This window comes from Micromys minutus, assembly GCF_963924665.1.
Source record: "Micromys minutus genome assembly, chromosome: 2".
In the NCBI taxonomy this organism is placed as follows: Eukaryota; Metazoa; Chordata; class Mammalia; order Rodentia; family Muridae; genus Micromys; species Micromys minutus.
In genome coordinates, this window is record NC_137971.1 from 45860610 (window position 1) to 45932698 (window position 72089).

Genomic DNA, 72089 nt, shown 5'->3' on the forward strand with positions numbered 1-72089 from the left:
AGAAAACATAGACAAAATGGAGAAGATGCAAACACCAAAAACTCCTAATCAAAAATGTCCAGGAGATCCAGGACACAATGAAAAGACCACACAAAAGGATAAGTGTAGAAGAGGGCAGAGAATATCAACTAAAAGGCACAGTAAATATCTTCAACAAAATTGTAGAAGAAAACTTTTCTGGCCTTAAGAACAAGATGACCATGAACATGCAGGAAGCTTACAGAACTCCAAATAATTTGGACCAGAAAAGAAACTCCTCCCTAAACATAATAGTCAAAACACAGAATATTTGAAGCAAAGAAAGCATCCTTAAAGCTATAAGGGACAAAGGACAAGTAACATATCAAGGAATACTAGCCAGAATTACACCAGACTTCTCAACAGAGAATGTGAAAGCTAGAAGATCCTGGAGTCATGTCATACAGACCCTAAGAGAACACAAATGTCAGCCCAGGATACCATATCCAGCAAAACTCTCATACACCATAGATGGAGAAATCAAGATATTTCGGGACAAAAACAAATTTATACAATATCTGTGTACATATCCAGCCCTACAACAGATGATAAATGGAAAAATCCAACACAAGGAAGGAAAAGCAAAATAAATAAATAAACAAGCATGCCAAAAAAGAAACCTAAAGAAGAAAAGCATGCAAATATATGTCTACCTCTAACAGAAAAAATAACAGGAAATAAAAAATCACTATTCCATAATTTCTCTTACCCTCAATGCACTCAGTTCCTCCAATAAAATGACATAGACTGTCTGGCTGGATATGTAAACAGGATCCAGCATTATGCTGCCTACAGGTAATTCATCTCAGATATAAAGACAAACACTACCTCAGAGTAAACTGGTGGGAAAGAAACTTCCAAGCAAATAGGCCCAGGAAAAAAGCTGGAGTAGCTACTCTAATATCAAATAAAATAGATTTTCAACCAAAAGTTATCAAAAAAGATAAGGAAAGACACTTTTTTACTCATCACAGGAAAAATCTACTGAAATGAACTCACAGTCTTGGAAATCTATGCTCTAAATACAAAAGCACCCACATCTATAAAAGAAATTCTACTAAAGTTTAAAGCACATATTACACCACACATTTCGATCAAAAACAAGTGAATACACTTTCTTCCTACCTCACGGTACCTGCTTTAAAATTGACCATACAGTCTGTCACAAAACAGGTCTCAACAAATACAAGAAGATAGAAATACTCCCATCCATCCTATCAGATCACCATGGGCTAAGGCTGGGCATTAATAACAACAGAAACAACAAAAAGCCCACATACACATAGAATCTGAACAATGTTCTGCTCAATGATAGCTTGGTCAAGGAAGAAATTAAAAAGGAGATCAAGAATCCTTTTTAGAATTCAACAAAAATGGCCCCACTACACACCCAAACTTATGGGATGTAATGAAAGCAGTACTAAGAGGAAAAGTCATAGTTCTGAGTGCCTCGAAAAAGAAACTGGAGAGAGCATACACGAGCAGCTTGACAGCACAGCTGAAAGCTCAAAAATAAGGAGAACCAGATACACCCAAGAGGAGTAGACAGCAGAAAATAATCAAACTCAGAGCAGAAATCAACCAAATAGAGACAAAAAGAACTATAAAAATAATCAACAAAATAAAGAGCTGTTTTGTGAGAAAATCAAGATCGATAAGCACATTTTCTCCACATTTTCCAGTTTTCTTGAGTATAGGCTTTTGTAATAGAACCTGATGATTTTTTGAATTTCCTCAATTTTTTGTTCTTATGTCTTCCCTTTCATTTCTGATTTTGTTAATTTGGATTCTCTCTCTGTGCCCTCTAGTTAGACTGTTTAAGGGTTTGTTGATCTTGTTGTTTTTCTCAAAGAAACAGCTCCTGGTTTTATTGATTCATTATATATTACTTTGTCTATCTACTTGGTTAATTTCTGCTCCGAATTTGATTATATACTACCATCTACTCCTGTTGTGTGTATCTGCTTACTTTTTTTCTAGAACTTTAAACTGTGCTGTCAAGCTTCCAGTGTATGCTCTCTCCAGTTCCTTTTTGGAGACACTCAGAGCTATGAGTTTCCCTCTTAGCATTGCTTTCATTGCATACCATAGGTTTGGGTATGTTGTGCTTTTATTACCATTAAATTATAAAATATCCTTAATTTCTTTCTTTATGTTTTCCTTGACCATATTATCATTGAGTAGTGCATTGTTCAGCTTCCATGTCTATGCAGGATTTTGTTGTCTATGTTGTTTTTGAAGACCAGACTTAATCCATGGTGATCTGATAGGATTCAGGGGAGTATTTCCATCTTCTTATATCTGTTGAGGCTCTTTTTGTGACCAACTTGTTTGGAGAAGATACCATAAGGTGCTGAGAAGAAAGTTTTGTTTGTTTGTTTGTTTGTTTTAGGATGAAATGTTCTGTAGATGTCTCTTAATTCCAACTGGTTCATAACCTCTGATAGTTTTGCTGTGTCTCTGCTCAGTTTCTGCTTCCACGATCTGTCAATTAATGAGAATGGGGTTTTAAAGTTTCCCACTATTATTGTGTGTGGTACAATATAAACTGTGAGCTTTAATCTGGTTTCTTCTAAGAATGAGGGTGTCCTTGTATTTGGAGCATAGATGTTCAGGATTGAGAGTTCATCTTGATAAAATTTCCTGTGATTAATATAAAGTGTCCTTCCTTACCGTTTTTGATAACTTTTAGTTGAAAATTTATTTTATTCAATATTAGAATGTCTACTCTGGTGTTTTTCTAGGACCATTTGCTTGGAAGTATTGCTCTCAGCCTTTTACTCTAAGGTAGTGTCTGTCTTTGTATCTGAGATGAGTTTCCTATATGCATCAAAATGTTGGATTTGTTTATACATCCAGTCTGATAGTCTATTCTTTTTTGGGAGAAATGAGTCCATTGATCTTAAGAGATATTAAGAAATAATTATTTTTGTTTTTTTTATTTTTGTTGTTAGAGGTAGAATTATGTTAGTGTGCTTTTCTTCTTTTGGTTTTCTGCATGATTATTTTCTTGCTTTTCCTAGTAAAGGATATGAGTGCACCATGCTCTCTGTGCTCTGAGAGATCTTGGGGATCCCTCCCTGGATAGCTGGCCAACTAACCAGTTTTGGTTCCAGGAGCCAAACTAGAGTTCTTACACTTTTTTTAAACTGATGCCTACCATTATCTTAATATTAACATATTAGATTGTTCTTTTTCCTTTGATGAATAAGGTAGCATACATATTCTGTATGGAAACATGTAAGAAGCCTATTTAATTGTATTGTTTATAAACAAAGAATATTTGGCAAAGTATAAACACATAATTTTATATCTTTAAAAAGTTTATATATAATGCATTCTTATGCATTATAAAGTTGGTATTTGTATACTTTTATGCAAAAATTCTTAAAATCTGTACATTTATCTGTTTTTTTTAAATAAAGTTGTTCAATTAAAAAATAAAGTGGTTCTGGTTACAGGTGAGTCTTTCCAATTAATGTGACATTACTAGTAAAAATTATGGGGTTTTAAATGATCTAATCTACTAGTTGTAATGCTTTGATTCAGTTGGTAATCTACATGCTTAACTGCTATATGTCTTTGACCCCAATTGATATTTGATTTGTCAATGAATATGCCCATAGCTAATGGCTGGGCATGGAATGGGACTCTTAGACTTGCATAGGCTAGGTCAAAAAGAACAAGGACAGAATCATCATGACTTGGGGAAGAAGGATGTGACACAGTAGCATCAGGAGATAAACCCAATCAGCCATGTGAGATTTCTAGTAAATTGCCACTGGTCACTTACCCATTGGGCCTGGAGTAGCAGGGGAATGTTTAGGAGTGCTCTGCCTTTGAGGTAGCAAAAGCATTTTAAAAATAAGCTTGTGGGGGTGTTATTAAGGGGGTAGGTGTATGCATGATAACTGACAGGAGCAAAAAGCAGTGTAGCCAACACTAGCTTCTACGTAAAGGATGGGAACTAAGTAAGAATAATGAATAAAAGTGCTCAAAGGAATAGACCACAAATACAGAGATACACAAGTACACGTACACACACACACACACACACACATACACACACACATACAAATACATAACATGTTGATATAGAAGGTCATATTATGCACAATTAATTCTCATAGTTTGTGATTCAAAGGTTTAGCATACCTATACAATTTATTATAATTTTACTTGTTTGATTTACCAATTTAACTATATTTACTGAAAGGCAATTAAGGAACACTCAGGATTGAACATATAATCATGGTTGAACTAAGCAAATGCTTATAGTTATATTCTGATATAATTAAAATGTGTTTTATTATTCAGCATATTCTTATAAATTATCCTTCCAAAAATAACATATGAATATACTTTTTCTGATTTTGCAATTTATATGATATAGTAGATTCCTGTATCTCATCAAAAATACCTCCAGAAGGCACTTTTTGTTTAATAACATATCACATTTGCTTAAATAAAAATATTCAAGTAACAATAAATTTTTGAGTATACATTTTTTTAAAAAATTAGTTCAAATATTATTATAATTACCAACTGTGACTTTATTTATAAGGGTTCTTTACATAAAAATGAGGGATGGCTTTGGTTATTTAGTTTATCAATATTCGACTGTTTAAGGAAACCCTCACAGCAAAGTATCATGCTGTCTATCTGGGCATCTATGTTCGCAGTCAAATCAACACATGAAATAACCACATTAGCCTTATTATGTTCAACCCCAACAAATGTAGCATACCTTGTAAATCTCTCATAGGAGGAGACATGTGGACATTTATTTATGCCATGAATATCAACTACTCTTTTACTTACATTTTCATTGGCCTGAATACATCAGTGTCATGAATAAGGATTTTAGGGTATTGACCTCCAGAAATGATGGCTATTCTAATTCTAATTAGCTATTTTTTTTAAGTTTGCCATTTCTTGTATTAGGAGACATCAAACATAAAATATATAAGGAATTAAGCTCAAGAACTTCAGAGTGGACATCAAACGTAAAGATCTTAGAAAAATGAATGGGTTATTGAACATCACAAATAGTGTAGAAATGAAAATTTCCTACATATTATTTTTTCTCCAAAATGTGAATGTATTCTTTAACTTTAATAATGCATTCTTGACCTCCCTGTTCCTCAGACTGTAGACAATAGGGTTCAGCATGGGGATTACCATAGTGTAGAACACAGATGCAATTTTATCTCTGTCCATGGAATGACTGGAGCTGGGCTGCAAATACATAAAAATGACAGTCCCATAGAAAATGAAAACTGCAGTAAAGTGGGAGGCACAGGTGGAAACAGCCTTCCGATGTCCAGCAGTTGTGCGCATTCTTAGGATAGTACTAAAAATGAATATGTAAGAAAACCATATAACAATGAGAGCAAGGAATATATTGAAACTCACTACATAAACAAGAATCATCTCATTAATATGCCTATCAGAACAAGAGAGAACCATGACTGCAGGAATATCACAAAAGAAATGATGAACCACATTGGACTCACAGAAAGATAGACTGAATGCATCGCCTGTGTAAATGGAGGCATTTAGAAAACCTAGGACATAGCAGCCTATGACCAGCCGTATACATACACCCATAGTCATTGTGGTGGTGTAGCATAGTGGATTACACACTGCTGCATAGCGATCATATGCCATTGAGGCTAACAGGTAATTTTCAACACTGGCAAAGGTAGTGAAGCAGAACATTTGAGCAGCACAGTCATTATAGGACATAACATTGTTACCAACAAGAAGCCCCACCATAACTGGTGGAGTAACAGCTGAAGAATAACAAAAGTCCACCAGTGATAGATGACCAAGGAAAATATACATAGGACTACGGAGCCTAGAATCCAGGACAATCAACAGGATTATACCAAGGTTCCCCACCAGGGTAATGGTGTAGATGAGGAGGAAGGAGATGAAGAGGGGAAGCTGAAGGCCTGGGTCATCAGTGAGTCCTTTAAGGAGGAAATGTGTCACTTCTGTTCTGTTCTTCATCTTGGTTATTGGAGATCACTGGATGCTCTGGGGTCATAAGAAGATGAGAAAAACAGAAAAAATAAGTCAATGAAATATCCATAATATAAATTGTAGCATTCATAAACCACTCTCACCTTTCTGTTTTTTAAATATGTTTGAGCATCTCATTTGGTTTTTATGTAATTAATATCAGATACAGGCAGGAATTTCTCTTTTAAATTAAGTGCACACATAATGTGAAAGCAAAACATTTTGAGAGAATCCAAAGAACATGCAATATTAAAAATACTATCATAAAATACACTATAGAGTGCCGCCAAAATTTTATCATAGTAGCTCTGTCTCCTCTAATGCAAAGAAAACTGACAGAAAAAAAATTAGCATGGAACAAGTTTTAAATCAACATTAAGTCTGTAGAATTCTTTGTCCACAGAAAAATCACTTACCTCCTCTTGGATAAAATAAATGTGTTGCAGTCCCTTCTTATACATTTCATATGTCATTTCTGTAAATAACAAAGTAAAGAGAACTGCTTTATAAAGTCGAGCAAGTAGCAACGACTGTGAGTAAGATACTATACAGACACTGTCTTAATGAAACTCATTATTCTGCATAATTAATGTACTATAAAAGTGCATCATGTGAGTCTTTGTAAATCTGTACTTGATGCTGGCTAAACTTTCACAACAAATCTTTAGGTACATAGAGGGCATAAGATTATAGAAAGCACAGATTATCACTCACATAGCTAATGACATCCACCAACTCATGACCTGCAGGAGGTCCTTCTCAAAAAGCACTGTGATCATAGTCTGATTGGGATTTAGAGGCCACACAAGGAGATCTTGAGAGAATTATACAGGCTGAGCAAGCTCTGGATATTTCCCCAATGAGAATATTTGAAGAGTTTTCATCCAGTTTTCCAAGAGATGAGGCAATTAGCCTACCTCAGGGACCAAAAGTGTTGTTACATTTTTAAAAATTAGTGTTTTACTGATAAGTGAGATTATATAAATTAGTGAGGAATCATGACATTTTTCTCATTTTTATAACTTTTATTAAATTTGATTTTTAACATTCTCACTGTGGTATATATTTTTTTTATTATTCTTACTTTATCCTACCTTGTCTTCCCCACTCCCCATAATCTTTCCCAACCGCCCAAAATTTCTTTCTCACACTCATGACTTTGGAACTTATTGGGTTTAACCAGGACTATGTTTGTGCCCAGAGGTTTTCTGTGGCAAGGACCTTCCCCTAATAAATAAAAATGTCAGGGGACCAATCACTGGGTAAGGAGTAGGCTAGACTTCCAGTATGGAACAGGAACAGGAGACTTGCTTTTTGGGGACAGATAGAGAGCTTGGGGTATAAGTTGTTCCAAACTACTACATAGGGCATAGATGAGAGGAGTGGTTCGTGGCCTGGTGGGGCCTCACTACTTTAGTGTGGAGGAATGCCAGGGTGGGGCGATGGGGGAGAATAGGTTGGTGGGGCAGCACTCATGTGAAGGCAGGGAAAGGGGGATGGGATGGGGGATTCCGTAAGGGTAAGGTGGAAAGGGATAATGTTTGAAAGGTAAAAAAAATAAAAACATAAAAAATGTAATGAACTAGAGGCCCCCAGTTAGATGGTTGTCTTCAGGAGAAGAAAGGAAGATGGAGGAAGAGAAGAATGTCCCAGATTCATATGGCTTTAAATAGCCACAGGTAGCCATGAATATTGTATAAGGTATAGATTATTACAGGACAATTTGTATTATCTAGGTGAGCAGTTTATATCAATATGAATTGGCTCTGATTTTATTGTGTGGACATTTTGTGGGGTGAGAATTTACTAATATAAATCTGATTAATAAATTGCAAGCCTCTAGAGTTTTAATTTTACCGGGTTACAGGGAATTGTGACAGCTGAACGTGAGATGGGTGTCGCTGCATGGGGCTATCTACAGAGGAAGTAAGACCCGAGGGACCAGAGTAGCCAGTGAAAGTGTACTTTTCAAATTTTTGTAACAACAAAGGAAATATATGTCAATGAAAATTCTGATTCTGTATCAAAAAAATTATGTATCAGTGTGAGAAATTATAACTTAAATTTAGTAACAATTAAAAGGATTTCTACCAAATGAGATTATGTCAGTACAGTCAATCTTAGCTAATTGTTCACTGTTAAATTATGATAATTTCTAAATTCTTCCGAAAAGACAACCTTAGAATAACCACCTCCAGTCCCCTCTCCCCAAATTCCAATGAACTGGGTCGACGACTCTTCATAATTTCTTCAAGTTGTACATGGGTGTTGAGATATCTTTGAGGAGTGGAAGGGTCAGGAAAATGGGGGTAGTTGTTTGGTCTTAAGGAGGCTACACCAATAATTGTTGTAGTATCTGATGCCTGTTCTGGTCTGGCTAAAAGTCCCTAAGATCAGGAGTTCAAGCGGATCACTTCAGCATGGTTGGCGATGAGACTCACCAAAGCTGTACGTTTTGTAATACAAGAATCTCAAAAATTTTACTATCATCGAGATATCTGTTTTATTTGAATCTCTTGAATCAAGTCTTCAGGGGAACCCCTCTGTCAAACCTGATCCATATGACTCTGGCAGGTGCCCAGAGTCTAATTGCCTTTTCTAAAACTACAAAGGAAAAAAGTCATATTTTTTTACAAATCAGAACCCCCTTCAGTTGGCAACCAGAAAAGCTAGAATCTTGCATTCTCTCCCAGAGAAACAAAATAACCACAAAACTTAAAATCACATCCATTCTGAAAATTAAAACAATCCAAAACAAATATAATAAACTAAGATACTGTTTTGAGCCTATTCTTAGGCTTTCTAATATATCATGTCAGGAATAAACCCAGAATTCCCATGGAACCCACATCAGAGAATATGAGTTACCTGGAGTATTGAACTTCTACTGATTAATAACTCTTATAATATCTATCTGTTATGCTCTCTCAACCTAGAGGTACAGACTTCTATTTTTCCTATCTTAGTTCCAAACCATGGGTAAAATGTCCCATGTTTCCTTTGTTACTTGGTAGACTCACCAGCATGAAGAAAACTGAAGAATATGATAGTGTTTTCCCCATAATCCTGCAATGGCCAAAAGTTCAATATTGTACAGACTCCTGTAAGTCCCTCTCTTAGCTGTAACTGACTTTGACTGGCCCATTTCAATAAAAGCAAGTCCAAGAAGTAGAAGTAGCAGCTTCATCATTGAGAGGACTGTGGCATACTTTGCAGTTTTTTTTTTTTTTTTTTTTTTTTCATTATTTTCTGCCACACAAGTACTTTCTGCCACCTCTTCTATAATGTTCTCTCAGCTACTGACTGGATAACATTAATATCTATTTTGGAGCTGAAATATCAAAGTCACTTCATCTTAGTATTTTGAACAGTCACAAGATGGGTGTCAGTACTCAAAACCATTCAGAGCAAAGAAATAAAATTCCCTGGGGCTGAGAGTAGCATTTTATTTTCTTTTAAAATAAATTTTATTTATTTATTTATTTATTTATTTATTTATTTATTTATTTATTTATTTAATATATAAATTCTTTTCTACATCTTTGGGTCTCCACCTCACAGAGTTCCTTACTCCATCCTTTTTCCCTTTCTTCTCAAAAGTGATTGGAGCATTGCCCCTCCCTGGCACATTACATCTCTGCAGTTTCTGGATGCTCCCCAAAGGTCCAGTTTAGTTGACTCTGTGAATCTTCTTATGCAGCTCTTATTCCCTTCATGGCTTTCAACGTTTCTCCCTACTCTTCCATAAGAATCCCTTAGTTCTGTCCAATGATTTTATGTGGGTATATGCATGTGTTTCAGTTAGCTGCTATATAGAACCTCTCAGAGGACAGTTAAGCTAAGCTGTTACCTGCAAGCTTAACACTTATATAAAGCACCACTTGTAGTGCCAGGGATTGGTGTTTGTCCATAGGAAATGTCTCAAGTTGGGCCAGTTACTGATTGGCCATTCTCATAATCTCTTCTCCCTTTTTGCCCATGCATTTATTACAGACAGGACAAATTTTGGGCCAAAAACATGTGGGTTGATTGTTGTCCTTATCCCTCCACTGAAAGGTCATGCCTAGCTACAGAAGATGGCCACTTGGTGTTCCATATTCCTACTGTTAGGCATTTCAGCTAAAGTCACTGGCATTGACTTCTAGGAGCCTTCCCCATTCCAGGTCTCTGACACAGCTTCTGGATTTTGCCTATCCCCGTGTCACCCCTGGAAGCCCTCCTGTTCTTCTGGCACTCTCTTCTGATGTTCATCAAACCTCATCCTGATGCATCTACTCCTATCAAAGTACCCTCTCCCATCCAGTTCTCTCATTTGGTCCTATGACTCTTTGTTATCCCTTCTAAGTGAGAAATAGGCATCTTCCACTTTTTGGCTAATACCCACTTGTCATTGAGTATCATCCATGATACTTTTGAGTCAGTTTTACCTCACTCAGGATATTTTATAGTGCCATCCATTTGCTTTCAAAATGTATAATGTTCAGGATTTTAATAACTGACAAAAGTTTCACTGTGTAAATGAACTACGTTTCATTTATCCACTCTTGGGTTGAGAGACATCTCGGTTGTTTTCAGTTTCTAGTTGTTACAATATATAGTTGTTATGAACATAATGGGGCACATGTCACTGTGGTATAGTGTAGCAGTTTTTCGGTATGTGGCCTGAAGCCATTTAGGTGGATCTTCAGAATTATTTCAAATTTTCTGAGAAATCAGCAGATTAATTCCCAGAGTGATTGTACAAGATTGCAATCCCACCAGCACTGGAAATGAATTCCCTTTTCTCAACATCCTTGCCAGCATGTGCTATAATTTGAGTTTTTGATCTATTCCATTCTGATTCCTGCAACACAGAATCTCAGGGTCCATTTGATTTGTATTTTCTTGATATAAAAGGACACTAGGCATTTTCTTATTCTCATCAATACTTGATTTTTTTAAGGTTTGATAGTATGCATTGAAATCTTACTAATTACAATAAGCTGAAAGTAGATGTAAAACAAAACATAACATGGATATAGTCAAACACTGAGCATTCTTAAGTTCTTATAATTCATTACCTATTCCTCTGTTAAGGCCCCTGACAGAATTATACAGATACAGCTGAGGATGCTATAGCTAACTATTGTACTGAATGCAGGGACCCTAATGAAGGTGCTAAAGAAGGGAATAAAGGAGCTAAAGGATTGAAACCTCATGGGAAGAACATTGTTTTCAACCAACCAAACCCTCCACAACTCACATGGACTAAAACACCAAACACTGACCACTATTGAGAGACCTATGTTACCAGTTGCATATGTAACTGAAGATAGCAGTGTATGGCATCAATGTAAGAAGAGGGCTTTGGTCCATAAGGGCATGTATTTCAATGTAGGGAAATACCAATGCACTGAAGTGAAAAGGGTAATTAAGAGCTAGTGTGCTTACTTGAAGACAAGTGGAGGGGGAGGAGGAACGAGAGCAGGGTGGAGGAAGGGGATAATATTTCAAATGTAAATAGAGTATTAAATTTTAAAAAAGATGCTTCTGTTTAGCTCTGCACCCCATTTTGGTGCATATAGAAGAATGCAAATAGACCCATATTTATCACCCTGCACAAATATCAAGTCCAAGTGGATCAATGACCTCAATATAAAAGCAAATAGACTAAATCTAATAAAAGAGAAAATGAAAAATAGCCTTGAACACATTAGTACAGAAGACAATTACCTGAACAAAATATCAGTGGCTCAGAATCTAAGATCAAAAATTGATAAATAGAATCTCATAAAACTGAAAAGTTTAACAAGGCAAAGGACACTGTCAATAGAATAAAACAGCAGCCTGCAGACTTGGAAAAGTTCTTCAATAATCCTACATCTGAAAAAGGGCACCATCCAAAATGTACAGAGAGTAGTATTTTTTCCTATGGTTAGCGCTAAGTTTAGTATTGTTCTACTGATATAAGCATTTAGAAAGTGGTTTGGCACTGTTTCAATGTGCCTAAACAACAGCAGTTGGTGGGCCTCCCCACAGTCACCACTGGCACAAATGCATAAAACTTCCTTAGTCATTTATTTTACTGATACTTCTACCATATATTCCCTCTCAGAGAGTAGATCTCAAATCAAGAATATTGTTAGTTGTCCCCATAACAGCCAATGTACTATTATTCTAATGAGTCCATACGGGCTACAAGGTTGGTATTGTGGTTCATAAATTGCACAACTGAGAAACACCATTAATATATTTTCTAACAGTGGACTCTTTATTCCTAGAACTGTGAAAGCTCAGTTCTAGAATATTTTCCTTAAATCTTGCAACCAATTTTAATGCTGGGCTACATAGAGAAATGAAAACAAGCTGTAGTGATTTAAGGTCCTCCTTTGACTCCCTGACCAACAGTTCATAAATCAGTATCCCAGAGTCAGTACTGGGGTTTTTGTAACTCAAGAGCTTTTCAGAACCACACCATTTATCAACACAGAATACCTACCCTCTTAATTATTATACTTTTGACTTATCTGTTTTCATTGGGTTATAAACAAATTGGTTTCTGCATTTACCTGGGGGTATAAAAACAAGTGTCTCTAAAATTATTCTTATAAATTATATTGACTTGGTAACTTAGGGGATATTTGTGCTCTTCCAGTGACCATAACTTAACTAGCACTACATAGACACCTTGGATTCCAGTGTGATACCCCTCTTGTTCAATGGGACTTAAGTTAAATGAGATAGTTGTTGGTTACTGAAAAAGTATTCTTGCCATTAATGCACCCTTTACAATTATTGTGCAATGTTAGTGGTTGATAAGGTTTACAAGAGTACCTAGGTAGGACTCTTGATTTGCTCAGTCTTTTGGAAGTTTGGATGGTATCTTCTCGAATTATGAAAAACAGTCATAATGCAGAAGAGAGGGAATGTCCTTCAAGTCAGTTTCAATTCAGAGGATTATGGCTTCTGGTTCTGAAATGTATTTTGTCTTCAGCAATGATAACTTCTACTCTATCTCTGGGTAGCATTGAGGGGGAATAGTAATAAGCTACATATTTCAGGAGTCTCTTGAACATTCTTGTCCGACAATTCAAAAGAAGGTTCTTTATATTTTGTATTAATGATTTAGTTTTGTGGTCTGTTAGTCTTACAGAATCTATTTTCAGACCATATGAGAAATGTTTTAACATATATATGTATATTTATAGAATGAACTAAGTATTTTGTAAAGTTTGTTTATGTAAATAGTTAATAGTATATGTCTTTGTGACATTCTGAGACATAACTTATATTCACCAACTTCTCCTTTCTTCTGGATATTACTCTCTCTCCCTATCCCTCTCCTGTTTCTATGTCCCCTCCCTCTCCTGTTTTCCCTCCTTTCACCCTCCCTTTCCACCTTCCAATTCTCTCTCTCTCTCTCTCTCTCTCTCTCTCTCTCTCTCTCTCTCTCTCTCTTTCCCTAAGAAGCCTAAATTATACTATTGTTCATATGGGTTCACTAGTATCCAGTTATTCTGGACTCTTCTCATGGATATAAAATCATCTAGCTAACCAAAATTTAGATATATGAATACCAATTCTAATTGATAAATCTACAAAACATCTTTGTACTTATGTCTCAGGAAACATTGATGTGGAATAATTGTAAGAGTAAGAGAATCAGAGTGTATTATTAAAACTACACCTAGTAACATCAAAAACTGTACCCATATAATCTCAACCAACATGGTTGACCAAAGATAAGCAATGATGCTAAAGAACATGCAGAAGTGTACAAGAATATTCCCATCAGGCATCAAGCCTACATATAAAGATTTATGGGCAAGTGAAAAGTTGGACCAGACATAGTTTTCCCCAGGGCCAAGGTGAATCAATTTTATGTCCAGTACCAAGTTATTAGAGACATACATACAAGTGAGTAGCATAATCTTGAATGAACAGGTGATATTTAGGTATATATACATAACAATGAAATAGGAAATTGAAATATGACTTTGAAATAGAGTAGACAGGGTTATATTGGAGAGTTTGTAGGGAGGAAAGGTGTGGAAAAATGATCTAATTATAATTTCAGTAAGCAAAAACAAGAAGAATTCCAAAACAGTAGAATTTAATGTTTCTGTTTTTTACAGCCTTCATTTACTAACCCCCACTTTGTTTTATCACTCTCCAATTTTGATCAAAACTTGAATATCTCTAGTACATTCAAGTTGTTATAAATAATAAATATTTATATGGATCATTAGTATAGATTATATACAAGTTATTTGATCATTATACTCGCTTTTTTCTGCAATCAGATGAGAACATTTAGGATTTCATTTTCTGTATGCCAAAGAGAAGACTGTTTATTGCCATGGTTTGTTGTTCTTCTTTCCAAACTGACTTCATTTCTTCTTAAGTTTTACTCAGTAGCAAAGTATTAATTGCTCCCTTAGATTATATATTGGTTATATTAATCTAAATTCCTATAAGAATTACACAGCAGTTAAATTTCTCCATGTTTTTTATATATTAGTTTCTTTGATGAAATGAAAATTACTTTTTTTCTTACAACCTTATTTTAAAAACAAAGATACATGTACAGTTTATTAAAAGCATTTTAGCAGAAAAAATATATGAATATATTTTTGTCAGTACTTGATATTTTTAAAAATTTGATACTTTGCATTGAAATCTTACTATTAACAATGATCATACATTAAATGTAAAACAAAACATAACATGAAAATAGTCAAAGTTTTCTTGGTGTGTAAATATTAAGCACAATGATTTTTAACTACCAAAAATTGTCACAAGGCTATATTCTTAGCTCTTGAGTTATTAATGATTATGTTTCAGGTGTACCCACTCTGAGAGGGTGCTATACACTTGTTGCTGTTTTTTGTAAGAAGAACTGAAGCTTTCACTTTTTGGCTTTTCTTTTTTTTGGAAGCTTCATATGGTCTGTGAGTTTTTTCTTATGTATTCAGAGACTTCTGGTGCTAGTATCCAATTGCCAGTGACTGCATATCATGTCTGTTCTTTTGTGACTGGGTTACCTCACTCAGGACAATATGAAAAGACAATTACTTGGGGTGAAATGCCAGGATTAAAGATGTATAGTATCCTGTCCATATTTCACATAGGCCCTGGGGATTATCACTTTTGATCTTAGGTTTGTACATCAAAGACTTTACCCACTGATTTATCTCCCAAGGTTCAAGATTTAGTCTTTTCTATAAGTAATGAGATTAAGAAAGCAAGCAAGACATGTACTGAGTCATCTCTAAGATAAAGAGCCACGGAAAGTAGCTGAAAAATTCAATTTGAGCTGAAATATATGATAATGAAGAAAGAAAAGTATTATTGCTGTATGTCTTGGAGACTGAGGAAATGAGAGGTTAAAGAAGTTTGTAGGGGGGGGCGAGTAAATCTCACACTAATAGGCATAGGGAGACAGGGACAAGAAAAGGCAGGTTTAAAAATAGAAATGGGCTGAGGTGGGAATCTATGGTAATTAGCTGAAAGCATGGGATGGGAGAGGATAAAAGGAAGGAAAATAAATGTCCCTAGTTGAGATTCCTAACTAAAGTTACCACTTCCTATATCTAGGCAGGATTTCTAAAGGAGGGAGGATCACCAGTTGAGTCACAACACTTTCAAGTGGAAATTTGTCTTCCTTATAAGATGTGCAGAGATGGAGAAGAGGCTGAATGAACAGACAACCAATGACTACTCCACCTTGAGACTACCCCATCCTATGTGAACAATCCAACCCTAGACACTATTAATGACACTCTGGTATGCTTGCAGATAGAAACCTAGCATCACTGTCATCTTAGATGCTTTACCCAACAGCAGATGGAGGCAGATGATGAGAACCACAAACAAACATCAATCAGAGCTCAGAGAATCTTGTAGAAGAGTTGAAGATAGAAGTACAAATCAGAGAGGTCAAACATGCTACCAGAAGACAGGAAGAGTCAATTGGCCGGGTACCAGTAGGAATCACAGAGACAGAGTCACTAAACAGGGAGCACACAAGATCTGGACCTAGACCTTCTACATGTTTGTAGCAAATGAGCAGCTTGGTCTTTATAAGGGTTTCCTAATAAGTAGAGTAAGGGTTGTCTCAGACTCTCTCTGTCCATTGGATTTTCTTCTCTACTATGTGGACTTCTTTTTCTGGCCTCAGAGAGAGAGGATGTGCCTAGTCCTGCTGAGACTAGATATCACAGGTTTAGCTGGTACACAATGGGACTTCCCTTGTATTAGGGGAAGGGAAGAGTCATGTAGAAGAGATTAGTAAGGGTAGGACTTGGAAGAACAGATGAATTAGGGGTGTTATCAGGATATAAAGTGAATAACAATATATAAAACATTAAAAAAATAAAATTTAAAAAAGTAGGAAGTAGACTCTTTTTCAATGACTTTTAGCTATACAAAGGAGGCCAAGTGGGTTTGAGGATGATAAGTTTAACATTTTTTTAAAAATAAGTATACTTGTTTCCAGAATTACTTTTAAATAAAAATTCATGTTCTAGGCATTAAATAAAAAGAAGAATGGTATGTTTATCTGGATGTCCCTATAAAATGAGCAAAATTAACTTAACACAAATAGTGTAAACACATCAAAAATTCAGGCCCGGAAAGGCGGCTCGTACAGGCTGAGAAACTGCAACCTGGAACAGATCTTAGGAACTTCTGTTCCCACCCGGAGACGACTTCAGGACGCAGAGCGGAGCCTGACCCAACTGCCAGCCGGAAAGGCGGCTGGAACAGACTGAGCAACTGGTGAGTGGGAGACCTAGGCTGCGGGGGAGCAGAGGGATCTCTGCGGAGTGCACACGGAAAGGGCACCCCCTGCCCTGACCTGCCCTGTCTTCCCCGATACAGTGACTGGGAACAGATCTTAGGAACTTCTGTTCCCACCCAAAGACGACTTCAGGACACAGAGCAGAGCTTGGCCCAACAGGCAGCGGGAAAGGCGGCTCGAACAGGCTGAGCAACTGGTGAGTGGGAGACCTAGGCTGCGGGGGAGCAGAGGGTTCTCTGCGGAGTGCACAAGGTAAGGGCACCCCCTGCCCTGACCTGCCCTGTCCTCCCCGATCCAGTGACCAGGAACAGATCTTAGGAACTTCTGTTCCCACCCAGAGACAACTTCAGGACACAGAGCAGAGCCTGGCCCACCTGCCAGCCGGAAAGGTGTCTCGGAGAGGCTGAGCATCTGTGACCAGGAACAGATCTTAGGAACATCTGTTCCCACCCGGAGGTGACTTCAGGACGCAGAGCAGAGCCTGGCCCAGCTGCCACCCGGAACCTGGGCTGCCGGGGAGTAGAGAGATCTCTGTGGTGTGCACACGGAAAGTATACCAGGGACACAGACCAGATACAAGGGAAAGGCAAGAACATATCACTGACAACAAAATGGCAAGAGGAAAGAGAGTATATCCCAAGGAAACCAAGACAATCTAGCAACACCAGAACCCAGCTCTCCGATAGTAGCAAACATCAGAATTCCAAACACTCCAGAGAAAGAAAACACAGACCTGAAATCATGACTCAAGACGCTGATAGAGTTACTTAAACAAGAAAGGGAGAAAAAGCAAAAAGATTCAGAAGCTTTTAAAGAAGAAAATAGAAAAACACTCAAAGAACTCAAAGAACGAAATGAAAACAGAACCAAAGAAATAAAGGAATGGAAGAGGGAAATTAAAACAGAAATTGACACAATAAAGAAAGCGCTAAAGGAGATAACCCTAGAGTCAGAACACCAAAAAAAGAAATCAGGAGTCACAGAAGCAAGCATTTCAAACAGATTACAAGAGATCGAGGAGAGAATCTCGGGGGCAGAAGACAACATTGCAAACATAGACAAAACAGCCAGAGAAGATGTAAAAAACAAAAAGCTCCTAACTCAAAATGTCCAGGAAATTCAAGACACAATGAGAAGACCGAACCTAAGGATAATAGGAATAGAATAGGGAGAAGAGTATCAACTAAGAGGCACAGGAAATATCTTCAACAAAATCATAGAAGAAAACTTCCCTACCCTCAAGAATGAGATGACCACGAGCATAAAAGAAGCCTTCAGAACTCCAAATAGGTTGGACCAGAAAAGAAATACCTCCCGACACATAATAGTAAAAATATCAAGTGCCCAAAGTAAAGAAAGAATACTAAAAGCAGTAAGGGAAAAAGGTCAGGTAACATATAAAGGCAGACCAATCAGACTCACACCCGATTTCTCAACAGAGACTATGAAAGATAGTAGAGCCTGGACAGACATCATGCACACACTAAAAGAGCACAAGTGCCAGCCCAAGCTGCTATACACAGCAAAACTATCAATCACCATAGATGGAGAGATGAAGATATTTCAAGACAAATCAAAATTCACACAATATCTGACCACAAACCCAGCACTACAACGAATTATAGGTGGAAAACCCAATACAAGGAGGGAAAATACAGCCTAGTAAAAACAAGTAAACTCCTAAACAAGAAAACTAAAAGAAGAAAAAAACACAGACACAATTCAACCCAAAAAAGCAAAAATGGCAGGAAACAGAAACAATTATTTCTTAATATCTATTAACATAAATGGTTTCAACTCCCCAATAAAGAGACAGACTATCAGACTGGATACATGAACAAAATCCAGCCTTTTGCTGCATACAGGAAACTCATCTCAGAGACAGAGACATACACTATCTCAGAGTAAAAGGGTGGGAAAAAAACTTCCAAGTAAACAGCTCCAAGAAGCAAGCTGGAGTGGCTATTCTAATATCGAATAAAGTAAACTTCCAACCAAAAGTTATCAAAAAAGATAAAGAAGGACACTTTTTACTCATTACCGGGGAAATTTGTCAGGAGGAACTCTCAATCCTTAACATATATGCTGCAAATAAAAAAGCACCCACATTCATAAAAGAAACCCTACTAAAGCTCAAAAAACAAATTTCACCCCACACAATAATAGTGGGAGACTTTAACACCCCACTCTCAGCAATGGACAGATCAGGGAAACAGAAACTGAACAAGGACACTGCAAAACTAGCAGAGACTTTGAACCAACTAGAATTAATAGATATATACAGAACATACTATCCTAAAGTAAAAGAATACACCTTCTTCTCACCACCCCATGGCACCTTCTCGAAAATTGACCACATAATTGGACACAGAAGGAGCCTTCATCGATATAAGAAGATTGAAATACTCCCATGCATCCTCTCAGATCACCATGGTCTACGGATGGTCTTTAACAACAACAAAGACAACAAAATGCCCACATACACATGGAAACTAAACAACGCTCTGTTAAAGAATAGCAGGGTCAAAGAAGAAATAAAGAAAAAAATTAAAGACTTTCTAGAATTCAACGAAAATGATAACACAACATACCCAAACCTATGGGATGCAATGAAAGCAGAATTGAGAGGAAACTCATTGCCCTAAGTGCTTCCAAGAAGAAACTGGAGAGAGCTCTCATCAGCAACCTGACAGCACAGCTAAAAGCCCAAGAACAAAAGGAAGCAGATATACCCAAAAAGAGTAGATGGCAAGAAATAATCAAAATTAGGGCAGAAATAGACCAAATAGAAACAAAAGAACCATTGAAAAAATCAACAAAACAAAGAGTTGGTTCTTTGAGAAAATCAAAAAGATTGATAAACCCCTATCCAGACTAACTAAAGGGCAACGAGAGAGTATCCAAATTAACAAAACCAGAAAGGAAAGTGGTGACATAACAACTGAAACTAAGGAAATTCAAGAAATCATCAGATCCTACTACAAAAACTTATACTCCACAAAATTGGAAAATCTGGAGGAAATGGACGAATTCCTAGACAGATAAAAGTTACCAAAATTTAACCAGGACCAAGTAAACCATCTAAATAACCTTATAACACCTAAAGAAATAGATGAAGTCATCAAAAGCCTCCCAACCAAAAAAAGCCCAGGTCCAGACGGGTCCAGTGCAGAATTTTATCAGACATTTATTGGGGATATAACACCAATATTTGCCAAACTATTCCAAAAGATAGAATCAGATGGAATATTACCCAACTCATTTTTTGAGGCTACAATAACCCTCGTACCTAAGCCACACAAAGACCCTACAAGGAAAGAGAATTTCAGACCAATCTCACTTATGAACATTGATGCAAAAATACTCAACAAAATCCTTGCAAACCGAATCCAAGAACACATCAAAACCATCATTCATCATGACCAAGTAGGCTTCATCCCTGGGATGCAGGGATGGTTTAACATAAGGAAATCCATCAATGTAATCCACCATATAAACAAACTTAAAGACCAAAATCACATGGTCATCTCACTAGACGCTGAGAAAGCATTCAACAAAATCCAACACCCCTTCATGTTAAACGTCCTGGAAAGAACAGGAATCCAATGCCCATATTTAAACATAATAAAAGCAATATACAGCAAACCAACAGCCAACATCAAACTTAATGGCGAGAAACTTGAAGCAATCCCACTAAAATCAGGGATTCGACAAGGCTGCCCACTCTCTCCATAACTATTCAACATAGTACTGGAAGTCCTGGCTGGAGCAATTAGAGAGCAAAAGGAGATCAAGAGGATACAAATCGGAAAGGAAGAGATAAAAACATCACTCTTTGCCGATGACATGATAGTGTACTTGAGTGACCCCAAAAATTCCACCAGAGAACTCCTACAGCTGATAAACAAGTTCAGCAAATTGGCCGGATACAAAATTAACTCAAACAAATCAGTAGCCTTTCTATACTCAAAGGACAAACATGTTGAGAAAGAAATTAGGGAAAAGGTACCCTTCACAATAGTTACAAAAACTATGAAATACCTTGGTGGGACTCTAACTAAGGAAGTGAAGGACCTGTATGACAAGAACTTCAAACCTCTAAAGAAAGAAATTGAGGAGGATCTCAGAAAATGGAAAGATCTCCCATGCTCATGGATTGGAAAGATCAACATCTTAAAAATGGCCATCATACCAAAAGCAATCTACAGATTCAATGCAATTTCCATCAAAATTCCAACCCAGTTCTTCATGGAATTGGAAAGATCAATGTGCAATTTCATATGGAATAACAAAAGACCTAGAATAGCGAAATCCATCCTCAACAACAAAAAAACATCTGCGGGAATCACTATCCCTGACCTCAAGCTATATTACAAGGCAATTGTGCTGAAAACTGCATGGTACTGGTACAGAAATAGGCATGTGGATCAATGGAATAGAATAGAAGTTCCAGAAATGAGCCCTCATGTATATGGTCACCTGATTTTTGACAAAGGAGCAGTAAACATTCAATGGAAATAGGACAGCCTATTCAACAAATGGTGCTGGTCCAATTGGCACTCAACATGCAAAAGAATGAAAATAGACCCGTTCTTATCTCCTTCTACAAAGCTCAAGTGTAAGTGGATTAAAGATCTCCACATGAAACCAGATACACTGGAACTATTAGATGAGAAAGTAGGGAAAACCTTAGAACACATAGGCACAGGAGAAAATTTCCTGAACAAAACGCCAATGGCTCAAGCTCTAAGGTCAAAGATTAACAAATGAGACTTAATGAGATTGCAAAGTTCCTGTAAGGCTAAGGACATCGTCAAGAAAACAAAACGGCAACCAACAGAATGGGAAAAGATCTTTACCAACACCACATCAGATAGAGGCCTAATATCCAAGGTGTACAAGGAACTCAAAAAGCTAGACACCAGAGAATCAAATAACCCTATTAAAAAATGGGGTACAGAGCTAGACAAATCATTTTCAGTTGAGGAACACCGAATGGCCGAAAAACATCTGAGGAAGTGCTCGATATCCTTAGCCATCAGGGAAATGCAAATCAAAACAACCCTAAGATTCAACCTCACACCAGTCAGATTGGCCAAGATCCAAAACTCAGATGACAGCAGATGCTGGCGAGGCTGCGGAGAAATAGGAACACTTCTCCACTGTTGGTGGGGTTGCAAGCTAATACAACCACTCTGGAAATCTATCTGGCGATACCTCAGAAAATTGGATATAGTACTACCTGAAGACCCAGCCATTCCACTTCTGGGCATATACCCCAGAGACACTTTAATACACAACAAAGATATATGCACCACAATGTTCATAGCGGCTCTATTTATAATAGCCAGAAGCTGGAAGGAACCCAGATGTCCTTCAGAAGACGAATGGATACAAAAATTGTGGTACATATACACAATGGAATACTACTCAGCCACCAGAAACAATGACTTAACCAAATTCTTAAGAAAATGGCTGCATCTAGAGAATATCATCCTGAGTGAGATAACCCAGTCACAAAAGAACAGACATAATATGCAGTCACTGATAGTGGGATGCTAACCCCAGAGGCTTGCACTCCCCCAGAAACAAATCACAGACTGTATGAAGTCCAAGAAATAAAGAAAACAAAAAATATACATATATTCACAAAACAAGAAGACTTTAACTATTTCCATGTTGCATTTTGTTTTTCATGTACTTTAAGCTTATTGCAACTAGTAGGTTTTCAATGCATACTGTCAAGCCCTTGAAAAAAATCAAGTACTGACTAAAAAACATATTCACATGGTTTTATGTAAAATTTATTTTAATGTCTGAAAAAACAGTACTGACAAAAATGTATAATTTTAAGCAAAAAATGTTTAAAATCTTTACATTTATCTTTGTTTTGCAAAATAAAGTCGTTAAAAAAAATTCAGGCCATATTGCGGTAATTTCTGACATTCATTTAAATTATACCTCTCACAAAACTTTTGAGTGTGTCTTAACTTTAAAGGGCATTGTATGTACTTGCTGACATATATTTATATTGATAGGACAGAAGAAATATTGTATGGAAGGGGACTGCATATTGTAATTAATGTTTTAATGGTATTACAAAATGTTATGATAGTCATATAATTCATTAGTTATTCTTCTGAATAAGATAATTTCATTCTGGAGGAAATCCCTATTGCAGAGGTGAAGCTGTCAATTCATATTTTGGAATTTGGTACAGGATTGAAAAATGTGATTCATATTAGAGTTAAGATCATGTGAATGCATCCAAGTGTTTTGTATTCTAAAAACCAAAAATCAAAGGTACAAACATCATCTTGCCCTCAGTACAATCTTTGTGAATGCATTCTTCACATCCTTGTTTCTCAGGCTGTAAACCAGAGGGTTTAACATGGGGGTGACCATGGTGTAGAACACAGATGCAATTTTGTCAGTGTCCATGGAGTGACTGGAGCTGGGCTGCAAATACATGAAAATCATTGTTCCATAGAAAATGGACACTGCAGTAAAGTGTGACGCACAAGTTGAGAGAGCTTTGTGATATCCTGCAGCTGAATGCATCTTCAGTATGTTGGTAAAAATGAAGACGTATGATATCAAAATGAGTATAAGGGCAAAAAATATGTTGAAGGTAGCTACATAAAGAAGAATCAGTTCGTTAACATGTCTATCCGAGCAAGATACAATCATAACTGCTAGAACATCACAGAAAAAGTGATGGACCACATTGGACTCACAGAAGGAAAGACTTAATGCATCCATAGTATAGAGGGAAGCATTCAGGAAACCACAAATATAACAGCCAATGACTAGACCTGCGCACAGTCGTGTCGTCATGGTGGTGGTATAATGTAGGGGCTTACATACTGCAACATAACGATCATAGGCCATTGAGACTAAAAGATAATTTTCTACATCAGCAAAGTTTGCAAAAAAGAACATTTGAGTGGCACAAGCATTGTAGGACATGATCTTGTCTCCTGTAAGGAATCCAGCTATGACTTTTGGAGTGACTGTTGAAGAATAACAGAAGTCCACTAAGGACAGGTTACCTAGGAAAATGTACATGGGGGTGTGGAGCCGAGAGTCCAAAAGAATCAACAGGACCAGCCCCAGATTTCCTATAAGGGTGATGGTGTAGATGAGGAGGAAGGTGATGAAGAGGGGAAGTTGCAGATCTGGGTCATTGGTGAGTCCCACCAAGATGAAGCATCTCACTTCTGTCCTGTTTTCCATCAGTGATATGGGTTAATCAACAGATGGCCTTAAGTTTTTGTAAAAGAAAAATAATAGAAAGTGGTTTGGAACAATAGTTTAATAATCATCGCCCTGGATTTTTATTCTAAAAACCTAGCATCTACATAGCAGCTCACAACTGTTTATAATCCAATAGAATAGACATGGATCTGTTTGACACCTTCTGGCCCGGTTTGCTATGAGGCACACATTTTCTATACGCTTGCATGAGAGTATTGCACCTATACATATAGAATTAAAGTTTTAAAATGTGTAAGAATAAGATAATAAAATAATTAGAATCTGTATAAATCTAATTGATATTTCAGCAAAATATAGACATTTAGTAACTATAAAATTGTTTCTTTTAATGTCCTATGTACCAGTGAAATTTTCCTGGACTTGCAAAACTAAACCCAGTGTACTTTCCTGACAAAACATAGTATAGAAACAGCCTGTGCTTTGTCAATAGCATAATGACTTTGATAAATTATTAGTACATACAAGTAAATTGTCTTGCACAAAAATGTAAATTTTCTACATTTTTAAATAAAACAATTACCACATTACATTCTGGATACTGGTAAGCCATTAATCCATTGCATGCTAACAGTCTATAATAATTTAATTTCATTATACTGAATAGTTTTTTATACAGTGAACTGAGTGATACACTAGTTAGTAAGTTCTTCTTGGTCACTGTATAGATTTTATCATTAAAAATCAAGTGAACAACAAATCTTTAACCAAAACATCAAGTGTTTTTTCTGAATATTAGTATGTTATAAATGAGGTTCTGAGCTCTGAATTGCATTTTAACATTTTTCTACCTACATTTTCATGCTTCTAATAAAACATATCTTGATAATAAGGACATATCTAATTAATAAGGACACATCCATAATTATGGAAATATGACCAGGTCACAGAAGGCTTTAGCTATAATCAGCATTGTTTAACACCGAAATTGCGAGTTTTGTTTCAATTCCAATGGGAAGAGGCCAAATCTTTCAAGTTCAGACTCCAATTTAGAGAACCTGACTAAGTTTAAACTCAGGTAAACCTACAGGCTAGCACTTAGAATTAGTTTCCAAGTTGTCACCCAATAAAACGTGAGACTGATTTCAGTTTGTAGACTAATCTCCAACAAACTTGCACACCCAGTTTACAAGTCCAACACCTGCCTAATGACTTCCAATGCAGAGGAAAACAGAAGTTTAACCTTTTTTTAATTATGATGTACTCTAAAATTACAATGACATTTTACATTGTTCCACATTCAATAAATTCAACAATCAATCTGGATAGCTAATGTTAACATGTTTTCTGATGAGAACTAAGATAAATATGTAATTAACTTGCTCAAAAACATAGAAGCCTGTGTCGTAAAGATAAGAAAACAAAGTCTTTTTTTCTTATGTACCTATCATAAAACATATATGTTCTAATGAACCCTAATTGATATCTAGACACATTAATTTTAGCTATATGAAACAGATTGTTAAAACTGAAAGTATAGAAATCAAATATGTGAAGAGGCCAAGTTTGGCCTTTCACCTACTACAATTTAACTCTCTAAAACTTTAGGAAGACAGTGGGTTGATCTAGAGACTTGCCTTCCTTCCTACATAACACAATTTTCAAGTCCAGCATCTTGTTTTTTAATAGCTGAGTAACACTCCATTGTGTAAATGTACCACATCTTTTGTATCCATTCCTCTGTTGAAACCAACCAGTTCCCTCAAAACTCCCATGAATTAGACCACCACCTAAAGATTACACATGGGGGGGGCACGTCACTCCTGCCAATTGTGTAGCAGAGGATGGCATTGTGTAGCATCACCAGAGAAAGGCATTGGTGCCGTGAAGGCTTGTTTACTCAGTATAGGGGAATGTCAGAGTGTTCAGGTGGGAGTGGGGGGGTGGGAGGTGAAGCATATCCATAGAAGCAGGGGGGGAAAAGTGAGAGAGGGGGAATCCAGGAGAGGGGATTATATTTGAAGTGTAAATACATAAAATATCCAATAAAAACATTAAAAGAAGAAAAAACTTAGAATCTATGAAGTTAAATGTTAGTCTCAATTTTTGAGGCTGCTATGAGAAACAGGGGAAAAAAGTTACAGATTATGTATAACATAAATATAACCTTATTGCATAAGATTTTAAATGTGACTGAGCCTTATTCAGTCTTCAGAATAGCTAAGCCTTTTCAGTGCACAGAAAGATCACTTTATCTTCGGAGTCTGTATCTTTTCTGATTGTTTCTTCTATTCAGTTGAATGAAGCTACACTGAACAACATAAAATTACACCAGACACTTTATATTTTTTATTCTTTCTGACAGGGTATTTGATAATTAAATTAACAAAATTCTTGCAGAGTTTTGACATTTATAATTTAGCTCAGCATCACAAAACTAGTTTTAGAATAACTTTTAGCCTATGAAATATTTGAGTTCTCAAAACTATTTTTAAACATGTTTTCAAAAGGTTACAGTAGTTATACACAGACCATTTGTTTTATGAAACTGTTCTCGTTGGTTTGAAAAAGCCCAGTTTATAGTAGGATAATTATTATAAATAGTTACTCTAAAATTTTAAAAATTTACTATGTAATATTTTTCAAATCTTCTTCCTGCTGCTTTTTCTTAGGAAATAGTCAATATTTCTAGCTTGTCTAAAGCAAAATGGACAGAATTTTCAGACAGACAAAGTTCTTAATTCACCATGCATTCCTCCTCTTCTCTTGTAAGAATCACATACCTTTTTAATCCAGAAAACATACTATAGAAAAAGAAGACAATATCTCTTTTATAAATCACAGGTTATAACTGTACATTAAAACATACAGGACTGTCAGAGAACCTATATATGGCTTGCCAGACAAAGGTCAATCAGTGTGACCTCTGTTCTATAAGGTGTTTTTTTTTTTCACCTTTTTTGAAGACTTATAGCTAATCCTCAAGTATGTCCAAAAACCTGCATTGGTTACCAGTGACTGATGTTAATAAAATGAATAACATCTAATAAATAGTAGCACACAATATTTAGCCTAATGTGTGATACTCGTATTTCAGAAACTAGTATGTGGAGGTGTGAGGAGAATTTTAGACGCTGAGAAAGCTCTAGAGACTCCTCCAGAGTATAGCTAAAAATTATCATACTATCTTCTTAGGGAAAAAGTTAACTGACCTTGGGGACCAAGCTTGCTTCTTAGAATTTAAATTTTATGTTTAATGAATGAATGAAAGCACAGAGTCATGCATATTAATGAGGTCCTATGCAATGCTTCTATACATAATGTACATTGTAAAATATTCAAATTACATTAAGTATGCCTGTCTTCTCAAGCACTATTTTCTATCATAAAAAATGTTCAAAATTCTTCTTTCTAGCCTTTTGTTTTCATGCTTTACAGTCTATCTAAAAAGTATACTACATTATTTCTATGTATAGTAACCCTTTTTGCCCCAAAACACATCTGAGCTTGTTCCTAGCTAAATGTAACTTCTTAAAATATCTAATTATCATTGATTGTTCTTTATGAGCTGTCTATTATAATACTCTACAGAATTCTCTGTGTTACATTTACAAAAAAGTCTACTTAATTCTTCTAACCACTATATTTTATGTTTATTATATGAAGGGTATTTTTCTTCATTTGCTCATTTACGATGTTAGTGTATAGACGTCCAAGAGGAATTCAGAAAAGCCAATTCTCCCTTTCCATCTCATGGACACCAGGGTTTGAACACAGATCATTATCTTGTAAGGAAGCTCCTTTATTCAGCAAGCTATCTAACTAGACTCCATTTATTAATTACTTACTACTGACTTTTGTAATTGCTTTTATTCTCTGAAAACAAACCCTCTTACAAATACACATTTTGACATATTCTACTACATAATTGTTTCTTTTTAATCTATAGATTAAGAACTGTGCCAAAAAAATTCATTTTACCTTGAGAAAATTATATTTTTTGTTTTTATTTGTATTTCATTCTTTTTTATTTTTTAATTGAAGAAATTTATTACTAAAAACAAACATAAATGTACAAATTTTAAGCACTTTTGCATAAAAGTATAGAAAAAAATTGGCATTGCTTGGCTATTTTTTAAAAAATTTGATAGTGTATATTAAGATCTTACTAGTTACATTGAGCATAAATTACAAGTAAAACAAATGTAACCTGGAATTAGTCAAGGTTTTCTTGGTGTATAAGGAGTAAACATAATGATTTTTTCTGTTCTTTTTTTTCCCTTGAACTTCACATAGTATGAGAGTTGTTTCTGTGATCTTCAGAGCTTTATGAGGTCAGTATCAAATTATCAGTGACTGGCAGCCAGAAAGCAGAGACATCTCTGCAGAGTGCACACGTAAAGTGCACACCCCGTCTTGCACTGCCTAATCCACTGACCATAAACAGAACTTTGGAACTTCTGTTTCCACCAGGCAGAGACTTCAGGGAGCAGAACAGAGGCTGGCCCATCTGCCACCTGGACCAGTGGAGATCAAGGGACACAGACAAGATACAAGGGAAACACAAGAACATATCACTGACAGCAAAATGGCAAGATGAAAGGGAAAGAGTATATCCCAAGGAAAACAAAAGAACCGAGCAACACCAGAACCCAGCTCTACCATAACAGCAAACATTGGAATGCAAAACACTCTAGAAAAAGATGACTGCAGACCTGAAATCATACCTCAAGATGCTGATAGAGATACTTAAACAAGAACAGGAGAATAAGAAAAAAGATTCAGAAGCTTTTAAAATGGAAACAAGAAAAATACTCAAAGAACTCAAAGAACTAGTGGAAAACACAATCAAAGAGACAAAGGAATGGAAGAGGGAATTTAAAATGGAAATTGACACAACATAAAACACTAAAAGAGTTAACCCTAGAGGTAGAACACCTAAAAAAGAAATCAGGAGTCACAGAAACAAGCATTTCCAATAGATTACAAGATGGAAGAGAGAATCTCAGGGGCAGAAGACAACATTGTAAACATAGACAAAACAGCCAGAGAAGATGCAAAAAACAAAAAGCTCCTAACGCAAAATGTCCAGGAAATCCAGGACACAATGAGAAGACCTAACCTAAGGATAATAGAAATAGAAGAGGGAGAAGAGTATCAACTAAGAGGCACAGTAAATATCTTCAACAAATCGCAGAAGAAAACTTTCCTACCCTCAAGAATGAGATGACCACGAGCATAAAAGAAGCCTTCAGAACTCCAAATAGGTTGGACCAGACATGAAATACCTCCTGACACATAATAGTCAAAACACCAAGTGCACAAAGCAAAGAAATAATACTAAAAGCAGTAAGGGAAAAAGGTCAGGTAACATATAAAGGCAGGCCAATCAGAATCACACCGATTTCTCAACAGAGTCTATGAAAGCTAGAAGAGCCTGGACAACATCATGCACACCCTAAGAGAGCACAAGTGCCAGCCCAAGCTGCTATACCCAGCAAAACTATCAATCACCATAGATGGAAAGATGAAAATATTTCAAGACAAATCTAAATTTACACAATATCTGACCACAAACCCAGCACTACAACGAATTATTGGTGGAAAACCCAATACAATGAGGGGAACTACATCATAGTAAAAACAAGAAAACTCCTAAGCAAGAAAACCAAAAGAAGAAAAAGACACAGACACAACTCAGCCCACAAAAGCAATAATAACAGGAAAAAGAAAAAACTATTCCTTGATATCTATTAACATAAATGGGCTCAACTCCCCAATAAAGAGACATAAGTTATCAGACTGGATACATAAACAAAATCCAGCCTTTTGCAGCATACAGGAAACTCATCTCAGAGACAAAGAAAGACACTATCTCAGAGTAAAAGGGTGAAAAAAAAAACTTCCAAGCAAGCAGCCCCAAGAAGCAAGCTGGAGTGGCTATTCTAATATTGAATAAAGTAAATATCCAACCAAAAGTTATCAAAAAAGATAAGGGAGGACAATTTTACTCATTACTGGAGAAATCTGTCAGGAGAAACTCTCAATCCTTAAACTATATGCTCCAAATAATAAAGCACCCACATTCATAAAAGAAACCCTACTAAAGCTTAAAAAACACATTTCACCCCACACAATAATAGTGGGAGACTTTAATACCCCACTCTCACCAATGGACAGATCATGGAAACAGAATCTGAACAAGGAAACTGCAAAACTAGAAGAGATTTTGAACCAACTAGAATTAATAGATATATACAGAACATATCATCCTAAAGTAAAAGAAGACAACTTCTTCTCAGCACCCCATGGCACCTTCTCAAAAATTGACCACATAATTGGACACAGAGTGAGCATCAATCAATATAAGAAAATTGAAATACTCCCATGCATCCTCTCAGATCACCATGGTCTATGGCAGATCTTTAACAACAACAAAGACAACAAAAAGCACACATACACATGAAACTAAACAACGCTCTGTTAAACGATAGCAGGGTCAAAGAAGAAATAAGAAAGAAATAAAGGATTTTCTAGAATTCAACGAAAACAAAAACACAACATACCCAAACCTATGGGATGCAAAGAGAGCAGAAATGAGAGGAAAACTCAGAGTCCTAAGTGCTTCCAAAAAGAAACTGGAGAGAGCTTACATCAGCAACCTGACAGCACAGGTAAAAGCCCTAGAACAAAAGGAAGCAGATATACCCAAGAAGAGTAGTCGGCAAGAAATATTCAAAATTAGGGAAGAAATAGACAGATACAAGATCCTAAAGTTAAACCAGGACCAAGTAAACCGTCTAAATAACCCTATAATACCTAAAAAAATAGAAGAAGTCATCAAAAGCCTCCCAACCAAAAAAAGCCCAGGTCCAGACGGGTTCAGTGAAGAATTTTATCAGACATTTATTGCGGATATAACACCAATACTCTCCAAATTATTCCAAAAATTAGAATCAGATGGAATTCTACCTAACACATTTTTTGAGGCTACAATATCCCTGGTACCTAAATCAAACCAAGACCCTACAAGGAAAGAGAACTTCAGACCAATCTCACTTATGAACATTGATGCAAAAATACTCAACAAAATCCTTGCAAACCGAATCCAAGAACACATCAAAACGATCATTCATCATGACCAAGTAGGCTTCATCCCTGGGATGCAGGGATGGTTTAACATAAGGAAATCCATCAACGTAATCCACCATACAAACAAACTCAAAGATCAAAATCACATGGTCATCTCACTAGACGCTGAGAAAGCATTTGACAAAATCCAACACCCCTTCATGTTAAAAGTCTTGGAAAGAACAGGAATCCAAGGCCCATATTTAAACATAATAAAAGCAATATACAGCAAACCAACAGCCAACATCAAACTTAACAGTGGGAAACTTGAAGCAATCTCACTAAAATCAGGGACTCGACAAGGCTGCCCACACTCCCCCTACCTATTCAACCTAGTACTGGAATTTCTGGCTGGACCAATTAGAAAGAAATTGAAGAGGATCTCAGAAAATTGAAAGATCTAACATGCTCATGCATTGGAATGATCAACATTTTAAAAATGGCCATCCTACCAAAAGCAATCTACAGATTCAATGCAATCCTCATCAAAATTGCAACCCAGTTCTTCATGGAATTGGAACGATCAATGTGGAATTTCATATGGAATAACAAAAGACCTAGAATTGTGAAATCCATCCTCAACAACAAGAAAACATCTGCAAGAATAACTATCCTTGACTTCAAGCTATATTACAAGGCAATTGTGCTAAAAACTGCATGGTACTGGTACAGAAATAGGCATGTGGATCAATGGAATAGAATAGAAGATCCAGAAATGAACCCTCAGGTATATGGTCACCTGATTTTTGACAAAGGAGCCATAAACATTCAATGGAAAAAGGACAGCCTATTCAACAAATGGTGCTGGTCCAACTGGCACTCAGTATGCAAAAGAAGAAAATAGACCCTTTCTTATCTCCTTGTACAAAGCTCAAGTGTAAGTGGATCAAAGATCTCCACATTAAACCAGATAAACTGAAACTATTAGATGAAAAAGTAGGGAAAACCTTAGAACACATAGGCACAGGAGAAAATTTCCTGAACAAAACACCAATGGCTCAAGCTCTAAGGTCAAAGATTAACAAATGGGACTTAATGAGATTGCAAAGTTTCTGTAAGGCTAAAGACGACGTCAAGGAAACAAAATGGCAACCAACAGAATGGGAAAAGATCTTTACCAACTCCACATCAGATAGAGGCCTAATATCCAAGGTATACAAAGAACTCAAAAAGCGAGACACCAGAGAATCAAATAACCCTATTAAAAAATGGGATACAGAGCTAAACAAAACGTTCTCAGTTGAGGAACATCGAATGGCTGAGAAAAATCTGAGGTAGTACTGGACATCCTTAGCCATCAGGGAAATGCAAATCAAAACAACCCTGAGATTCCACCTCACAGCAGTCATATTGGCAAAGATCAAAAACTCAGATGACAGCAGATGCTGGTGAGGTTGCAGAGAAAGAAGAACACTTCCTCACTGTTGGTGGGGTTGCACTCTCATACAACCACTCTGGAAATCATTCTGGTGATACCTCAGAAAATTGGTTATAGTACTACCTGAAGACCCAGTTATTCCACTTTTGGACATATTCCCCAGAGACACTTTAATACACCACAAAGATATATGCACCACAATGTTCATATCAGCTCTATTTATAGTAGCCAGAAGCTGGAAAGAACCCAGATGTCCTTCAGAAGATGAATGGATACAAAAATTGTGGTACATTTACACAATGCAATACTACTCAGCCACCAGAATCAATGACTTAACCAAATTCTTAAGAAAATGGCTGCATCTAGAGAATATCATCCTGAGTGAGTTAACCCAGTCCCTAAAGAACAGACATAATGTGCAGCCACTGATATTTTTTTCTGCTTTTTTTTATTTTACAGCTTTATTTTTCCAAACACAGAAAAATGTACAGATTTTAAGCATTTTTGCATAAAATTATACAATATATTTTTTCAGTACTTTTTTTCAGATTTTAAGAAAATTTTTACATGAAAGTATATGAATATATATTTTTAGTCAGTACTTGATTTTTTTAAAGGTTTGATAGTATGCATTGAAAACTTAATAGTTACAATGAGCATAAAGTACATGTTAAACAAAATGTAACATGGAAATAGTCAAAGTTTTCTTGTTGTGTAAAGATTTTTTTTGTTTTGTTTTCTTTATTTCTTGGACTTCATACAGATCCACTTGCACTTGAGCTTTGTACAAGGAGATAAGAAACGGTCTATTTTCTTTTTTTGAATGCTGAGTTCCAGTTGGAGCAGCACCAATTGTTGAATAGGCTGTCCTTTTTCCACAGAATGTTTACAGATCCTTTGTCAAAAATCAGGTGTCCATATACATGAGGGCTCATTTCTGGATATTCTATTCTATTCCATTGATCCACGTGCCTATTTTGGTACCAGTACCATGCAGTTTTCAGCACAATTGTTTTGTAATATAGCTTGAGGTCAGGGATAGTGATTCCCGCAGACGTTTTCTTCGTGTTGGAGATGGATTTTGCTATTCTAGGTCTTTTATTATTCCAGATGAAATTATACATTGCTCCTTCCAACTCAATGAAGAGTTGAGTTGGTATTTTGATGGGGATTGCATTGAATCTGTAGATTGCTTTTGGTAAGGTGGCAATTTTTACAATATTGATCCTTCTAAACTTGTGTAGGGGATAGCTTTCCATTTTCTGAGATGTTCCTTGATTTCCTTCATTACAGGTTTGAAGTTCTTGTCATACAGATTCCTCACTTCCTTAGTTAGAGTCACACCAATGTATTTCATAATTTTTGTGACTATTGTGAATGGTATCTTTTCCCTACTTTCTTTCTCCACACATTTCTACTTTCAGTAAAATAAGGCTATTGATTTGTGTGAGTTAATTTTATAGCCAGCCAATTTGCTGAACTTCTTTATCAGCTCTAAGATTTCTTTTGTGGAATTTGAGAGTTTGCTTAAGTACACTATCATGTCTTCTGCAAATAGTGATGTTTTTACTTCTCCCTTCCAATTTGTATCCCTTTGATTTCTTTTTGCTGTCTAATTGCTCCAGCCAGGATTTCCAGTACTCTCTTGAATAGGTAGTGGGAGAATGGGTAGCCTTGTCGAGTCTTTGATTTTAGTATGATTGCATCAAATTTCCCTCGATTAAGTTTGATATTCTCTGTTCATTTGCTGTATATTGCTTTTATTTTATTTAGGTATGGGCCTTGGATTTCTGTTTTTTCAAGACTTTTAACATGAAGGGGTCTTGAATTTTGTCAAATGCTTTCTCAGAATCTAATGAGATGACCATTTTTTTTTCCTATGAGTTTGTTTATATGGTTGATTACGTTGATGAATTTCCATATATTAAACCATCCCTGCATCCCAGGTATGAATCCTTCTTGATCATGGTGAATGATCATTTTGATGTGTTTTTAGATTCTGTTTGCAAAGATTATATTGTGTATTTTCACATCAATGTTGATAAGTTATATTGGACTGAAGTTCTCTTTCCTTCTAGGGTCTTTCTGTGGGTTAGGAATGACGGTTATTGTAGCCTCAAAAAATGAGTTAGGTAGTGTTCCATCTGATTGTGTTTTGTAGAATAGTTTGGAAAGTATTAGTATTATGTCTTCAATAAATGTCTGATTAAATTCTGCACTGAACCCATCTGGACATGGGTTTTTTTTTTTTTTTTTTTTTTTTTTTTTTTTTTTTTTTTTTTTTGGGTTGGGAGGTTATTGATGACAGCTTCTATTTCTTTATGTGTTTTCTAATTATTTAGATGATTTACCTAGTCCTGGCATAAATTTAGTATCTTGTATCTGTCTAGGAATTAATACATTATCTTCAGAATTTCCAGTCTTGTTGAGTATAGGCTTTTGTAGTCGGTTCTGATGATTCTTGAATTTCCTTCAGTTTTGGTTGTTATTTCTCCACTTTCCTTTTTGATTTTGTTAATTTGGATATTTTCTCTTTGCCCTCTAGTTAGTCTGGTTAATGGTTTTCAATCTTGTTAATTTTCTCAAAGAACCAGCTCTTGGTTTTTGTTGATTCTTTAAATGGTTCTTTTTGTTTCTATTTGATCTATTTCTGCCCTAAGTTTGATTATTTCTTGCTGTCTACTCCTCTTGGGTGGTGTATCTTCTTCCTTTTGTTCTAGAGCTTTCAGTTGTGCTGTCAAGATGCTGATGTATGCTCTCCCCAGTTTCTTTTTGGAAGCACTCAGATCTATGAGTTTTATTCTCAGTACTGCTTTCATTGCATCTCATAGATTTGTGTATGTTGTGTTTTCATTTTCATTGAATTCTAGAAAGTCCTTAATTTCTTTTTTTATTTCTTCTTTTACCCTGCTATCATTTAATAGAACATTGTTTAGTTTCCATATGTTTATGGGTTTTTTGTTGTTTTTGTTGTTATTAAAACCAGCCTTAAACCATGGTAATCTGAAATGATGCATGGGAGTATTTCAATCTTCTTATATAAACTGAGGGTCGTTTGTGACCAATTATGTGGTCAATTTTCGAGAAGGTGCCGTGAGGTGATGAGAAGGAGTATTCTTTTGATTTAGTATGATATGTTCTCTAAATATCTATTAATTCCAGTTGGTTCATAACCTCTGCTAGTTTTACAGTGCCCTTCTCAGTTTTTGTTTCCATGATCTGTCCATTGGTGAGAGTGTGGTATTGAGGTCTCCCACTATTATTGTGTGGAGTGCAATGTATTATTTGAGCTTTAGTAGGGTTTCTTTTATGTATATTGATGCTTTTGTATTTGAAGCATATATGGTAAGGATTGAGAATTCCTCATAAAAAATTTCCCCTGTAATGAGTAAAATGTGTCCCTCCTTAACTTTTTTGATAACTTTTGGTTGAAAACCTACTTTATTCAATATTAGAATTGCCACTCCATTTTACTTCCTGGGGCCATTTGCTTGGTAGGTTTTTTACCAACCTTTCACTCTGAGATAGTGTCTGTCTTTGTCTCTGAGATGAGTTTCCTGTATGCAGCAAAATGCTGGATTTTGTTTATGTATCCAGTCTGATAGCCTATATCTTTTAATTGGGGAATTGAGTCCATTCATGTTAACAGATATCTAAGCATAGTGGTTGCTGTTTCCTGCTAATTTTGCTTTTGAGGGTTCAATTGTACCTGTATGTCTTTCTTCTTTAGGTATTATTGCTTAGGAGTTTTCTTGTTTTTATTAGGATGTAATTCCCTTCATTGCATTGGATTTTCCCCCTATAATTCATTGCAGTGCTGGGTTTGTTGTCAGATATTGTGTAAATTTAGTTTTGTCTTGAAATATCTCAGTCGCTCCATTTGTAGTAATTGAGAGTTTTGCTGGGTATAGTAGCTTTGGCTGGTACCTGTGCTCTCTTAGGGTCTGCATGATGTCTGTCCAGGCTCCTGTAGCTTTCATAGTCTCTGTTGAGAAGTTATGTGTGATTCTGATTGGTCTGCCTTTATTTGTTACATGGCCTTTTTCCCTTACTGCTTTTAATATTTTTTTCTTTGCTTTGGGCACTTGGCATTTTGACAATTATGTGTTGGGAGGAATTTCTTTTCTGGTCCAACTTATTTGGAATTCTGTAGGCTTTTTTTATGGTTATCTCATTCTTAAGGGTAGGAAAATTTTCTTCTACAATTTGGTTGAAGATATTTACTGTGCCTCTTAGTTGGTATTCTTTGCCCTCTTCTATTCTTATTATTCTTAGGTTTGGTTTTCTCATTGTGTCATGTATCTCCTGGAAATTTTGGGTTAGGAGCTTTTTGGGTTTTATATTTTCTTTAACTGTTTTGTCTAGGTTTTCAATGTTGTCTACAACCCCCTTGATTCTCTCTTCCATCTCTTGTAGTCTTTTGGAAATGCTTGCATCTGTGACTCCTGATTTATTTTTTAGGTTTTCTACCTCTAGGGTTAGCTCTTTTAGTGTTTTCTTTATTGTGTCCATTTCCATTTTAAATTCCTTCTTTTATCCCTTCATCTCTTTGTTTCCATTTTCCTCTAGTTCTTTGAGTTCTGTGAGTGCATTTCTTGTTTCCCTTTTAAAAGCTTCTAATTCTTTATACTTTTCCTCCTGTTCTTGTTTAAGGATCTCTATCATCATCTTGAGGTATGACTTCAGGTCTGAGTCTTATTTTTCTGGAGAGTTTGGCATTCTGCTATTTACTGTGATGAGAGAGCTGGGTACTTGTGTTGCCAGGTTGTCTTGGTTTTTCTGGGGTATGTTCTTTCTCTTCCTCTTGCCATTTTATTGTCTGTGATTATATGTGGTCTACTTGTCAGGGATTTGTTCTTGCCTCTCTCTTGGACCTGTCCTGTGTCCCTGGATCTCCTGATCCCTGGCTACTCGGAAGCCTTCTCACCAGGCCTGTGTCCCTGAATCTCTTCTGTTCCTGGATGTAGATGATCTGATTGCCTGTTAAGCACTCAATGTCCTCCAGGTGGGAATAGGTGGATGCCCGGTTACTGGTTGCCTGAACCAAGCTTGGGTGGGGAGTCTACTTTCTGCAAGCTCATTAGAGATCTCTCTGAAGAGATCTCTGTGCAACGAGGCTACTCAGAACACCTTCTCACCTGGCCTGTGTTGCTGGATCTCAGCTGTTCCTGGTGGCAGATGGTCTGAGTGCCCTACTTTCTATCTTTTTTTTTTTTGATCTTCTGCAAAACAAGGATTAAAGAAAAAAAGAAAAAAATGACTACACCGGTTGCAATTTGACTTGTTAAGGTGTCTTTGGCATTATCCTTATAGTATTTTCATAGTCTCTGTCTTTTTTTTTTTTTTCATTTCTTTTATGGGATTTTTAAATTTACATTTCAATTGTTATCCCCATTACTGTTGGTTTCCCATCTGGAAAGCTCCTGTTCTATTGTCCTTTCCCCTGCTTTTATGAAGGTGCTCTCCAACATACCCACACAATCCCTTCTACCCACCCTCCCACCTTGATATTTTCCTATACTAAGAAAACTAGCCTTCACAGGACCATGAGCCTCTATTCTCAATTTAAAATATTGGGTTTGTGAGACCTCCTGGGAGTCAAGCTGCCTCTAGGATCCTGAAATCCTGGTGTGAAGAAGCTCCTGAGATCCTCTTGTGTCAGAGCTCCTGGGAGTCAAAATTTTTCTGGGTGTTTCAAAAGTGGGTGGCAAGCCAGAGCTCTGGGTTGTTTCTGGGCACAGGTACATGCTTGAAGGAAACTGTACCTCTTTCTGGGATGTGGGTGTAATGTTACTGGTTCCTGTATGGGTCCTAGTAACATTGGATGATGGAAAAGATGTTGTGGCCTCAAGTGTGATCTTGATTGTGTCAGATATCCAATGCTCCTGGATATGTCCACTCTTCTGGGAGTCGAGCTTCCTCTGTGATCCTGTGATACTGTGATCCTATGATCCTCAGCTTTTTAGAGCACCTGGGAGTTGGGTTCCCCCTGTTGTTGCAAGAGTAGGTGCAGAGTAAGCACTCCAGGTCTGCTCCAGAGTCAGGATCAGAATGAAAGGAACCTGGGTAACTGGTTGGGCATGGGGTTTTGGTTCTTGGATCATGAAGGACTCAGTTACTAAAGGTGTTGAGACAGATGTTGTGGCCTCTCTTGTTATCCTGTGTGTTTCAGAGCACCTGGGAGTCTGGGTCCCTCTGGGTCTTGTAAAAGTTGGTACAGAGCTAGAGCCTCAAGTCACCTTTAGGTGGAGTTTAAGACTGAAAGAAACCTATGTCACTGGCTAGGAAGGGGTTCCTTTGTCCCTGGGTCCCAGAATCCCAGTTACTCCAGGTTTCTGTCCAATATTGTGGTCTCCTAACCTGTTATCTTGACCTGGGTATGTTCGAGCACCTTAAATTCAAGCTTGTACTCAGTTTTGTGAGACTGGATACAGCCATAGTTTGTGTCTTTAATTTGAGTCTTTTTATTTGTTTTGAAGAACCTTCTATAGTTGGAAAGTTATAGATTGTCTTTCTTTATTTTTATGTGAATTTCTTGTTCTCCCAATGTCATTTATTGAAGAAGTTTTTATGACACAGTATGCTGCCTTGGATAATTATCAATCATCATTTTGCTATTGATATATATGCTTTTGATTCTAGAATCTCTATTTTATTTATCTTTTAGGAAGAACCCATTCTAGCACAGTAAATATATTTTCTAAGTATTTCTCAATTTTGTTTCTATAAATCTTGGTGAGGTATTTTGACCAATGCTGATTAAAGATCTTGAGCTACCATTTACTCTTTCATTGTGCCCTACTTTAGTTTCATTTCTTGTTTAATGGAAAGGTTCCACAAAAATACAACTTAATTAGTAGATAGTTAATTTGGATCAGAATTACAGGTTATAATGTATTATTACAGGGAACTCAAGAAAGAAGGAACCTGAAGCAACTTTCCATATCACATTCACAAACAAGAGCAAAGAACAATAAATTAATTCTCTGTAATAAGGCTCAGTTCACTTTCTTCACCTTTAAAATTTCAGGAAATCCTGCCCAAGTAAAGATGCCCCCGTCTGTGTGTAGTTCTTCCAGTAAGTCAAGACGATACTCAACAAACATTTGAAAGTAAGCCTAATCTAGACGATCCCTCACTAGACTCACCAGGTATTGTAGATTTGCTATGTTGCTAAAACTAACCACCACCTTTTCTTTTCTGGCTTTGGTAACAAGATAAAAACCAGTTCCATAAAATGTACTTTAAATAATACCTTTCTCATTTGTATTTTTAGTAAAAAAAAAAAAAAAAAAAAAAAAAAAAAAAAAAAAAAAAAAAAAAAAAAAAAAACATTAAATCATATTGAAAATAGAAAAATAAATAAAATTATAGGAATTTCACCTTTTTCTTATTTTTCTAAAACCCCATGATATACCCTCCACTCCAAATGAATTAGAGATCTTAACATAAAATACTATATACTTAGTCAGGTCTAAGAGAAAATGAGAGTGAATCCTGAACTCAGTGGCACAAGACAAAACTTTCTGAACAGGATATTAATAGCACAAGAGGAATGAGAGCAGGGTGGAGGAAGGGGATAATATTTTAAATGTAAATACAGAGAGTATCTAATTTTTTAAAAAAGATGTTTTTGTTTAGTTCTGCACCCCATTTTGGTGCATATAGAAGAATGCAAATAGACCCATATTTATCACCCTGTACAAATCACAAGTCCAAGAGGATCAAAGACCTCAAAAAGAAAGCAAATAAACTAAATCTAATAGAAGAGAAAACGGAAAATAGCTTTGAACACATTGGTACAGGAGACAATTTCCTGAACAAAATGTCAGTGGCTCAGGAACTAAGATAGAAAATTGATAAATAGAATCTCTTAAAACTGAAAAGTTTTACAAGGCAAAGGACACTGTCATTGAATAAAAAAGCAGCCTGCAGACTTGAAAAAGTTCTTCAATAATTCTACATCTGAAAGAGGACTCCTTTCGAAATATACAGAGTGTAGTATTTTTTCCGATGGATAAGGAAGGCTAAGTGTAGTATTTTTCTCCTGATATAAACATTTAGAAAGTGGTCTCGTACTCTGTCAATGTGCCTAAACAACAGCAGTTGTTGGGCCTCCCCCCAGTCTCCAGTGGCACAATGGATAAAACTTTTTCAGTCATTTATTTTACTGATATATCTAACCATATATTCCCACTCAGAGAGTAGATCTCAAAACAAGAATACTGTTAGTTGTCCCCATAACAGCCAATGTACTAGTATGCTAATGAGTCCATATGGGCTACAAGGTTGGTATTGTGGTTTATAAATTGCACAACTGAGGAACACCATTAAAATATTTTCTAACAGTTGACTCTTTAGTCCTAGAACTTTAAAAGATCAGCTCTAGAATATTTTCCTTAAATCTTGCAACAATTTTAATGCTGGGTTACATAGAGAAATGAAAACAAGCTGTACTGATTTAAGGTCCTCCTTTGACTCCCACAATCAGTACTGAGGTTTATGTAACTCAAGAGCTTTTCGGAACAACAACATTTAGCAACACAGAATACCTACCCACTTAATTATTATACTTTTGACTTATCTGTTTTCATTGGGTTATAAACAAATTGGCTTCTGCATTTACCCTTGGGTATAAAAACAAGTGTTTATTAATTATTTTTTGTGAATTTTATTGATTTGGTAACTTAGAGGATATATGTTCTCTTCCAGTTACCATAACTTAACTAGCACTACAGAGACACCTTGGATTCCAGTGTGATATCCCTCTTGATCAATGGGCCTTAAGTCAGACTAGATAGTTGTTGGTTAGTGCAAAGTTATTCATGCCACTAATGCACCTGTTAGGGTTATTATGCATTGTTAGTGGTTGATAATGTTTACAAGAGTACCTTGGTAGGACTCTTGATTTGTTCAGTCTTTTGGAAGTTTGGATGGTATCTTCTCGAATTATGAAAAACTGTCATAATGCAGAAGAGAGGGAGTGTCCTTCAAGTCAGTTTCAATTCAGAGGTTTATGGCTTCTGGTTCTGAAATGTATTTTATCTTCAGCAATGATAACTTCTACTCTATCTCTGGGTAGCATTGAGGGGGAATAGTAATAAGCTACATATTTCAGGAGTCTCTTGACCATTCTTGTTCGACAACTCAAAAGAAGGTTCTTTATATCCTGTATTAATGATTTAGTTATGTGGTATTTTAGTCTTACAGAATCTATTCTCAGACCATATGAGAATTGTTTTTAACAGATATATGTATATTTATAGAATGAACTAAGTATTTTCTAAAGTTTGTTTTTGTAAATATTTAATAGTATATTTCTTTGTGACATTCCCATACTTAACTTATATTCTCTAACTTCTCCTTTCTTGTCGATATCTCTCTTTCTCCCTCTCCCTTGATCTCTCCCACTCACTCTCCTGTTTCTGTGCCCCTTTCCCTCCTGTTCTCCTTCTTTTGACTCTCCCTCTCCCCTTCCACTCTGCTCTCTCTGTTTCTCTTATTCTAAGATTACTATAAGATATGTATATATATATATATATATTTCTTTAAGAAACATAAATTTTACTATTGTTCACATGAATTCACTAGTATCCAGCTATTCTGGACTCTTTTCATAGATTAAAATCCATCTAACAAAAATGTAGATATATGAAACCCAATTCCAACAGATATATTTAAAAAACGTCCTTGCACTTATGTCTTAGGAAACATTGGTGGGGAATAATTGTAAGAGTAAGAGAATCGGGTGTAATATTAATACTAAATCTAGTAACATCAAAAACTGTGCCCATATAACCTCAACCAACATGGCTGACCAAAGACAAGAAATGACACTAATGAACCTAGAGTAGTGTACAAGAAAAGTCCCATCAGGCATCACGCATACACAAAGTTCAATTAGCAACTTTAAAAGTTAGACCAAAAGAAGTTTTCCTAGGGCAAGAGTGAATAAATATAATAACTAATACCAAATTATTAGAGACATACATACAAGTAAGTAATATTCTCTTAAATGAACAGGTGATATTTAGGTATATACATATATATATATATATATGTATATATATATATATACACATATAAATGTATGTATATGTGTATATGTATATATGTATACATATATATGTATGTATATGTGTATATATATATATATATATGTATATAGGTGTTGTGTGTGTACATGAATGCATACAATAACAATTAATAGAAAAATGACATAAAACTTTGAGATAGAGTAGACAGGGTTATATTGGACAGTTTAAAGGGAGGAAAGGTGAGGAAAATGATCTAATTATAATTTCAGTAAGCAAAAACAAAAAGAATTCCAAAACAGTAGAATTTAATGTTATTGCTTTATACAGACTTCATTTACTAACTGCCACTTTGTTTCATCATTCCCCAATTTTGATCAAACCTTAAATATCTCTAGTACATTCAAGTTGCTATAAATAATGAATATTTATATGAATCATTAGTATAGATTATATACAAGTTATTTGGTCATTATACTCACTTTGTTCTGCAATTAGATGAAAACATTTAGGTTTTTATTTACTGAATACCAAGGTGAAGACTGTTTAGTGCCATGGTTTGTTGCTCTTCTTTCCAAACTGTCTTCATTTCTTCTTAATTTTTACTCAGTAGCAAAGTATGAATTGCTCCCTAAGATTATATAGTGGTTATATTAATCCATTTTCCTATAAGAATTATACAGCAGGTATGTTTCTCCATGACTTCGATATACTAGTTTCCGTGCTGAAATGACAATTTATATTTTATTACAACTGTATTTTAAAAAACAAAGATATATGTAAACATTATTAAAAGCATTTTAGCATAAAATATATGAATATATTTTGTCAGTACTTGATTTATAAAATGAATGATAGTATGCACTGAAATATTACTATTTAAAATGATCATAAAGAATATGTAAAACAAAACTTAACATGGAAATAGTCAAAGCATTCTTGGTGTGTAAAGATTAAACATAAAGATCTCTAACTACCAAAAATTGCCACAAGGCTCTCTTCTTAGCTCTAGACTTATCACTGATTTAAAGTCTAGATATGCCCCATTCTAAGAGGGTGTTATATACTTGTTGTTTTTTTTCTGAGAAGAACTAAAGCTTACACATTTTGGCTTTTCAATTTTTTTTATGCTTCATTTGGTCTGTGAGTTGTTCTTGGATATTCAGAGCTTTATGGTGCTAGTATCCAATTACAAGTGGCTGCATATTATGTCTGTTCTTTTGTGACTAGGATATCTCACTCAGGATGATATGAAATGACAATAACTTGGGGTGCAATGCCAGGATTAAAGATGTATAGTATCCTGTCCATATTTCACATAGGCCCTGAGAGTTTTACCTTTTGACCTTAAGTTTGTGTAGCAACTACATTACCCACTGACTTATCTTCCAAGGTTCAAGGTTTAGTCTTTTCTATAAGTGATGAGATTAAGAAAGCTAGTAAGACATGTACTGAGTCATCTCTAAGATAAAGAGCCATGGAAAGTAGCTGAATAATTTAATTTGAGCTGAAATATGTGGTAATGAAGAAAGAAAAGTATTATTGCTGTATGTCTTGGAGACTGAGGAAATGAGAGGTTAAAGAAGTTTGTGGGAGGAGAGTAAATCTCACACTAATAGGCATAGGGAGACAGGGACAAGAAAAGGCAGGTTTAAAAATAGAAATGGGCTGAGGTGGGAATCTATGGTAATTAGCTGAAAGCATGGGATGGGAGAGGATACAAGGAAGGAAAATAAATGTCCCTAGTTGAGATTCCTAACTAAAGTTACCACTTCCTATATCTAGGCAGGATTTCCAAAGGAGGGAGGAATCACCAGTTGAGTCACAACACTTTCAAGTGGAAATTTGTCTTCCTTATAAGATGTGCAGAGATGGAGCAGAGGCTGAATGAACAGACAACCAATGACTACTCCACCTTGAGACTACCCCATCCTATGTGAACAATTCAACCCTAGACACTATTAATGACACTCTGGTATGCTTGCAGATAGAAACCTAGCATCACTGTCATCTTAGATGCTTTACCCAACAGCAGATGGAGGCAGATGATGAGAACCACAAACAAACATCAATCAGAGCTCAGAGAATCTTGTGGAAGAGTTGAAAATACAAGTACAAATCAGAGAGGTCAAACACACCAACAGAAGATAGACAGAGTCAATTTACCTGGTATCAGTAGGAATCACAGAGATAGGGTCACTAAACAGGGAGCACACAAGAGCTGGACCTAGACCTTCTACAAGTTTGTAGCAAATGTGCAGCTTGGTCTTCATAAGGGTCTCCTAATAAGTAGAGTAATAGTTGTCTCAGACTCTGTCTGGCCATTGGATTGTCTTCCCTACTATGTGGACTTCCTGTTTTGGCCTCAGAGGAAGAGGATATGCCTAGTCCTGCTGAGACTAGATGTCCCAGGGTGAGGTGGTACCCAACGGGACTTCCCTTCTATTAGGAGAATAATAAAACATTAAAAATTAAAATTTAATGATAGTAGGATGTAGACTCTTTTTCAATGACTTTTGACTCTATCCAAAGGAGCCCCACGTGGGTTGTAGGATGATAAGTATTGACATTTTTTAACTAAGTATACTTGTTTCAAGAAATACTTTTAAATAAAACCTCATATTCTAGGCATTAAATAAAGAGAAAAAAAAGGGTATGTTTATCTGGATGTCCCTATAAAACGAGCATAATTAACTTAACACAAATAGTGTAAACACTAAGAAATTCATGTCATATTGCTGTAATTTCTGACATCCATTTCCATTAGTCTTCTCACAAAACCTATGAGTGTGTCTTAACATTAAAGGAGATTGTATGCACTTGCTTACATAGATTTATATTGATAGGACAGAAAAAAATATTGTTTAGAAAAGAACTGCATAAGATAATTAAGGTTTTTACAGTCTTAAATAAAGTTATCATAGTCATGTACTTCATTAGTCAATCTTCTGAATAAGATCATTGCATTCTGGAAGGCAACTTCCTATTGCAGAGGTGAAGCTGTCAATTCACATTCTGGAATTTGGTACAGGAATGAAAAATGTGATTCATATTAGAGTTAAGATCATGTGAATGCACCCAAGTGTTTTGTATTCTAAAAACCAAAAATCAAAGGTACGAACATCATCTTGACCTCAATACAATCTTTGTGAATGCATTCTTCACATCCTTGTTTCTCAGGCTGTAAACCAGAGGGTTTAGCATAGGGATGACCATGGTGTAGAACACAGATGCAATTTTGTCAGTGTCCATGGTATGACTGGAGCTGGGCTGCAAATACATGAATATGATTGTTCCATAGAAAATGCACACTGCAGTAAAGTTTGACGCACAAGTTGAGAGAGCTTTGTGATATCCTGCAGCTGAATGCATCTTCAGTATGTTGGTAAAAATGAAGATGTATGATATTAAGATGAGTATTATGGCAAAAAATATATTGAATGTGGCTACATAAAGAAGAATCAGTTTGTTAACATGTCTATTCAAGCAAGATACAATCATAACTGCTAGAACATCACAGAAAAAGTGATGGACCACATTGGACTCACAGAAGGAAAGACTTAATGCATCCATAGTATAGAGGGAAGCATTCAGGAAACCACAAATATAACAGCCAATGACTAGACCTGTGCACAGTCGTGTCGTCATGGTGGTGGTATAATGTAGGGGCTTACATACTGCTACATAACGATCATAGGCCATTGAGACTAAAAGATAATTTTCTACATCAGCAAAGTTTGCAAAAAAGAACATTTGAGTGGCACAAGCATTGTAGGACATGATCTTGTCTCCTGTAAGGAATCCATCTATACCTTTTGGAGTGACTGTTGAAGAATAACAGAAGTCCACTAAGGACAGGTTACCTAGGAAAATGTACATGGGGGTGTGGAGCCGAGAGTCCAAAAGAATCAACAGGATCAGCCCCAGATTTTCTATAAGGGTGATGGTGTAGATGAGGAGGAAGGTGATGAAGAGGGGAAGTTGCAGACCTGGGTCATTGGTGAGTCCCACCAAGATGAAGCATCTCACTTCTGTCCTGTTTTCCATCAGTGATATTGGTTAATCAACGGAAGGCCTTCAAATTTTTAAAAGAAAAATAATAGAAAGTGGTTTGGAACAATAGTTTAATAATCATCACCCTGGATTTCTATTCTAAAATCCTAGTATCTACACAGGAGCTCACAACTGTTTATAATCCAATAGAATAGAAGGGGATCTGTCTGATACCTTCTCGCCTGGTTTGCTATGAGGCACACATTTTGTATAGGCTTGCATGAAAGTATTGCACCTATACATATAGAATTATAGTTTTAAAATGTGTAAAAATAAGGTAAAAATGATTAGAATCTGTAAAAATTAATTGATTTTCATCAAAATATAAACATTTAGTAACTGTAAAATTGTTTCTTTTAATGTCCTATGTACCAGTTAACTTTTCCTGGACTTGTAAAACTAAAATTATTGTACTTACCAGAATAAACATAGTATAGAAACAGCCTGTGCATTGTAATAGCATAATGACTTTGATAAATTATTAGTACATGAATGTTAATTGTCTTGCACAAAACATATTAATTTTCTGCATTTTTATATAAAACAATTACCACATTCTGTTCTGGATCCTAGTAAGCCATTAATCCATTGCATGCTAACAGTCTATAATAATTTAATTTCATTATACTGCATAGTTTTTTATCACAGTGAACTGAGTGACACACTATTTAGTAAGTTCTTCGTGGTCACTGCATATTTTTTATCATTAAAAATCTATTGAACAACAAATATTTAAACAAAACATGAAGTGTTTCTTCTAAATATTAGTGTGTTTTAATGAGGTACTGAGCTCTGGATTACAATTTTACATTTTTCTACATAGTTTCTCATGCTTCTAATAAAACATATCTTGATAATAAGGACATATCTAATTAATAAGGACACATCCATAATTATGGAAATATGACCAGGTCACAGAAGGCTTTAGCTATAATCAGCATTCTTTAACACTGAAATTACTAGTTTTGCTGCACTTCCAATTGGGAGAGGACAAATTTTTCAAGTTCAGACTCCAATTTAGAAAACCTGACCTAAGTTTAAATTCAGGTAAACTAATAGGCTGGCACTTAGAATTAGTTTCCAAGTTGTCACCCAATAAAATGTGACACTAACTTCAGTCTGTAGGCTAATCTCCAACAAAATTACACACCCAGGTTACAAGTCCAACGCTTGCCTAATGACTTTCAGTGCAGAGGAAAACAGAAATTTAAACATATATTAAAATTTTGATGTAGTCTCAAATTACAATATTTTACATTGTTCCCCATTCAATAAATTCTACAATCAATCTGGGTAATTAATGTTAACATGTTTTATGATGAAAACTAAGATAAAGATGTAATTAACATGCTAAATATATACAAACATATATTATAAAGATAAGAATCAAACAAAGTCATTTGGTTTCATATGTACCTATTATAAAACATATATGATCTAATGAACCCTCATTGATATCTAGACACATTAATTTTAGCTATATGAAACAGATAATTAAAACTGACAATATGGAAATCAAATATCTGAAGAGGCCAAGTTTGGCCTTTCACCCACTACAGTTTACCTCTCTAGGACTTTAGGAAGACAGTGGGTTGATCTAGAGACTTGCCTTCCTTCCTAAATAACACAATTTTCAAGTCCAGTATCTTGTTTTTTAATAGCTGTTTAATACTCCACTGTGTATATGTACCATATCTTTTGTATCCATTCCTCTGTTGAAACCAACCAGAACCCTCAAAGCTCCCATGAAGTAAACCACCACCTAAAGAGTACACATGGGGGGACACATCACTCCAGCCACATATGTAGCAGAGGATGGCATTGTATGGCATCACCAGGAGATGGCCGTGGTCCTATGAAGGCTTGTTTACTCAGTATGGGGGAATGTCAGAGTGTTCAGGTGGGAGTGGGTGGGTGGGAAAAGGAGAATCTTCATAGAAGCAGGGGAGAAAAAGTGGGAGGGGGAAACCATGAGATCGGATTACATTTGAAATGTAAATATATAAAATATCCAATAAAAATGTTAAAGGAAAAGAAAACTTAGAATCTAAGAAGTTAAATGATAGTCTCAATTTTTGAGACTGCTATGAGAAACAATCAGGTACAAGAGTTACAGATTATGTATAACATAAATCTAACCTCATAGCATAAGATTTTAAATGTGACTGAGCCTTATTCAGTCTTCAGAATAGCTAAGCCATATTCAGTGCACAGAAAGATCAACTTATCTTCTGAGTCTGCCTCTTTTCTGATTGTTTCTTCTATTCAGTTGAATGAAGCTACACCGAACAACATAAAATTACACCAGCTATTTTATATTTTTCATGCTTTCTGATAGGGTATTTAATAATTAAATTATTAAAATTCTTGCAGTGTTTTGACATTTATACTTCAACTCAGCATCACAAAACTAGTTTTATAATAACCTTTAGCCTATGAACTATGAGTTCTCAAATCTATTTTTAAACATGTTTTCAAAAAGTTACAGTAGTTATACACAGACCATTTGTTTTATAGAATTGTCCTTCTCATTGGCTTGAAAAGGCCCTGTTTATAGTAGGATAATTATTCTAAATAGTTACCCTAAAATTTTTAAATCTACTATGTAATATTTCTCAAATCTTCTTCCTGCTGCTTGTGCTTAGGAAGTAGTCAATATGTCTAGCTTGTCTAAGCAAGAAGGACAGAATTTTCACACAAAGTTTTTAATTCACCACGCATTCCTCCTCTTCTCTTGTAAGAGTCGCATACCTTTTTTTATCTGGAATACATACTATAGGAAAAGAAGACAATATCTCTTCTATAATTCACAGGTTATGACTCTACATAAAAATATAGGAGACTGTCAGAGAACCTATAAATAGCTTGCAAGATAATGGTCAATCAGTGTGACCTCTAATCTTTAAGGTGTTTTTTTTTTTCTCACCTTTCTTGAAGGCTCATAGCTAATCTTCAAGTATGTTAAAAAACCTGCATTTGTTAACAATGACTGCCATTAATAAAATAAATAACATCTAATGGATAATAGCACGCAGTATTTAACCTAATGTGTGATACTGGTATTTCAGAAACTAATACTTGGAGGTGTGCGGAGAATTTTAGACACTAAAAAAGCTCTAGAGATTCCTCCAGAGTATAGCTAAAAATCCTCATATTGTCTTCTTAGGGAAAAAATTAACTGACCTTGGGGACCAAGCTTGCTTCTTAAGAGTTAAGTTTTATTTTTAATGAGTGAATGAAAACACAATGTCATGCATATTAATGAGGTCCTGTGCAATGCTTCTATACATAATGTACTTGGTAAAATGTTCAAATTACATTAAGTATGCCTGTCTCCTCAAGCACTATTTTCTATGTTAAAAAATGTTCAACATTCTTCTTTCTAGCCTTTTGTTTTCATTCCTTACAGTCTATCTAAAAATTATACTACATTATTTCTATGTATAGTAACTCTTTATGCCCCCAAACACATTTGAGATTGTTCCTAGCTAACTGTAACTTCCTAAAATATCTAATGATCATTGGTTCTTCATTATGAGCTGCCTATTCTAGTATTCTACTGAATGCTCTGTGTTACTTTTTACAAAAAAAAAATGGTCTACTTATTTCTTAAAACCACTATATTTTATTTTTATTATATAAAGGGTATTTTTCTTCATTTGCTCATTTATGATGTTAGTATATAGAAGTCCAAGAAGAATTTAGAAAAGTCAGTTCTCCCTTGCCCTTACATGGATACCAGGGTTTGAACACAGATCATTATCTTGTAAGCAAGCTCCTTTATCCATCAAGCTATCTCACTAGAACCCATTTATTAATTACTTACTACTGAGTTTTATAATTGCTTTTATACTCTGAAAATAAACCCTCTTACAAATACACAGTTTTGACTTTTTCTGCTATGTAATTGTTTCTTTTTATTCTCTAGAATAAGTACTTTGCCAAGAAGATTAATTTTACTTTGAGACAATCATTTTTTTCTTTTGTTTATATTTGGCTTTCTATTTTTTTCTTATTTTTTTATTTTCTGCAAAACAAGGATAAAATTTTAAACAAAAGAAAAAACCACTACACCCATTGCAATGTAATGTGTTCAAGTGTCCTTTGCATATGTCCCTCTAGTATTTACATAGTCTCTGTCTTTTTGTAATTTCTTTTACTGGATTTTTAAATTTACATTTCAAATGTTATCCCCTTAACTGGTGGTTTCCCATCTGGAAAGCCCCTGTTCTATTGTCCTTTCCCCTGCTTCTATGAAATTCCTCCACATACCCACCCATTCCATCCTACCCACCCACCTTCCCTGATATTTTCCTATACTAAAGAAACAAGCCTTCACAGGACCAAGGGCCTCTCCTCTCATCTTAAAATTAAGGGTTTGACAGAGTTCCTGGGAGTCAAGCTGCCTCTGGTATCCTGAAATCCTGGTGTGAACTAGCTCCTGAGGTCCTGTTGTGTCAGAGCTCCTGGGAATTAAACTTTTTCTGGGTATTGCAGGAGTGAGTGGCAAGCTAGAGCTCTGGCATGGCTCTGAGCACAGGTACAAGCTGGAAGGAACCTGTACCTCTTTCTGGGGGTTGGGGGTGGGTATAAGGTTACTGGTTCCTGAAGGGATCCCAATAACATTGGATGTTGGAAAAGATGTTGTGGCCTCAACTGTGTTCATGAGCTTGTCAGAGTTCCAGTGCTCCTGGATATGTCAAATCTTCTAAGAGTTGAGCTTCCTCTGAGATCCTGTGATACTGTGATCCTAAGATCCTCAGCTTTTTACAACACATGGAAGTTGGGTTCCCTCTGTTGTTGTAAGAGTGGGTGCAGAGTAAGCACTCCAGGTCTGCTCCAGGTGCAGTATGAGAATGAAAGGAACCTGGGTCACTGGTTGTGCAGGAGGTCTTGGTTCTTGGATCATGAAGGACTCAGTTACTCCAGGTATTAGGACAGATGTTGTGGTCTCTCCTGTTATCCTGTGTGTTTCGGAGCATCTAGGAGTCTGGCTCCCTCTGGGTCTTGTAGGAGTTGGTACAGAGCTAGAGCCTCAAGTCACCTTTAGGTGGAGTTTAAGACCGAAAGAAACCTATGTCACTGGCTGGGCAGGGGTTCCTTTGTCCCTGGGTCGCAGAATCCCAATTACTCCAGGTTTTGTGGCTGATGTTGTGATCTCCTAACCTGTTATCTTGACCTGGGTGTGTTAGACCACCTGGAAGTCAAGCCTCCTCTGGGTGTTGTGGGACTGGGTACAGCCATAGTTTATGTCTTTGATTTGAGTCTTTTTACTTGTTTTGAAGAACCTTCTGTAGTTGGAAAGTTATAGATTGTCTTTATTTTATGTGAATTTCTTGTTCTCCCAATATCATTTATTGAAGACATTCCTATGACCCAGTGTGCTCTCTTGGGAAATTATCAATCATCACTTGGCTATTGATATATGGGCTTTTCATTCTAGAATCTCTACTTTATCTTTCAGGAAGAACCAATTTGAGCACAGTAAATATATTTTCTAAAGTACTTCTCAATTTTACTTCTATAAATCTTGGTGAGGTATTTTGACCAATGATGAAGAGAGATCTTGAGCTACCACTTTCTCTTTCATTGTGCCCTACTTCAGTTTCATTTCTTTTTCATGTAAATGTTCAACAAATACAACTTAATCAGTAGATAGTTAATTTGGATCAGAATTACAGGTTATAATGTATTATTACAGGGGACTCAAGAAAGAAGAAACCTGAAGCAACTTCTCATATTAAATTCACAATCAAGAGCAAAGAACAATGAATTAATTCTCTGTAATAAGTCTCAGTTCACTTTCTGCACCCTTAAAATTTCAGGATCCCCTGCCTAAGAAAATATGCCATTCTCTGTGTGTTGTTCTTCCTGTAAGTCAAGTGGACACTCCACAATTCTAATTCTAATCTAGACTATTCTAACACTATTCTAATCTAGACTATCCCTCACTAGACTCCCTTACCAGATACTGTAGATTATGTCACGCTGCCAAAAAATAACCACCACCATTTCTTATCTAGCTTTGTTGACAAGATAAAAACCAGTTTCATAAAATGTACTTTAAATAATACCTTTCTCATCTGTATTTTTAGTTAAAATCAACCTTAGATCATATTGAAAATAGAAAAATAAAATATAATTATATAAATTTCACCCTTTTCTTATTTTTCTACAACCCCTATGATATACCCCCAACTCCAAATGAATTAGAGATCTTAACATAAAATTCTATACACTGAGTCAGGTCTAAGAGAAAATGAGAGTGAATCTTGAACTCAGTGGCACAAGACAAGCCTTTCTAAACAGGATATTAATAGCACAGACATTGAGATAAACTATCAGTAATTGAGACCTCATGCAATTGAAATGTTTCTGAAAGGGTAATGATATGATTTGATCTTAATATATTTGATTTTCTTATGTTTTTTGTTATCTCCTAAAAATATATTCTCTACTATGAAACAGAAACAGAGTACAACAGGATATAAGAAAAATTGGTGTGGGGGCCAGACTGGGAGAAGCAGAGAGGAAAGTGTAACTGAGCTGTATTGTATAAGGAAAAAAATCTATTATCAATAAAAGGAAAACCTGAAAAATGTTGAAATAGAAAAAATTAAAATATAATTATATTAAGTTTCCCTTCTTTATTCTCCTCAACCACTCTCATATTCTCCGTTTTGCTTCCACTCAAATTCATGGCTATGGTCTCCTTTTTCTTCTAATTGGTTTTACACATGTGCAGACCTGCCTGTGTGAGTGTGTGCGCACACAGACACACACACACACACACACATACACACACAGGCATAAATATATACACAGAGAGAGATAAATACATATACATACAAATATACACTCACATGTATGCATGCATATATGCTTGATCTATATAATATTACTCATATGTTTATAATTTTATCTATATTTTATACTAACTATGAAATTTAGTATTAATCCTTTAATTTTATAGTTGATTTGTGAAGTCACTTAGTTTGATGGTTTTTCTGGATTTTTCATTTATTCAGTTTAACTGGTTAATAAAATCTCTTATACCCATTAATAATACCACTTTTATTGCTTCCAGTGAGCAGTGCTACCAGTATGGCATTTAATGCTAGAGAACAGGAAATGAGTTTTAGTTCTTTATTGCCCTACTTCAATGAACTTTTTTTTACCTGCTGTGAGACATGTTGAGATGCTTGCCCCTTGGATCAGGATATACTGCCTCACCTAACTATCTTTCTATCAGAGAGTGTGAAAGAGAGGTGATGATGTCGCTCAATTGCTAAATTGGGGCATAGGTATAATATTCTCTTTTGCTTAGATGTGTTGCTCTGTCCTCATTAATGAATGAACTGAAATTCTCTTAATTTTTAAAGGAAGCAATATAGAGAGATTCTCTAATAGCTCCTTGATGCTGTAAATATTCTTTGTCTTTTGGACCAGAAGATCTTACATTTTCTGGTCATTAAAGGTCCTATTTAGAGCAATTAGTCCATTCATGTAAATTTTAGCATAGGTCCTGAGATTTTTAAAAGGCAGATTTTGACCTTTTCAGATAAATGATTTTATTTTGCCAAGCAGATTTTGACCTGATACTGGACTTAAGGCAATTAAAATAATTTATATTTGATGTACAATTTATATTCATGGATTTTAAATGTATCATTATAAATCTCATTAATCTCACATTAGACTTCTGGTTATATTTATTAAATTGGATATGTGTAGCTTGTCATTAATTGAGATATGTGTTCTGAGTAACCATTATAATGATGTGACACAACCTGTCCCTTGATATGACTTTCAGGATATTCTTTAGTTTAAAACTGTGAATTGTGAGAAAGGAGTAAGAACACAGCAAACAAAACTCACAAAAAATCTCACCAGAAAATGACCTGTGTTTCTAAAATTTTGCTTCACATCTATCCAGAACATGCCTCACATGTAAGATTTACAATGTCATAGGTCCACGTGGTGTCATTAATCACAAAATCGCATAACTATATTCCCTCATTTAAAAATGAAGAACACATGTTTTATCAACAACTTATGTTTCTGGTGGGTATTATCAAATACCCACAAAAATAATCTCAATCCTCAAATGTATTTAAAGAAAAACTTAAAAAATAGAAATAGGTTCATTTACAAGGTTACTAGTTTTTTTATTTAAATTATCATTTTGAGAACTACTACAACAAAGACATCTAACCAGGTACCATTGAACATGGGGTTTTCTTTTTTGGTTTGGTTTTCATTGTTGTTGTTGTTTTAGTACTTTATTTTTTACAGTCCAGCTTTTATCCTCCTAGACATCTGCCCTCTCACTGGTCTACATCACTTACCTCCTCCCCACCTCACAAGACCTGTTCACGTCCTGGTGCCTCAAGTCCCATGAGGATAATGTACATCTTCTCTGAGTCAAGACCTAGAAATCTTCTGCTGTATATATCCTGGGGTTCTCATATCAGCTGGTGTATGCTGCCTGGTTGGTGGATCAGTGTCAGAGCAATCTTGGGGGTCCAGGGTACCTGAGACTGCTGGTTTTCCTATAGGGGAAACCCCCCAGCTACTTCCAGCTTCTCTGTAATTCAACTCCAGAGGGCATCAGCTCCTCTCTATTGGTTGGATGTAAATATCTGTCTGCATCTGACTCTTCCAGCTGCTTGTTGGGTCTTTCAGAGTGTAGTCATTCTAGACTTCTGTGTGCAAGAACACTATAGTATCAGTAATAGCATCAGAGTTTTGGGCCTCCCCATATGCTGGGTTCAAATTAGGGCCTGAAAATGAACCTTATTTCCTTCAGGCTCTTTGCTATTTTTGACCCTGCAGTATTTTCAGACAGGAACAATTCTGGGTGTGAGTTTTTTACTATGGGATGGCAACCCCATCCCACAACAGATGCCCTATCTTTCTACTGGAAGTGGAATCTATAAGTTCCTTCTCCCTACTGTTGTGCATTTTATCTAAAGTCCCTCCCATTGAATCTTAAGATTCTCTCACATCCTAGGTTTCTTGTACATTCTAGAAAGTTCCTCTGCTTCTTACCTCCAGAGGTTGCCCATTTCCATTCTTTCTGCTGGCCCTCAGGGCTTCAGTCCTGTTCCGCTAAGCCACAATACCTGATCATCTTCTCCTCTTCCCCTCCCTTATCCCTTTCCCACTCAGTTCCCTTCCTCCCCCCTCCATTCTTACCCTTTCAATGGGGATTGAGACATACTCCCTTTGGCTCTTCAGCTTATTAATTTTTTAGAGTTCTATGGAATTTATCCTAGGTATTCTGTATATTTTTTACAAATATCCACTTATTAATCAGTATATACCATGCATGTTTTTGGCTCTGAGTTACCTCACTGAAGATGAAATTTTCAGCTCCATTCATTTGCCTGAAAAACTCAACATGCCCTTGTTCTTAATGGCTGCATAGTACTCATTGTGTAAGTGAACCACACTTTCTGTATCCCTTCTTCTTTTGTGGAACATTTGGGTTGTTTCCAGATTCTGCCTATTACAAATGAGGTGGTTATGAACACAGTGAAACATGTGCATCTGAGGCATTGTGGGAGATTTTGGGGGTATATGTCCAAGAGTGGTATGGCTGGATCTTCAGGTACATCTATTTCCATCTGTCTGATGAACTTCCAGATTAATTTCCAGAATGGTTGTACCAGTTTGCTCCCCCACCAGCAATGGAGGAGTGTTTCTTTTTCTCCACATTCTTGACAAAATATGTGTCTCCTGAGATTTTTATCTTATCCATTCTGATTGGAGTAAGGTGTAATCTCAGGGTCATCTTGATTTTCATTTCTCTGATTACTAAGGACTTGGAATATTTCTTTAAATGTTTCTCAGCCTCTGGCTTGAATCCTATGTTTAGCTTTATACCCTGTTTTTTCTTTTTTCTTTTTTTTTTTTCTTTTTTTTTTTTTTTTTTTGGTTGGGTTGTCTAGTTTCTTTATTGTTAGCTTCTTGAGTTCTTTATATATTTTGGTTATTAGTCTTCAATTAGGTGTGGGGTTAGTGAAGACTTTTTCCCAATCTGTAGGTTGCTGGCTTCTCCTATTGATTATATCCTTTGCCTTAAAAAAGCTTTCCAGTTTCATGTGGTATCATTTATCAATTCTTGATCTTAGAGTGTTAGTCACTGGAATTCTGTTTAAGAAATCTGCCCCCCCCCAAATTGTGCCAATGAGTTAAAGCTTCTTTCCTATTTTCTTTTCTATTAAATTCAGTGAGTCTAGTTTTATGTTGAGATCCTTGATCTACTTGGGTTTGAGCTTTGTACATGTTGAAAAATGTGGGTCTATTTTCATTTTTCTACATAAAGACTGCCATTAGACCAGCACCATATATTGAAGATGCTCTTTTTTCCCATTTTATATTTTTGGCTTCTTTAAAAGAGTTAGCATCACTTCTATGATTTGATTAATAGTTTAATTATAGAGGATAGAGAAGGAAAAATTCACTGATCATTGGATACTAGTCCCAGAAAGCTCTGAATACCCAAGAAACAATTCTGAGACCATATGAAGCTCAAAAAAAAGAAAGTTCAAAATGTGGAAGCCTGAGCCCATCTTAGAAAAAAAAAAGAAACAGAAAATGTACATTCATCATATATTATTATTTTGTAGCAAATTTTGTGAGATATAATAATGTTTTATAAATTAAATAAATTCATAAAAAAGAAAAAGAACATGTAAGTCCATGCAGTAAATGTTGACAAAGTCTTTTAATGGGGTAGATCATGTGATGAGATAGTGTTTGCTGTGAGTGACAAATAGTACATAAATGGGCAGAAATAAATGTCTAAAGTTGTAGAACTAATAGAAAATGTTAGGCTTAAATTTAAATTATAAAGTTAATATCAAGTGACAATTCAATTTACAAAACGTATTATTCAACAATTTTGTTCATATATGTACAAAAGTTTAGTCCTTCTCAACCCCCGGTAACCTTTATTTTCTCCTTTTTCTCCCAATGAAACCTTCTTCTTAACAACTTTGTTACAACTTTCATATATTTTATTTATGACCCACTGAGTTAAAATAAGCTCATGTATATGAGTGTTATGAAAAGGTTATTTATTGGACAATGAGCAATTTACTACTGCAAAATGTAAAACACCATCTATCATTAACTGCCAATAGTCTTCAGAGATAGATCTGCCCTCATCAACCATATTTAGGATAAAATGTTGATGCACCTAATCTCATACAGACCCTATACAGGTAACCACAACTGAAGTTCAACGGTGTGGGAATCATGACATGTCCAAACACACTTTTTCACAGAAGTCCTTTCAGCCTGAGGCTTTTAACAGCCTTTAAATCCCCACTCTTCTATATTATTCCATGATCCTTAGCTGTGGAAGGGGTGATTTAAAATGCATGTTTAGTGATGAGCACTCCACAGTCAATAAGTTACAAACTTCATGAATGAAAATTTTGCCACTAGCTCATTTGATTATAGAAGACATAAATACCCATTGTATTTTTTGTGAAAGTTAGTAAGCCAGGCAGGCGGATGGGTTATTTAAGACACAATTCAAAGATGTAAGAAAGGAGAAGAGGAAGGAGAAATCAACGACTTGACATCCAGTAGTTCTGGGATCTAGATGAACAGAAGATAGATTTCTCTCACACAGAGGAAAATGGGGAGGGGAGGAATAAGAGATAGAGACAAAGAAATAGACAGACTGATTTTCTACTTTATTTTGTCTACCTGAACTTTCTCAGAAATGATGATGTGCAACTACATTAACTAGGACAAATCACTGCAGAATCCATGGCTTCCTAGAGCATTTACTTTAAAAAACATTGTTACTAGCTCTCAGACAGTTATCAGTTGGGCCATTTTTGTTAATGCTTTTTCCCCATTGGATTTTCTTTTATCATCTTTCTTCCTCACAGTGTCTTGGTATAGAGCTTAAATTAACCTCAAAGTATTATTAATATTACATTAATATTACAAATATTTGCATTGACACAAGTTAGAAATAATTGAAAAAGATGAGTTAATAGAAGCATATTTATTTGTATTTGATTAAAATAACCAATGCCATTAGAATAATTAAAATATGATCCTGAATATATATTTTACTATAAGTTATCATTTCAGCAAACTCAATTCGTTGTTGATTTTTATAAGCTAGGTTCATCAAATAAACCACCAAAATAGCTGGTGTATGATTTTGGAAAAGGTTTTATTGTAAATGAGAAAGAACAAGCAGAGGCTACTAGAAAAGCCCAGAGTAGAATGAAAAAGAAGCAGACAATAGGTGATCAGGAATATTTGCCAGAGACACAAAAATAAAAAAGAGAGGAAAGGGACAATAGTCGAGATAGAGAGAATAACTTTGCCTTATTTAGAGAAGCAATGGGTATGAGGGAAGAGAAAACCCTGTGACCTTCAACAGCCTGGGAGCTGTCATAGTAGAGGATAAATGGGAGAAGTAAGACGAAACTGGAGTTGAGAACAAACTTTGAGATACATAAAAATAGTATGTGAGTAGGGACTAAGAAAATCTGGAGGCCAGAATGGACTTTGGTGTACAACCATACATAGCTAAGGGAAGTGGCATTTTGGCAAACAGAAGCCCATTTTTGCCTGTTCCTGCTAAATGCTGGCACTAGACTTCTTTCTGTCTGACATAAATTCTTCCATAAACAAGCTTTAGCTCAGCCTATACCATTATTTATGGACATATGCACTGAACGTGGGAGTTTGGAAAATTTAAGATTCCTTTCAACCTGAGAGTTTTCATATATGATTCAAGATTAGCAAGGTGGCTCAGTTGGTAAAGGTGTTGTTTGCCAAAGCTGAGAACCTAAATTTGATCTTCAGAATCTTTGTGGTAGAAAGCGATAATAAATTGTCTTTCACAAGCAATCCTATGACCATTAAATGATTTATATAAAATGTCTCTGTAATTCTCTTTCTGTCTCTCTCTGTGTGCCTCTCTCACTCTCTGTCTCTGTATCTTTGTCTGTCTCTCTGTCTCTGTTTCTGTCTTTTTCTCTCACTGTCTCTCTGTCTCTTTCTTTGCCTCTCTCTCTCTTTCTTTATCTCTTTCTCTCTCACACACAGCTGATAAATAGGTGTATGGATGAATAGATAGATGATAGATATGACAGATAGACAGACAATAGAGAGATAAATGACATACAGATCAATGATTTATAGGTAGTTAATAGATAGATGATAGAGATAGATAGATAGATAGATAGATAGATAGATAGATAGATAGATAGATAGATAGATAGATAGATAGATGGGTAGGTGGGTGGATGGATAGATAGAAAGAAAGAAAGAAAGAAAGAAAAAAAGAAAGAAAGAAAGATATATAGATAGATAGATAGATAAATAGATACCAACAAGCACTTCAAGCAAATGGACACACAGACAAACAAACATCAAACTTTCTTAAGTAAAAAAAAAAAATGTGATAAAATTGAATCCAGGTATTAGATTTATCCAATGAATCAAATCAATATATCATTTTAACCTGAAAATAATCTTTCTAAATGCACTCTTGACCTCCTTGTTCCTCAGGCTGTAGACCAGAGGGTTCAGCAGGGGGATCACCATAGTATAAAACACAGACACAGTTTTATCAGTGTCCATTGCATGACTGGAACTAGGCTGTAGGTACATGAAAATCACTGTCCCATAGAAAATAAAAACAGCTGTGAAATAAGACACACAGGTGGACATGGCCTTCTGATGTCCTGCAGCTGAGTGCATCTTTAGTATAGTGATGAAAATCATTAGATATGATATTAAGATGATTATAAGAGCAAAAAATATATTGAAGCTGGCTACATAAACTAGAACCAGCTCATTCACATGTTTATCAGAGCAAGAGAGAACCATGACTGCTGGAATATCACAGAAAAAATGATGGATTACATCAGCCTTACAAAAAGAAAGACTGAATGCATCCCCAGTATAAATACAAGCATTTAGGAAGCCACAGGCATAGCATCCTGCAATCATCCATACACACATACCTGTAGTCATGGTGCTAGCATAGTGTAGGGGCTTACACACTGCTGCATAACGATCATACGCCATTGAGGCCAACAGGTAATTTTCCACAGTAGCAAAGCCTGTAACAAAAAACATCTGAGTAGCACAGTCATTATAGGACATGACTTTATCTCCTACTAGAAAACCAGCCATGACTTTTGGAGTGACACCTGAAGAGTAACAAAAATCCACCAGTGACAGATTACCAAGAAAAATATACATGGGACTGTGGAGGTGAGCATCAAGAAAAATCAGCAGGATCATTCCCAGGTTCCCCACCAAGGTGATGGTGTAGATAAGAAGAAAGATGATAAAAAGAGGATGTTGCAGGCCTGGGTCATCAGTAAGTCCCATCAGAAAGAACTGTGTCACTTCTGTCCTGTTCTCCATTCAGGTTATCAGACAGTCAATGTGTGCATAAAATCTGTATAAAATTGTCAAAAGTTACAAAAGATAAAAAAGTTGAAAAGAACTTTACATTTTCAAGGAACATATGGTTGGTTTTTCAAGAATAGCATGAGCTTGAAAGAAATGATTGTAAAATATATACAAGGTTGCAAGCTATTGAATCTGAGGGATCTCTACCCTTGTTCTACCCAATTTCAACTGCATAGCTATGTTATCTGAAGGTAAACAATTTAATAATTCTAGATATGTCTATATTCTACTTTTAATATGAAAAAATAACACTTCATAATCATCTCATTCTTCATTAATGGGATACTTTAGCCAAACCAGAGTCCATAATTTGGAGCATTACTGATACATGGGATGTCTTTAGCTCAGAAATTTATTGTTTTGATAAATTCAATCCTGGATGCTATTGGATCTCTGTCTCTTCTCATGCAATTATAGTATGTTACATTTCTTGATTACAGTTTAATTTCTTGAAGAATATTTTTTCAATTCTAACTATTACTCCTCACCTTTTTGTTCACCTCTTATTCTCAAATGTGAATTTATAAGCCTACCTTCTACATTGCTTTCACCTTTAATGCATGGAAACCTAAGAATATACTTATCTCCACAACTAGTAATAAAGACTGTGTATGTAAATATTGTCTCGATATCTATGTGTCTATATCTGGAAGATGAAGCAAGTATTCTCCACATTTTAGAAAATTGAACATTAAAACATACATGATATCCTAAAAATCATATCCAGTTTTTTAAGAGTTGAGATTCAAAAGTTAAATTTATTTTCAACCTAAGTGAAAAATATATGCTTTTGTCCATATCATTGCTATCATGAGCAGGTGTATTAATGTTAACTAGCATGAGATTATGAAGGAAAGTTTAAAGTACAGCTCAAAACTTATTTAGTCAATAAGGAACTTTCATTATAAAATGAATGTCCTTCTACCTTAAGGATTAGTTGTTATCTTTTCTTGTTTCTTTCCTCCAATAAGAATCAAATACATAGTTAATGTTATATTATAGTGTAACCAGCTAGTACATCACACTTTTTGGATTATTTGTTCAATTTTTATTGAGAAATTATTGTGATGTGTCATAAGAATTTCTACATTCAATATGAAAAATTGTTTTACATTTACCTCAGAAGCTGACAGCATGTTTAAATCACTCAATGTTTTTTAGAATAACTCATAATAAATAGAGTTGGCTTGTTCGGTTTCCACACCAAAAATAATCATAGAAATTTCAAGGAAAGTAGAAGCTTACCAGTTCTGTAGAAGAGATCAGTCCATACTGACCATACTGGCATCCCCAAATCAGCAATAGAATACTGTGTAAATGCTAGGATAGCAGTTCCCCCTCGGGCAGTTGTCAAAATGCAGAGAATAAGGGATGAAAGAACATTTTCACAGATAAAAGTCTAAACCTGCATTGAGTCTTAGTTGTCTGGAAGAGCCTCCCATTTTCCTCGTTTGTTTTAGAAATATGATAACATAACATTTAGAAATTTTCCTAATTTGTTTTAGAAATATGATAACATAACATCTCTCATATCCATGCATTTGATTCTTACTGGAGGAAAGGAACAAGAAAAGATAACAACTAATCTTTAAGGCAGAAGGACATTCATTTCATAATGAAAGTTCCTTATTGATTAAAAAAGTTTTGAGCTGTGCCTGTGACTAATGCAGTTCTCAACAACTTGTCAGGAAGCAATTATTTAAAAGTCAATCAATGTAATTTTATGTTCTTCCCCTATATTTGATTGAAGGTTCTTAGAAAATTCTCAGAAGGTTGTAGGTACTAACAGTGACTGTCAATATCTAATGGTCACTGAAGCACAGCATACAGTATGTTCCTCCTAAAGTGGCATCTCTTTCAGTTACATTACAATTAGAGGGATATCTGGGGGAAAAATTCTAGAAACTTGAGACCTCTGGAGAATGATTCCGTGTAATAATCTAAACATATTAATCCTAAAGGGCAGAAGTAATTGCATTGTCTGTAGAGATTCATTTAGTTATTTTTATTCTTCACAATGTTTTATTACATTTAATATTTTCTCCTAATTGATGAAGAACTATCTCACTTTCTAATGTTGACTCCAGCAAGAAAATAAATGTAATATTATGTAAAACAATGAATCTTGAACTAACAGTAAACAACATTTTCGCCTATAAATGCCAAGAAACAGATGGAAATTAACTTGGAAATTCTCTGAAACTAATACATAATATTTATGTTTTGTTTATTACAGCAAAGAAGCCAACTAAGAGCTTGTGTTATCCTACTATATTTGCTCTAAAACTTACTGTAAGCATGGATTTTTACAATACTACATTGTTTTATCTGCTATGTCTGGAATCCAGAAATGTAAAATATCAAGCCTCACATGGTTCAGCTGATGAATAATCAAAACCATGAAGTGTTGTATATTCTAAATGACACTGTTTTCCACTTCTTTCCTACTAAAGTGGTTGCTAGCATTCCATGACTTGTAGTCACATTATTTCTGTGTGGTTTCTCTGGTCCTATGACAGCTACTCTGTCATGTGTGCTTCATTCTTCCCAACTGTACTTTATAAAGATCCATATATTATCTCTAAAATACATACATACAATCTTGAAAATTTCTCTTCAAAAATTAGAAATAACTATCTTACAACTCTGTAGATTTGGGACATGGATAAAGTTATTAAATGGATTCAAAAATTAACATGTAGATGTGGATTTTTAAAGCTAGTATTAAAAATAGTAGAGTGTATTTTGGAAAAACTTAATACTATCTAGGATATGATACATAAATCAAAAATAACTCAAAAGTTGCTACTGGGAAATGATATGCAGAATGTTGCTGAGAAATTAAATGAATATTATTACCCAGGTGATGAGCCCTGAATATGAGAATACTGACCTGCCAGAGAAGATGAGTCTATGGGTGTGATGGTGGTACGGAAGTGTTGAAAATAAGCAATCATTTGATTTTTATTATACTTGAAGCCTGATCATAGGTTGTTGGGGAAAGGCATATGTTTGTATCTGTAATCCTGATTATAAAAACTGACTAAAAAAGGTCATTTGCTTTGAGGGAAGCATATTATTGTGTTGCCAAATTACCATGTTTTCAAGTTTCTTCCTAAATATTTATGTTTACACACATATATGCCTGTTGGTACCAAACTGAGGCAGAGAACCTTCTTTTTAAGTAGGCAGAGATTAATTCAGAGTCTCATAACTGCCCAAAACTCTGAGAATAAGAATAATCATAGGCCTGTGCTTAGTGATTTTGCCAGAACACTTTTGTGATGGAGATATTGTTTTAATCTGATATTTCACAGAGTGAATGTGTGTGGTGCCTAGCATTTTCTGCAAGGATTTGACATTTTACAGCTAAAAAGTGAGTTACAAAAATGCCCTCCTAGAAGGGTAAAGTGTCTGAAACAAGTTTACACATTTTTATTTTTATTTACGTGCTGAATAAATCTCCAGAATACTCACAGAGTTTTATGGCAGGAATTCTTTTTTTTAACAAATTTATTTTACAAAACAAAGATAAATGTACAGATTTTAAGCATTTTTTGCATAAAATTCTACAATACATTTTTGTCAGTAACTTTTTTTTAAAGGTTTGATAGTGTGATAAAGATTCCACCAGTAACAATGAGCATAAAGTACATGTAAAACAAGATGCAACATGGAAATAGTCAAAGTTTTCTCAGCATGTAAAGATTTTTTTTTTTTTTACAATGAGCAGAAAGTACATATAATACAGGAGGCAACCTGGAATATGTCAATGTGTTCTTGCTGGGTAAAGATTGAGCATGACTATTTTTTTTTTGTTTTGTTTTCTTTTTTTCTTGGACTTCATACTGTCTGTGAGTTGTTTCTTGGGCAGTACGAGCAACTAGGGTTAGCATCCCACTATCAGTGACTGCATATTATGTCTGCTCTTTTGTGACTGGGTTATCTCATTCAGGATGATATTCTCTAGATACAGCCATTTTCTTAAGAATTTGGTTAAGTCATTGTTTCTGGTGGCTGAGTAGTATTCCATTGTGTATATGTACCACAATTTTTGTATCCATTCATCTTCTGAAGGACATCTTGGTTCTTTCCACCTTCTGGCTATTATAAATAGAGCTGCTATGAACATTGTGGTGCATATATTTATGTTGTGTACTAAGGTATCTCTGGGGTATGTGCCCAGAAGTGGAATAGCTGGGTCTTCAGGTAGTATTATGTCCAATTTTCTGAGGTATCGCCAGACTGATTTCCAGAGTGGATGTATTAGTTTGCAACCCCACCAACAGTGGAGAAGTGATCCTCTTTCCCTGCAACCTCACCAGCATCTGTTGTTATCTGAGTTTTGGATCTCGGCCAATCTGACTGGTGTGAGGTGGAATCTAAGGGTTGTTTTTATTTGCATTTCCCTGATGGCTAAGGATATCAAGCACTTCTTTAGATGTTCTTTCTCAGCCATTCAATATTCCTCAATTGAGATAGTTTTGTTTAGCTCTGTACCCCATTTTTAATAGGGTTATTTGATTCTCTGGTGTCTACCTTTTTGACTTCTTTGTATACCTTGGATATTAGGCCTCTATCTGATGTGGAGTTGGTAAAGATCCTTTCCCATTCAATTGGTTGCGTTTTGTATGCTTGACAATGTTCTTAACCTTACAGAAACTGTGCAATCTCATTAAGTCCCATTTGTTAATCTTTGACCTTAGAGCTAGAGCCATTTTTGTTTTGTTCAGAAAATTTTCTCCTGTGCCTATGATCTCTAAGGTTTTCCCTAATTTCTCATCTAATAGTTTCAGTGTGTCTGGTTTAATGTGGAGATCTTTGATCCACTTACACTTGTGCTTTGTACAAGGAGATAAGAAACGGTTTATTTTCATCCTTTTGCATGCTGAGTACCAGTTGGACCAGCACCATTTGTTGAATAGGCTGTCCTTTTTCCATTAAATGTTTACAGCTCCTTTGTCAAAAATCAGGTGACCATATACATGAGGGCTCATTTCTGGATTTTCTATTCTATTCCATTGATCCGCATGCCTATTTCTATACAAGTACCATGCAGTTTTCAGCACAATTGCCTTGTAATATAGCTTGAGGTCAGGGATAGTGATTCCTGCAGATGTTTTCTTGGTGTTGAGGATAAATTTTGATATTCTAGGTCTTTTGTTATTCCATATAAAATTGCACATTGATCTTTCAAATTCCATGAAGAACTGGGTTGCAATTTTGATGAGGATTGCATTGAATCTGTAGATTGCTTTTGGTAGGATGGCCATTTTTAAAATGTTGATCTTTCCAATCCATGAGCATGGGAGAATTTTCCATTTTCTGAGATCCTCCTCAATTTCCTTCTTTGCAGGTTTGAAGTTCTTGTTGTACAGGTCCTTCACTTGCTTAGTTAGAGTCACACCAAGGTATTTCATAGATTCTGTGAAGATTGAGAAGGGTACCTTTTCCCTAATTTCTTTCTCCACATGTTTGTCTTTTAAGTATAGGAAGGCTAATTATTTGTTTGAGTTAATTTTGTATCCAGCCACATTGCTGAACTTGTTTATCAGGTATAGGAGTTCTCTAGTGGAATATTTGGGGTCACTTAAGTACACTATCATGTCATTGGCAAATAGTGATGTTTTTATCTCTTCCTTTCTGATATTTATATCCTTGATCTCCTATTGCTGTCTAATTATTGCAGCCAGGACTTCCAGTACTATGTTGAATTGGTAGGGGGAGAGTGGCCAGCCATGGGGTGATGAGAAGAATGTGTATTCTTTTACTTTAGGATAATATGTTCTGTAGATATTGATTAATTCTAGTTGGTTCAAAGTCTCTGCTCATTTTGTAGTGTCCTTGTTCAGTTTCTGTTTCCATGATCTGTCCATTGGAGATAATGGGGTATATAAAGTCTCCCAATATTATTGTGTGGGGTGAAATGTCTTCTTTGAGCTTTAGTGGTGTTTCTTTTATGAATGTGGGTACTTTTTTTTTTGGAGCATGTATGTTAAGGATTTAGTGTTCCTCCTGACATATTTCCCCAGTAATGAGTCAAAAGTGTCCTTCCTTATCTTTTTGATAACATTTGGTTGGAAATATATTTCTTCGATATTAGAATAGCCACTCCAGCTTACTTCTTGGGGCTGTTTGCTTGGAAGTTTTTTTTTTTTTCACCCTTTTACTCTGAGGTAGTGTCTGTCTTTGTCTCTGAGATTAGTTTTCTGTATGCAGCAAAAGGCTGCATTTTGTTTATGTATTCAGTCTGATAACCTATATCTCTTTATTGGGGAGTTCAGTTCATTCATGTTAACAGATATCAAGAAATAGTTGTTTCTGTTTCCTGCTATTATTGCTTTTGTGGGTTGAGTTGTGTCTGTGTCTTTTTCTTCTTTTGGTTTTCTTGTTTAGGAGTTTTTTGTTTTTACTAGGCTGTATTTTCCCTCATTGTATTGGGTTTTCCACCTATAATTCTTTGTAGTGCTGGGTTTGTGGACAGAAATTGTGTAAATTTTGATTTGTCTTAAAATATCTTCATCTCTCCATCTATGGTGATTGATAGTTTTGCTAGATATAGCAGCTTGGGCTGGCACTTGTGGTCTCTTAGGGTGTGCATGATGTCTGTCCAGGCTCTTTTACCTCTCATAGTCTCTGTTGAGAAATCGGGTGTGATTCTGATTGGCCTGCCTTGATATGTTACCTGATCTTTTTCCCTTACTGCTTTTAGTATTCTTTCTTTGCTTTGTGCACTTGGTGTTTTGACTCTTATGTGTGGGGAGGTATTTCTTTTCTGGTCCAACCTATTTGGAGTTCTGAAGGCTTCTTTTATGCTCGTGGTCATCTCATTCTTGAGGGTAGTGAAGTTTTCTTCTACGATTTTGTTGAAGATATTTACTGTGCCTCTTAGTTGATATTCTTCTCCCTCTCTATTTCGATTATCCTTAGGTTCGCTCTTCTCATTGTGTCCTGGATTTCCTGGAGATTTTGTGTTAGGAGCTTTTTGTTTTTTGTATCTTCTCTGGCTGTTTTGTCTATGTTTACAATGTTGTCTTCTGTCTCCGAGATTTTCTATTTCATCTCTTGTATTCTATTGGAAATGCTTGCTTCTGTGACTCCTGATTACTTTTTAAGGTGTTCTACCTCTAGGGTTATCTCTTTTAGTGTTTTCTTTATTTTTTCAATTTCCATTTTAAATTTTCTCTTCCATTCTTTCATCTCTTTGGTTCTCTTTTCCTCTAGTTCTTTGAGTGTTTTTCTTGTTTCCTCTTTAAAAACTCTGAATCTTTTTGCTTTACCTCCCGTTCTTGTTTAAATATCTCTATCAGCAACTTGAGGTATGATTTCAGATCTGCATCTTCTTTTTCTGGAGTGTTTAGCATTCCAATGTTTGCTGTTATTGGAGAGCTGGGTTCTGGTGTTGCCAGGTTGTCTTGGTTTTTTTGGGATATACTCTTTCATTTTCCTCTTGCCATTTTGTTGTCAGTGATAAGTTCTTGCCTTTCCCTTGTATCTTCTCTGTGTCCCTGGATCTCCAATGGTCCAGGTGGCAGATGGGCTGAGCCCTGTTCTATGCCTCAGAGTCGCCGGGTGGGAATAGAAGTTCCAAAGTTGTGTTCCTGGTCCCTGAATCAGGCAGGGTAGGGCAGGGGTTGCGCTTTCTGTGAGCACTCCACAGTGATCTCTCTGCTCTCTGGCTGCCTAGATCTCCTACTCACCAGTTTTTCAACCTTTAAGAGCTGCTGGTCCAGGTGGCAGATGGGCCGGGCTCTTTTCTGTTCTGTTCTCTGATGTCGCTGCCTATGGCAGGAATTCTAATGTTAATGGTAAAGTAGATGTTTTGTCAGTAATGTCAGTGATTGATATACCAAAATGCTTAATGTATATACTTGTGTAACCTTTAGGGCTGGTGAATTGTACAATGTATTGATTGCTGTCTATCAGAGAAGTATATATAAACCTTTGTTCTGAATTTTAAAACTTTTGTCCAAATTTTTTTTTATGTTCACAATGATCTGTTTCATCATGTAGGTGAAGTATGTGATAAATCTCAACCAGAAGTGGTGAAGAATAAGTATATAAAGTGAAAGAGGAGTAAGAAGAACAGCCATTTTGTAACACATGCAAGAGAATGCAAATGGCAATTGTCATTGAGGAGCAATAAGAAGAATTCTCTCATGAATGTGATTCTGAACCGAAATTTGAAGCAAGGACTGAACAGCTGAAACACTTAGAATAGTTAGAAAGAAAACTATCATTTTTTGTGCCCCTGAATCTGCTTCTCTGCCTCAAGAACTGATATTCAATCATTAAAAATAAACTACAAGTTCAATTTCAAGTAGTTTATGTATGTGAGAACAAATGTCTTGAGAATGACCTAGATTCACTCCTCAAGAACCAAACTCACCAGAGGACTTAGGGAATATAATAATTCTGACAACCAAAGAACAATTACTTGTCCAAACAATCAACAACTTTTCAGTGATAATTCACTTCATGATACTGATATTTAAAAATGGGCTCAAAGACTTCATTATGAGTTTTGGAAAAGATAAAGCACAATAAATGTGTTGGAGACAAACTTTGAAATTCTTTGAATAAGCTCAGGATATCTAATTTCAAAACAAATTATGCTTGGAGAAAAAGCATATTTAAATAAAAAAGGAAAGAATGAGAACTGTAAAAAGTCAGAGATGGAGATAATGAGTGCAAGGATATTGGGTAAATGATCAAGGTCCTCATAGTTGATGTCGAATGGCCATGGAAAAGTACATGATCATGAAGGACAGGGACAGCTGCCAAGAACTTAGCTCTGGAAGAGGAACAGGATGAAGAGAAATCTGTTTCAAGGGAGCTGAAGTTCAAATGATGACAAATACATAGTGGGACCTAGGTCATTATCCTTAAAGGACTTTTAGCTTAGGAGTGTAATATAACCTTTTCATCACTTTTTTTTTCATATAAAAATTCTTTTGGTTGTTAGTAAAAATAAGGAGAATATTACTCCCCCATTTTCACAACAGGGTTTATGTTGGTAATTTATCAATCTAGATGTGAAGAATTAAGGTGTGAAAATGGCCATATCTTTAACTCTCTACAAAAAAAATGCACTTACAAGGACATACTCACTGGATCCATGTCATCAAAGTTTTTATTGGTTATTTTATTTTTTACATTTTAATTGTTATCCCTCTTCCAAGTTTCCCCTAAACAAATCCCTATCCCTTCCTCCTACCTTTATAAGGATGTTCTCCCACATGTCCATCCACACCTCCTGCAGTGCAATAGCATTTCCATACACTGTGCAATTGAGCTTCCACAAGACCAAAAGCCTCCCGTCATTGATGTCAGATAAGAAAATCCTCTGCTACATATCCAGCTAGAGCCATGATCTCCATGTGTAGTCTTTGGTCTGTGATTTAGTTCTTGGGAATTTCTGGGGGTGATAATGCTTTTCTTCCTATGGAGTTGCAAAACCCTTCAGCTCTTTCAGTCCTTTCTATAACTTCTTCATTGGAGAGTCCCTGTGCTGTGTCCGATGATTGGCTACATGAATCCACATATGTATTGTTCAAGATCTGCAGATCCTTTCAGGAGAGAGATATATCAGACTTCTATCATCAGCTGCTTCTTGTCAACAGCAATAGTGTCTGTGTTTTGTATTTGCAGATAGGATGTATTCCTATGTGTGGCCTTTTCTTTAGGCTCTGTTTCAGGCTTTGTTCCTCCAGTTCCTTTTGACAAGAGGAATTCTGAGTTCATATTTTTGAGGTGGGTGGGTGGCCTCATACCTCAACTTGGGGCCATGCCTATCCACTGGATACTGTAGGCTTTATCTCCCCTTTGTTGGTTATTTTGGCTAATGTCCTCCATGGTGAAATTTTGGAATTTATTGGTTCTAGGGCATCTGGAACTTTCTAGTGGTTACCCACAGTTCTCCTCCCCAACAAATACACAAATTCTTTCACAGTCTTGACTCTCTGTATTTTCTCCCATTTTCTTCCATATCTGAATTGCCATCATTTTTCCATGCTCCTCTACTCTCACCACCCACTACAGATCCTTCACTCCCTCTACTTCCCAGAGATTTTTTCCTATGAATTGTTTTCTATATGAAGGTGAGGGCAGGATCAAGATAAGGCAAGGCCTGTGATTTGGCAGTGAAAAGGAAACGCAGGGGTAGAGTTTTTGAGAGACACTAGAAATAGGAGGGGGAGGGAGAAGAATGAAGGTACAGGAAGAGAAGGATGACACAAACCCATGTTGTTTTAAAATGTAACAGGTAGCTATGTATATCTTATAATGTATGGATTGCTATAGAATAATTTGTCTTATCTAGGTGGGTAATTTATATCAATCTCAACTGGCTCTGAGTTTATTGAGTGGTCATTTTGTGGAGTGAGAATTTATTGATATATATCTGGTTAATAAATTACAGGCTTCTAGAGCTTTGATTTTGGCAGAAGCAGGTAATGTGAGCAGAAAGCTGCAAAATAGCCAAAAACTGCATGGTGCTAGCCATGGAGGTAAAGAGATCACCAATGGAAACAGAGTAATAGGAGGTAACATGGCATTGTGACTCGTGAACCATTCGCATATTTTAATATTTGCTCTACACCTTCCTCCTTATTAGTATGTCTGTACCATTATACTTACTTATTCATTTCCTATGGTCTGTGAGTTGTATCTTGGGTATTCTAATTTCTTTTTGGCTAATATCCACATATCAGTGAGCGCATACAATATGTGTTTATTGTGACACAGTTACCTCACTCAGGATTATATTTTCAAGTTCTGTTCACTTGCCTGTGAATTTTATGAAATCTAAGAGATGAGTTTTTAATATCTAACTAGTGTTCCACTGTAAATGTACTGCAATTTCTGTATCCATTTCTTTGATGAGGGATGTCTGGGATCTTTCCAGCTTCTGGTTATTATAAATGAGGCTGCTGTGAATAAGGTGGAACATATGTTCTTATATATTGGAGCACCTTTTGGGTAT

General features: G+C 35.7%; 4 protein-coding genes across 4 annotated transcripts; all 4 read right to left on the reverse strand.

The window, feature by feature from the left end:
• Nucleotides 1-5088: 5088 nt before the first annotated feature.
• Nucleotides 5089-6033, reverse strand: LOC308417546 (olfactory receptor 5B3-like; the record flags this gene model as incomplete). The annotated part of the gene is made up of 1 exon (XM_080912921.1): nucleotides 5089-6033. The coding sequence occupies one exon, from the start codon at nucleotides 6031-6033 to the stop codon at nucleotides 5089-5091; it is 945 nt and encodes a 314-aa protein (XP_080769047.1).
• Nucleotides 6034-23137: 17104 nt separating this feature from the next.
• LOC308416845 (olfactory receptor 5B3-like) lies at nucleotides 23138-24061 on the reverse strand (the record flags this gene model as incomplete). The annotated part of the gene is made up of 1 exon (XM_080911937.1): nucleotides 23138-24061. The coding sequence occupies one exon, from the start codon at nucleotides 24059-24061 to the stop codon at nucleotides 23138-23140; it is 924 nt and encodes a 307-aa protein (XP_080768063.1).
• A 21645-nt stretch (nucleotides 24062-45706) lies between these two features.
• Nucleotides 45707-46630, reverse strand: LOC308416851 (olfactory receptor 5B3-like; the record flags this gene model as incomplete). Its single annotated transcript, XM_080911942.1, has 1 exon — nucleotides 45707-46630. One exon carries the CDS (start codon nucleotides 46628-46630, stop codon nucleotides 45707-45709), a length of 924 nt encoding a protein of 307 aa, XP_080768068.1.
• A 13503-nt stretch (nucleotides 46631-60133) lies between these two features.
• On the reverse strand, nucleotides 60134-61057 carry LOC308416846 (olfactory receptor 5B3-like; the record flags this gene model as incomplete). Its single annotated transcript, XM_080911938.1, has 1 exon — nucleotides 60134-61057. One exon carries the CDS (start codon nucleotides 61055-61057, stop codon nucleotides 60134-60136), a length of 924 nt encoding a protein of 307 aa, XP_080768064.1.
• Between the last annotated feature and the right edge of the window lie 11032 nt (nucleotides 61058-72089).